General features: G+C 38.6%; 1 protein-coding gene across 1 annotated transcript; it reads left to right on the forward strand.

Annotated features, from left to right (window-relative positions):
* Positions 1-1243: 1243 nt before the first annotated feature.
* On the forward strand, positions 1244-41097 carry Orc4 (origin recognition complex subunit 4). Its single transcript, XM_076176734.1, has 9 exons — positions 1244-1463; positions 7044-7171; positions 20582-20753; positions 20934-21085; positions 22932-23111; positions 25045-25164; positions 26079-26213; positions 35629-35781; positions 39698-41097. Exons 1-9 carry the CDS (start codon positions 1358-1360, stop codon positions 39854-39856), a joined length of 1305 nt encoding a protein of 434 aa, XP_076032849.1. The 5' UTR covers positions 1244-1357; the 3' UTR covers positions 39857-41097.
* Positions 41098-72089: the final 30992 nt, after the last annotated feature.

Consider the following 72089-nt stretch of genomic DNA (forward strand, 5'->3'; position numbering starts at 1 on the left):
AAGAATTCCTGGCGCCGCCGCTGCACGCCATAAACTCATCCCCTCCCACAGTTCAATAGTACAACTCTCACGTGAGTCAAAAGCATAATGGAATGTTCCTACAACCATTACATATGGTCAATGTAAGTTTTGTCGCGAAAGCACTACCCGCCTCTCCCTAGCTTCTTGTCGAACTAAACTCGTCGGTGATGGGCACGGCGGGTAAATCGCGCAATGGTGCCAAGTTTTATAGTCTCAAATAATTGCCTCCGAAGGGTACGGTGTGTAATTAGTCTGTAGGAGTCGATTCATCTCTAGCAATCCCTTTAAGACAATCACTAGAAACGAGAGAAGATTATAAATCCTAACTAACCTAAGTAGTTAACCTAATTACATAACTTATATGAGAGGTGGCAAGTGCGCAGGGATTGAAATTTCAAACCGTTGAAACAGATTCATAAGGTGATGCTTAGTTGAAATGTTAATTTGTACACAAGACACCAATTTATAATTACCTGGTGGAACAATAAATTCACAAGGGTGACATACTCCAGGTTCAACCCTTAAACATTCGTGACATATCCGTATTTCGTCATCAATGGGTATCGTGTACAAAGGGCGGGACATTCCTATGAATAGACAATTCTTTAAACTCGTTAATGATTCACAACCAATGGCCAAATTGGAGATACAGATAATAAGAATAATGGCGAGTAAAATAACAAGTAGTTGTTAAAGATTCTAAGAATTCTGGTCATTTCACAGAATAGAGGAGATGACAACTTATAGGAACGAAAATACAACTATAAGCCTACTGTAACGGCTAGGTCCTTGAACGAAAGTATTTACAAATTATGGTTTGGAAACAGACGTGGAATTTGGGAATGGATGGTGTGTCACAACCCCGAAAGTTGTGACGGATGGCTACTTACGCCCTAGCAGAAAAAACAGGTACTTTTACGGCAAACACCTCTAAAACTGCCGCTCCAGACAGTAATGATGGGGATGTTTTATTCTGGATAAATAAATACGTGAGCAACAGCCTTTCTCCAGCTACAGAATGTGGGCTAGATGATTAAATATATCGTATATCATAAATACATCCCTATATTCTTTACATCTTGTTTAGCTCATTTGTATCGTAACTGAAAAATAAAATATAAATATAAAAACGAAGTACAGTTTCCAAAATCTAGCGTAATTTTAGGGAAATCATGGACTTTGAGGTCTTTGTTAGCTGATTTTCACTGGTCAGACTGACAACACGAGTTCGCGGGATGTAAACAGTGAGCAGCGGGAAAAGTAAGATTAAGAAACGGGAGTTTTGGGAAAATTAATCATTGACAGTGATTTAGAGGCAAACAGGTGAAGTTGCACGATGGTTAAAGGAGGAAATGATATGTCTGTAGATCCCGAATATCTACATGCCACCCTAAATCAACTTAGAACGAATTTGAGACATTGGGGTACCACAAAACAACTGGGTAAGTGTACGGTTTTATTTATTTAATAAATATCAGGTCCTACTCTGAAGGACCATTCTTTTGGTTTCTCTTGGTGATGTTCAGCAGGAAGTTTCATTCTGCTAGGCCAACTTATCGTGTCCGTCTCCATCGCTCCACTGCCTTAGTGAAATATTTTGGCTTGGCATGCCTGGATTATCTTCTATTTTAAAAAGAAGTTTTCCTGTCAAAAATATTTTTTGGCAGGAAAACTTCCAGTGATGATTTAAAGCTGTCCATAGAGCAGTTCAGTAAATTTTTAGAAGTGCACACCTATGCAATATAGTAATAGATAATTAGATAATTTTGTAAATGACAATACATCAACATAATAAATATATGTTAATATGTTATTCTTGGTGGAAATCAATAATAGAAACAGTTCAACAGTTGCTAAAAGCTATTAACAAAGGCATAATTTGTGCACAACTACACAATATAGCATTAGGAAATTAAATATTAATTTTGTAAATTATAATACATGAACATAAAATGCGATTTTCTTGGGAAATAAAAATAAAAAATATCTTGCTACAAACAAATATACTAATGAACAAAGTCGCTAGCATAGGATCAGGATGTCATCTTGTCATTTGTCAAGTGTTTGTTATCTGCCTGATCTAGTTGAGGCCTGGTGTACGCCCTCGGTACTTCCACCAGTACCTCGCAAGCTATACATTCTTGAAGGAATGCTATGGAGCTGAAATCTATGCATTCCTTCAAGCTATGAGAAACATATATAACTCGCAATCAGAAAGAGTGATTGAACAGGCCACCAACATCCGTGACGATGACGACGATCCAGATAACCTTAAATTATAGGCACCGATTTACTAAATACATCATGATCATTCAAAGCTATATTTCTACCAATAGATTATTTAAATTGTGACTGGAGGGTACTGGACTTAGTAGTCGTGGTCAGTCTACATACTGGTTTTTTTATTCCAGCATGGATAACTTAATTATTTCTCATGCATATCAGTTTAAAATCACAAATGTTGTCTTAAATCATCAAATGCATCATCTAAAGCAACATTTATACAAATAGATTGCTTAAACTGTGAGTGGATGGTAATTAGGCACACCCATAAAACCATAATATGCATCTACATGGCAAAAAATACAAAACTAGAGGTCCTATAGACTTCTTCTAGAATTTCTCTATGTAAGTTTATGTAAATAACAGTCAGAAACGAGCAAGTCTTCAACTTGCTTTTGAAACTATTTGATGTCAAGTGAAAGACTTATAAGATCTAGGAGAACCAGACTTGAAAGTGTAAGAACCAATATTTGAAGAAAATCTTGGCTCAGACAATACAAGTCCAACAGCAGTTTGACATGCGTTGATACCTTCAAATGCTTTAATGACTTGCAGCAAATCTCTCAAATAAGGTGGAAAGTCAGTATAGTACTTGATGAGTGAAAACAAATTTAGAAAAAAATATTCTGGCCTTCATAGACAGCCAATGGAGCTCAATCAGTGTAAGATTAATCCTGTTTCAGAATCAAATACCCTTAAAATTTTGTAGCTCTGTTCAAAATCTTTTGTATTTTCTTGAGTTGTATCTTGGGTAGATTGCAGTAAATTGAAATACAGCAATCCACTCTACTAATAAAACACCTGCGTAGAGCTGATGGCCAGGGGTGGTTGCTGCTGTTTGGCCCCCAACTCTTGGGGTTGGGGGGTGGTCCCACGACGTAGACGCTGCAGCTCCAGGCTGCACAAATACAACACCAACAGACCATTTACACCATGAAACAAAAGTCCTCAAAGTCAAGGACCACCTCGACATGAGAGGCACACAAACACTTGCCGCAGCCACCACAAACACATCACACCCGCTACACTACATAGCAGAACACCCACACACACCAAGAAACATTAAAACAACACCCAAAGACCTTTATTATGCACAAATACTCTCTTCTCTTCCTCCACAACCACCAAATACCAGCCTCCGGAAACATATTCATAATCTTATCACACACCGCTCCATTAACACACTGAAAGACAACACACTGCTGCATGCCAGACCCCCTGATATCCACCCTTCTGAATCCTCTCTCCCACGAAAGGACAGGGTCCACTTGGCCAGACTGCGGTGCGGCCACCACCCAGCACTTCTAAGCTACCAGAAGAGGCTGGATGACCGCATTGTGAACAGCTGCCCAGGATGTAACAGTTCACCCCATACCATACAACACATAATGGAAGACTGCATTATACACAATCATGCACGCAAACAACACAACATACACTCTATAAAGGATTTGTGGGAAAACCCAGTTTCGGCTGTAGCATTCCTTGGGGAGACGGGACTGCTAGGACAGACAGTCTAAGGAACGACAACAACAACTAATAAAACAACTCACCACAAGTCTCTTGACAGAGCTCTTATCTAAATATTTTGTTAAGTGTTGAAAATATCAAAAAGAAAAGTAGAATTAATTGCCATCAGCATTTAGCTTAAATGTTATTGACTTTCCAGTCATATGAACAGAAAAGAATTAGGCCCAGTATACTCCATTGTGGGACACCTCTTCTTGGTGTTTTATATCATTAAAGATTTACCAATTTATGCACAATATTCCTCTCCTACAAATAACATCATAACTATAGTATTACCTTAGCCATGATCCCAATAGATCTTAGATAATTTAGAAGTACCTCATGGATTACCATACATATCAAAGGAAACAAAAACTAACACCCCTCATTTGCCACCATCCATCATTTCCATTAGGTCATTGACCATAGAATATGTTCTGGTCTGTGCAGAATACAATTGCTTCTAAGCAGACTTACACAGAAAAGTACAAACTTTTTTAAAGTGGTCTGTTAAGTGCTTATGAATTGCATATTCCAATACTTTTGACAAATAAGACAAGAAACCATGTCATTGAAATGCAGCAATGCACCAGCTTCCTGTATGAAAATACTCAACTTGACAAAGGAAATCTATAGACATTAAAAGACACCCATTAATTTTGAAATTTGAAGTTCATTTCCATAAATTCAAAACTGCTTACATTTATTCTCCTTAGAGTCTTTGAATGAAAATAGGTATTTAGTTAAAAAATACCAACTCTTTCCCTCAGGTTGTTGTTGTTGTTCCTTAGACTGTCTGTCCGAGCAGTCCTGTCTCTCTGAGGAATGCCACGGCCAAAACTGGGTTTCCCCACAAATCCTTTATGGAGTGTATTTTGTGTTGTTTATGTGCATGATTGTGTATAATGCAGTCTTCCATGATGTGTTGAATAGTATGGGGTGAAGTGTTACATCCTGGGCATTTGTCCACAATGCAGTCATCCAGTCTCTTCTGGTAGCTTAGAAGGGCTGGGTGGTGGCTGCATCACAGTCTGGCCAGGTGGACTCTGTCCTTTCATGGGAGAGAGGATTCAGAGGGATGGATATTGGGGGATCTGGCATGCAGCAATGTGTTGTCTTTTAGTATGTTAATGGAGCAGTGAGTGATGTGATTATGAATATGTTTCTGGAGGCTGGTATTTGGTGGTTTTGGAGGAAGAGAAGAGAGTATTTGTGTGTGATATAGGTATTTGGGTGTTTTTTATGTTTCTTGGTGTGTGTGGGTGTTCTGCTATGTAGTGTAGTGGGTGTGCTGTGTTTGTGGAGGCTGCAGCAAGTGTTTGTGTGCCTCTCATGTCAAGGTGATCTTTGACTTTGAGGACTTTTGTTTCATAGTGTAGATGGTCTGTAGGTGTTGTATATGTGCAGCCTGTAATTGTTTTTAAGGCTTTGTTTTGTATGGTCTGAAGGGTGTTGAGGTGTGTCTCACTGAGATTAGGTGCCCATGCTGGACTCGCATAATTCATCACTGAGCGTATGCATTGTTTGTATATTGTAGTAATAGTTTCTTTGTTTTGTCCATATGTTGTCTCAGTGATTGATTTAAGGTCCTGGTGCTGCAGCATCTTTGTCGTAGGACCACCCACCAACCCCAGGAGTTGGGGGCCAAACTGCAGCAAACATCCCAGGCCACTGGCACTATGCAGGTGGCCCCTATCCCCAGGAGAGGTGTCAGTCGCCTAGGCGAGTACCCTCCCCTTAGGTTATGAAAGAAGGTGTATGTGGAAGGTGTCTTTCAGTTACTTTAGTAATCACATTCATATACTGGTAACCAAGTTTCTGTCAAAGCCATTATATGAAACACCTTTGTATGTGATAATTCTTGAATTTAAATAATTTTATTTCCAATGGACAAAATATTCACAAAACCACACATCAAAACCTCAGCATTAATATCCATGGTTAGTGATAGCTACTAAACTCAGAATATCTGCACCTGGAGCAGTACAACATCTTATGCTCTGTATCTGATCACCTCTGTCTTCAGCAGCATATACAATTAGTAGAGTTAGAACAACTTGTTTTGTGATTGTCAAAACAAAAATCACAGGCTGATCTTTGAATGTACAGTACACTTATTCTCAGTATGACCATACCTCTAACAATGAAAAAGTCAGACCATGATATGTTACATGCTACATACCTGCCCTATTGTAGCATAACTTTATCTCCACTATCAAGAATTGCTTTCTGAATGTCTTGTGTATACTTAGATATGTAATGGACAGTCCACAGTATTGCTTGTTTTCTATATCTATCTCTATTCTATATCTATAAGGGCTTATACCCCCTTATCAGGAAGGAAGCTAAGTCAAAAGACATGCACCCACTCCCACCCATCCAACTACCATACACCACCCTTTCCTCCCTCTCATCATAGCTCACTGAAGCTCCTTGTGGATGAAGGGTCATCCCTGTCTCCTGCCCAGTGCCCTGGGTCAGAAACAATGCAGCAAGACACAGTACATCTACAGCAAAGCCACTTCACTTAATTGGCAACCTCCCTCTCTTTCCCCTCTTGCAAATAATGATAATGTGAAGAAATCCCTTCAAATGCACCATCCTCATCACTTTAAACATCATATATCATAATATTTTGGTTGTAATTTGCCAACTTTGTACTGGACCCTGGACACACTTAGGGTATCATACTTTCTTTTTAGTGGAATCAATATTATTGCATTAGCCACATTTTGCCCATATTCTTGATTCATTGTGGACTTGTTATGATCTCTTGATTTTTGATAACTGAAGTTTTGTGTTCTTTAAGTACAGTAAACTCTTGATATATCAAATGAAATGGTGGAAAGTTTGGTTTATAGCTGAAAATATGCACTGTACATACATATATATTTAGCCTTTTCCATACGCCCATCATCCATACCAAACCTTGCAATGCATATTCCAGCCTTGCTCATTATATCAGATGAATGGTTGGTAGGTTTCATTAGGGTCAATATAGCCAAAATTTTGTTTAACATGGTTCAGTATAGTGAGTGTTTATTGTACTTACAATACATGAATACTATACAAATTTCTTCATGCATGAAGTTCAACCACATCCCAATTCTGGTTGACTGTATTACTATTATACTAAAGGGTACTGTTATATGAATAAATCTCACTTATTACCATATTTCATTTATTGGCTGACATAAGGTATAATTTTGATTCATTCTTATGTATCTCAGGTTCCAACTTGTTAAAACAGTATGAAGCTGAGGTGCAACACTTGGAAGATTTGTTTTCAAGAACATTGAGTGTAGGGGAGAGTAACTCCGCATTGGTCATAGCACCAAGGGGGACTGGCAAATCTGTGGTAAGAAACATATGAGATTGAGTAAAGATGAATATTGTTGAAATTCAGCCTTTTCTATATTGATGGCATTATTATTATTATGGCTAATGCTAAACTTCATTACATAAGAACATAAGAATAAAGGAGACTGCAAAAGACCATAAGGCCTACACTAGGCAGCTCCGTATCCATCACTACCTGTCATCCCCATCCATAAAGTTGTCTAATCGTTTTTTAAAACAACTGATAGTTTTAGCGCTTACTACATGGTTACTAAGTTTATTCCATTCATCGACCACTCTATTAGTAAACCAATTCTTGCCTATTTCCTTCTTAAATCTAAATTTGTCCAGTTTACACCCATTACTGTGAGTCCTGCCTTGTTGTTTTATTATGATGACCTTGTTTGCATCACCCTTGTTATAGCCTTTGATCCACTTGAACACCTCTATTAGATCACCCCGCACTCTGTGTCTTTCCAGAGAGTGTAAGTTTAGGTGCCTAAGCCTCTCTTCATAAGGCAAATTTCCGAGTCTATCATTTTGGTAATTTTTCTCTGTACTGATTCTAGTGAATTTATGTCCATTCTGTAGGATGGAGACCAAAACTGTACCACATAGTCAAGGATGGGTCTAACTATTGCTATACACCCAATCATACATACATATACCAAGGCTTTTTCCCCCTTACAAGGGAGGTAGCCAAAAAGGAAAAGGTATAAAATCATTCCCACCCATTCCATCCCTGAATACACTCCACACCCCTCCACCCTCCCTCTTATCTTAGCACCTTCTGGATGACGGGTCATCCCTGCACCTTGTCCACTGCCCTGGGTCAGAAGCAGTGTCGCAAGACACAGCACATCCACAGCAAGGCCGCTTCATTAAATCGGCGACCCCCCCTCTCTGTCCCCCCATTGCATAAAAGGAGAAGACGGGGAGAAATCCCTTCGGGCTGCATCAAATTTTGCTCACACATACTACCTCACCCCCCATCCCCTCGCCCATTCCACCTCATGCATCACAACATCATCCATATACAACCATTCTCCATTCACCCGTCTTCTGTCCTCTCCCATCATTCCTCAACCGACATTCCCCTCTTACAAAGGATTACAAAGGCGGAGCATACCGACAGGAGACCTTTTGATCCATATCTAGGTCAGATGCAAAAAAAAAAAAAAAAAAAAAAAAAAAAAAAAAAAAAAAAAAAATATTAATAATAAATTAAAACTATAACAATGTAAATAACAATTAAAATACATAAATAAATGCATTGGTATAGTTGAATAACAAACAAACAGGTAAATAGTAAATGATAATAAATTGACATATAACTAATAATAAATGAAAATCAGACAGACAAATTATAACAAAACAAAAACAAATAATATAACATAAATTATAATCATTACAGCATCTTACTTAGGTATTTATCTAAATGATTCTTAAAGCTTCGAACTGAACTACATTGCACTACCTGTGCAGGAAGTTTATTCCATTCATTAACTACACGGTTGGCAAAGTTGTTTCTACCTACTTCCAAATTGAATCTATTTCCGGACAGTTTGAGACCATTGTTTCTTGTCTGATTCTCATTCAATGTGAAAATTTGGTCACTTTTGATGTTGTCAATTCCCTTTAAAATCTTAAAGACCTGTATCAAGTCACCTCTGAGTCTACGCTTTTTTAGGGAAAACAGATTCATGTGCTTAAGTCGATTTTCGTATGATTTATTTTTGATATTTGGAATCAGTTTTGTGGCTCGCCGTTGTACTTTTTCCAGTCTGTCAATGTCTTTAATGAGATTCGGTGACCATACGGAAACAGCATATTCCAAATGTGGACGAACTAACGATTTATATAGCTTGTTAATGAGTGATGGACTTTTGAAATCAAACGATCGTGCAATCAATCCCAGAATCTTATTTGCTTTCTCAGAGGCTGAAATACACTGCTTGGATGATTTGAGGTCGTTACTGATAATTACGCCGAGATCTTTTTCACTATCCACTTTTGTTAACGAATTTCCAAATAATTTGTAATCGTAATTGCTGTTATTTTTACCTATGTGCATTACCTTGCATTTACTTGTGTTAAATTTCATTAGCCACTTTTCAGACCATTGCTGTAATTGATCTAAATCTTCTTGAATATCTAATTGGTTTGAGTGATCATTTGCCACTCCGCACAGTTTTGTATCATCAGCAAATTTGGAAACAGTAGATTTTAGTCCATGGTCTATATCATTTATATATACTATGAATAGAAGTGGCCCAAGAACGGAACCCTGAGGAACTCCACTTGCAACACTTTTCCATCCAGAAGTTTTTCCATTTAAAACAACTCTCTGTTTTCGACCTTTCAACCAATTACTAGTCCAACCTAATAGGCTACCACTTATTCCATGCAAAGCTAATTTAGTAAGTAGTCTTTCGTGTGGGACGGTATCAAAAGCTTTTGCAAAGTCTAGATATATTAAATCTATATTGTTTCTTTTGTCATAATTCGAGATAACTGTGTTGTAGAATTCGAGTAAGTTAGTCACGCAAGAACGTTTCCGTCTGAAACCATGTTGGCTATCATTTATCAAACGGTTACTTTCTAAATGATATTCGATAGCATCTCTGATGATAGTTTCCATTATTTTTCCTACGATCGAAGTCAAACTAATAGGCCTATAGTTATTTGGTTTCTTTTTGTCACCTTTTTTGAATATGGGAGTAACGTTAGCTAGCTTCCATTCTATTGGGACATCTCCGGATATGATGGATTTCTTGAAAATAATTTCTAATGGAACAACAATCTCATTTTTAATTTCCTTTAAGATTCTTGGATGCCAACCGTCAGGCCCTGGTGTTTTGTTAACTTTGAGTTTGTCTATACACCTTTTAATTGTTTCTTTTGTTATATTTACCGTAGTGAGTAAGTTTACCCCAGACTTTTCACAGGTTTCAGTTTGGAATTCACTTTGAGGTGTTTCGTTTACGAATACCGAGCTAAAATAATTGTTTAAGAGATTACACATTCCTTCATTTGAATATTCAAGTTGACCGTCAGCAGATAATAGTGGACCAATGTGATTCCTAACAACCTTTTTATCTCTAATGTAACTATAGAATTCTTTGGGATTCTCTTTGGATTTCTCAGCGATGTTCATTTCGTATTGTCGTTTTCTTTTTCTTATTGTCTTTTTTAAATCTCTCTGTATTGATACATAACTTTCATAGTCATTAGATGCACCCGAGCACTTATATTTCTTATAAGCCTGTCTCTTTTTAGCAATACTTTTTTCAGTTTCTTTGTCGAGCCACTTAGGGCGAGCCTGATTTGGGGGACGTCTGTCCTTAAAAGGAATGTAAGTTTGAATCATCTTAGTGAGCGTATTTTGAAATATTTCCCACATCTGATCTACAGGCCTTTCGTTTAATTTTTCCTCCCAATCTGTAAGCTGAAGCTCCTGACGTAGTTCTATGAACTGAGCTTTACTGAAATCGGGTATTTTAGAAGCACAAGTATCTATTCTAAAATTGTTTAGGAGTTTGAATCTGACTAAGTTGTGATCGCTATTTGCAACAGATTCACCGACTTCTACATCAGTTGCCATGCTTTCGCGGCTAGTGATCAATAAATCGAGTAAGTTTCCATATCTTGTGGGCTCTTTTACATGCTGAATTAAGTAATTGTCACCAAGAAAATCAATCAAGCGACTACCTATATGGCCATGTTCAAGGGTCATCCAATCAATGTCAGTAAAATTGAAATCACCCATTATCAATAAATCCCGGTTGCAGAAACTAGACAGTTCTTGAAATAACAGTTTGTCGTCTGCTAATGATAATGTCTTTGGCCTATATATTACACCTATATTCATTTTTTGTCCATTTGTTTGGGTTAACTCAACCCACAAACTGTCATATGCATCCTGTTTCACTTTCTCTAAAACACAAGCATGAACATTGTTTTTAACGTACAATAGAACACCCCCACCTTTCTTGTGGTTTCTATCCTGATGAAAGTGTTTAAATCCCGCAATATTAAATTCAGCTTCGAACTCTGTACCATTTAACCATGTCTCAGTTATTCCTATCATATCGAGATTTTCGCTTTTGACATACGCCTGTATTTCTTGAAATTTGTTCCTAATACTACGAGCATTAAAGTACATAGTTTTAAGAAACTCCTGATTATTTCTTTTTGACACATTTTGAGTTTCAATATCATGTCTTATATTATCATTTTGTTTTTTATTTATGCCTTGCTCTATATTATTATTATTTGGTCCTTCATTGACATTCAATGTCTCATTAACATTTCTCCTATCAAAATTAACATTTCCCCCATCACGGACATCTGGTCGATTACGGTCATCCGATCTATTTTGTACATTTTGTCCCCCTACGTCACCGTGATTCACGCCGGCCTCCCGTCGTTCAGTGACATTATGTCCGGCATCCCTTTCTAAAATTATATTTTGTCCTCCAGTGACATTATATCCTACCGTGATATTTTTTCCTCCACTATAATTACATCCCATCGTGATCTTTTGTCTTCCACTGTCATTACATCCTATCTTGATATTTTGGCCTTCATTGACATTCTGTCCGGTATCTCTTCCTAAAATTATATTTTGTTCTTCACTGAAATTATATCCTACCGTGATATTTTCTCCTCCATTATCATTACATCCTATCGTGATATTTTGTTCTCCACTATCATTATTTCCCATCGTGATCTTTTGTCCTCCACTGTCATTACATCCCATTGTGACATTTTGTCCTAAGACATTACATCCTAATGTGTCATTTCGTCCTCTAGCGATATTACATCCTATCATGATATTTTGGCCTTCATTGACATTCTGTCCGGTATCCCTTCCTAAAATTACATTTTGGCCTTCAATGACATTATATCCTACCGTGATATTTTCTCCTCCATTATCATTACATCCTATCGTGATATTTTGTTCTCCACTATCATTACTTCCCATCGTGATATTTTGTCCTCCACTGTCATTATATCCCATTGCGACATTTTGTCCTATGACATTATATCCTAATGTGACATTTCGTCCTCTAGCGACATTATATCCTAAAATTATATTTTGTCCTATACTGGTACATTGTTGTACATTAATGCTATACTCTACACTGTTTTCCCAAGTACATTCTATTTCCCCTTCCCTTTGGCCTTCTACCCTAAAAAAGGAGCTAGTTCATTACAAACTCCCACAATGAGGTTTGTAAGAACATCTTTGCCTCTGCGGGTAAGGTGGATCCCATCAGAAGCGTAAAGGTCATGGCGCCTAGAAAAGAGATACCAAGGATCAAGAAAGTGGTATCCCAATTGTGTGCACAACTGCGATATCCTATCATTGATCCCTATGGCTCTACTGTTCCAACACGAACCTGCGTAGATCCTCGGAAGGATCCCACAGACTACGTGACGGCTCCCACGTTCCTTCATCTCCTGAAGGAGGACCTTGTAATTCCGAACAAGCTCCTCTGATCTCACCCTACCTACATCGTTACTACCCGTATGTACAAAAGCCCCCTTCACCCCATCCATCCACCTCATCCTAGGACATCCCCTCATGTTCACTCCCTCCACATCTGCCTTCCATACCTCTTTTATTAGTCTTTCTTCACTCATTCTTTCCATGTGTCCAAACCATCCTAATATTCTTTCATCAACCCTATCTCCCAACTCCCTTTCCACCCCTGTTCTCCTCCTCACCTCCACATTTCTCACTCTATCTAGCCTAGTAACCCCCATCATACTTTTCAGACACCTCATCTCAAACACATTCAAACTCATTCTCTCTTCCTCTCTTATGTTCCATGTTTCTGCCCCATACAGTGCTGTTGGCACAATCACTCCTTCATACAGTCTCCTCTTAGCATGCATTCCCAAATTTCTTTTCCTCATTACACTCTTTAATCCACCAAGGCATTTACTCGCTTCTCTCAATCTACATTCTACCTCCACCTTCACTACACCTTTTCCTGCCACATTTGCACCCAAGTATCTAAAGCTATCCACTTCCTCCAGTCGCTCTCCCTTAATACTGACTTCCAGTCTACTGCCACTTTCACCCCTTGTACATCTCATCACCTTACTTTTACCCACATTTATCTTTAGCTTTCTTCTATCACATACTCTCCCAAACTCTGTCACCAACTTCCTCAATCCCTCCTCCGATCCTGCCACAAGCGCAGTGTCATCCGCAAACAACAGCTGGCTCACCTCCCACTTTTCTCCATTTTCTTTAACCATCTTCAATCCCTGACCCACTACCCTTGCATTTACCTCTCGCACTACCCCATCCATGTATAAGTTGAACAACCAGGGTAACATAACACATCCTTGACGAAGTCCCACCTTTACCTCGAACCACTCACTCTCTCCATTTCTAATCCTGACACAAACTCTACTACTCCCATAAAAACTCTTGACAGCTCCCAAAAGCTTTCCCCTTATCCCATATATCTGCATAATCTCCCACAGTGCCTTTCTGTCTACCCTATTGTAAGCCTTTTCTAGATCCATAAAAGCCCAAAAAACATCCTTCCCCTTTCCTATAGCTTTCTCACATATCTGTCTTAACACAAAGATCTGATCTACACAACCTCTACCTGTCCTAAATCCACACTGTTCCTCACCAATTACTCCCTCTGTTCCTCTCCTAATCCTCTCAATCAAGATCCTCCCATAAACCTTCCCAACTACACTTAACAAGCTAAACCCACTGAAACTACTACATTCACACTTGTCCCCTTTTCCCTTGTAAAGAGGAACTATACAGACACTCCTCCAGTCCTCCGGCACTCTACCCTCTCTCCAGCAAACATTAAATAACCTCACCAGCCAGTCCACCATCACTGTACCTCCCTTTTTCAGACATTCTGCATGGCATCCATCCAGACCAGGTGCCTTACCTGCTTTCATCATCTTAACAACTGCCTTCACTTCATCCTTCCTTATTTCTCCTCCATTTTCCTCACTCATCACTCTCATTTTCTTAGCATTTCCCACTGCAACTATCTTTCCCTCCTTATCCTCCTTCACATTTAGCAACTCCCTAAAATACTCTGCCCATCTTCCCCTTACTGCCTTTTCTTCCATTATCATCTCTCCATCTGCACCTTTTACCTTTTCTTCTCTACTTGATTCGCCTCCTCTTCCTCTCTTAATTTCTTTCCAAAACATCTTTTTATTACTTTCAAAATTTTCTGTCATACTCTTACCCCATTTCACATCTGCTTTCCTCTTTGCCTCCTTTACCTTTTGCTTTACCTCTCTTCTCTTTCCTTTGTACCTCTCATATGACTCCCTCGTCCTATTTTGTAACCAATCTGTGAAAGCTCACTTCTTCTCTTCTACAACCTTCTTTGTTTCCTCATCCCACCATTCACTACCTTTCCTTCTATTTCCTCCTGTCCTTCTTGTTCCACACACCATCCTTGCACACTTTGTGACTCCCTCCTTGAACCATCCCCATTCCTCCTCCACACTTAGCTCTACTCTATCCTTCACTCCCTCCCACTCCTTCAGCTTCTTTTCGTACTCGTTCTCCTTTTCCTCTTCATTCAAAGAATTCACTCTAAGAACCTCCCTACCTTTTGTCCCTTTCCTATTTCTCCATCTATCCTCCACTCTCAACTTACTTTCCATCAAAAAATGATCTGATATTCCCCCACCCTCTCCCCTTATCACATGTACATCCTTAACTCTTCCTATCATAATCCTATTTACCACTACATAATCCATTAACGCTCTATCTACCACCCTTCCCTCCACTACCCTCTCCCATGTGTACTTATGCTTGACTTTCTTACGAATCATGATGTAGCAAAATAATTACAATCTGCATCAATTGACCTCTCATACTGGGCAGCTTTTTTTCCTCTCTATCTTGGCACACCAGTACAATTTTATTCATCTTTAGCATCTTCTTTCACCTGGTCTCTAGTAGGTGGTACTTTTGTGTTTAATATGGCTGTTGCCAGGCTATTTCATTCATGGGCGCCCACAGACTTTCTTGTGGTGGACGCACAAGGTATAATATTAAGCACAATGACACTAAAAACACCAAAATTAACAACTGTGTAACAACAAACAACAAAAGTAACACAGGGATCCGTCTTATCACCAACACTCTTCAATCTATACTCACACGACATTCCCTCACGTAAAACACCATCCATAAAAATAGCATCTTATGCAGACAACATCACCATCACAAGCACACACAGAAATGCAAACACAGCAGCACACACACTACAACCATACTTAGACACACTCCATCACTGGTTCACGAAAAACAGACTCAACATTGCACCATCAAAATCCACAGCCACACTAATAACAAACTGGACAGCAGAACATAAACATATTCCCAAAATCACAATCAACAACACCGATATACCACACACTCACACTCCTAAAATATTAGGCATTACTTACGACACTCACCTCACTTCAAACAACACATTGCCAACATCAAAGCCAAAACAACACCACAACTCAGCACACTAAAAGCAATAGCACACACAACATTCGGCCACAACAAAAACAGTATAAAAATGATACATCCAATAATTTATCGACTAAAAGCAATAGCACACACAACATTCGGCCACAACAAAGACACAACAAAAACAGTATAAAAATTATACATCCGATAATTTATCGACTACGCTAGTCCAGCTTGGGATAGCAATCTCGTCTCCCAACATATGAACACTCTACAAACATTACAAAACACTGCACTAAAAATAATCACAGGCTGTGGATCCACCACACCCACAGGCCACTTACATCATGAAACAAAAATACTAAAAATCAAACACCATCTGGACATGAAAGGCACATAGACACTAGCAGCAGCAACAACCAACACAGAACATCCTCTACACCACATCACACAACAGCCTGACACCACACGACACACTTTCTAAAACACACACATACTAGCTACACTACCACCAGCTCCACCGCACACCTCCATGAAAAAACACGTCCACACCCAAATTACATACAGAGCCCTACAGATACTTCAACACAACTCAATACTACAAACAACACCGCCAGAAATACACAAATCAGAAACGCACTCACACGATCAGGCAGAGTACATCTGGCCAGATTGAGATGTGGTCACCACCCAGCTCTTCGTAGCTACCAGAAGAAGCTGAATGACTCCATCAATGACATCTGTCCAGATTGTGGCACATCATCACACACTATCACACATCATAGAACATTATACAACACACTGATATTCAAGACACCCGCACAAGATACACTCAACGAAGGACCTGTGGCTTAATCCAATCGGTGCTGTGGCTTTTCTCAGGAGCTCAGGGCTGCTCGGCCAGACAGCCTGAGGAACAGCAACAATAACAACAACTGTGGCACACTAGGTAAATACATACCTGCAGTCTGCAGCTAGTGCCTTTACTGCTGAATTTCAGCTAACAAGTATCAACAATGGTCGTTCACATATAAAAGAAATTATTTATTTCTTGTTCGATACTTCTGCAGTCACATTAGCAAAGAATTATAATCATTTCAATGACAACTACTAAATTAATCTAACATCCAATAATCCCGAATTCGTGATTCTCAAATAATAGACTAGAGTATACTAATTGTTTGAGAAACAAAAAGGGAATAATGAATTTGACGGCAACTAAAGAAAATGGACGCTTACGAAATATAGGCTTTCCTCCTCTGTTTTTTTAAAGTGTGGTTGAATATATTTAAAACTAAGTAGTAACAACAAATAAATGAATACTAAATAATACAACAAAATCAGCAACAAAGTAACTTCAGAAATACAAATATAAATTCAAGTTCACTTTCAACACTATACGTCTGCCGAAATTGTTCACTCAAATAAAATCGACAAATTTTGCAATACACACTCGAACAGCTGTCACCGAATATTAATTAACATAACTCAATCAAAAACACTTACGGCACAAGACGAGAAATTCAAACACAAATACAAATTCACCTTCAACACTACACGTTTACCAAAATTGTTCACTCAAATAAAATCCACAAACTTTACAATACACACTCAATCAGCTGTCACACTAGCCGTTCACATATCCACTGCCAAAAACCCAAAACCCCACTAATGTTCACTCGCACATGCATGACTCACACAAACATACACACTCCGCTGACAGGATCGACAAAATTACATATACCACGCGATACAGCACATGTGAATACGTACCACTCGAACCATGACACGTGCATACATTTCACTCGGTGTTCAGACACACAAGCGGAAATCCTGTCGCTAAACAACTCTGCAACTCTACCAGTCTCTATGACACATGAAACCGACAACAATGCATATGTCCACCGAAACCACACAATGTCTCATTTTTCGTTTGTGTTTTCTTCTGTTTATAATTTATATACTACATAGATCCACATGTATTCTAGTGCATACATAATTTTAACACTGATGCTTTGCCACGTTTCTAATGTATGTAAAACATCTACATTTTTCATTGAAAGTTGAGGGTTTTAGAAGGGAAAAATGTTTGAATAGGTGACCTTGTATGCTTGTAATGTCCAAACTGGACGCACGTGCGTCCGGTGCGTCCGCCTGCGGGCACCCCTGATTTCATTAATCTTAGTGGCACCTTTTCAGGAACGAAAAAGTTATCATTAGATAGAATGAGAAAGGAGAATGGGAAGAGAGCAGGCACTATAAATTTCTGTGATGCAATCCCTTACACGGGAAATGTTAATTTAGATATTTTCATCTAAAAACAATTCTTCTAATTCTTAAACCTTAGCTTACGAGGATGCCAATGTTGGCATCCTGAGGCACAAGTGGGTATACAGGGACACTGGCATTGGCGTCCTGATTATATTTATTTTGTAGCTGTAGCTGAGTGACCTTTGTATTCTGTGGACAATTTTCTGTGGTTATCCTTATTCAGGGTGAAAGAGAACAAGAGAAGAGAAAATATTACAGGCATAACTTTATATCTTATAATGTGTGTATTGTGATGCATCATCAAATCAGGCAGCCTAACACTTGTGCATGAGTATTTGACTTGTATTGAAGAGATGAATATGCTCAAACTTACCTACCATTGTCAAGGTATCAGATCTCAGAGATGCATTAAATGCTATTGGGATATTAATTACACCCTTAACCAGAGTCTTTTAAGCCCTTCAAGTCCACTCATAGGACACCATCTTTTTCTTTTTTATGCTTCAGAATGCTGCTGCCATGGTTCCATAAGTATTGTGAAGTGTGATTAGATAAGGTAGAATTAAGGCATGTCTTGACTCAGTATCATTGCTTACCACCCCAGTTCAAATGGCCTTGTCGAACGCCAAAATGGAAAGCTTCTCAATGTTCTCCGACACCTCACTTCCGACCTTCATCTCTCCTGGGATTACCATGTCCCCATGATTCAGTGTTGCCTTAATAATGCCATCAATAGGTCCGTATTGGAGTCACCTCACTTTGTCATCTTTGCTTCAGACAAGTGACTTCCACATGACCTCCTTACTTCAGATATAGGCCTTATTTACAACCTTGATGATTTTATATAGGTTTCACTTACCAACTTCAGCACTCTCTTCAAGAGAATTACTCAGTCTCTTTCTCTCGCCAAAGACGAGATGGCCCATTTTCATAATAAAAATGCGAGAGAGTCTAACATTGTGTATGTCCTAAACCATTCTCCCTCTTTCAAGCTTCACCAAAATTCCTTAGTCCCTTCCATGTCCTCGCCTTAGAACCTACTAACAAAGTCAAAATGAAACATCTACATTCAGATTCAGAGACCATTATCCACCTGGACAACCTTAACCACTTCCATACGGTGACGCCTCCGTAGGTGGCATGAGGAGCAAGTGGGTACTCGATGATGCTGACGTCGACATCTTGATTATATTTATTGTAGTTGTACCTACGTAACTTCCATTCTCTCTAAACTGGCTTCATAAATTTTCTATGGTTATCAAAATACACGGGTGAAAGAGAACGAACGATTGAGCACTGACTTTATTCTTTATCATGCGATTATTATGATGCAACATTACACGTCGGGCAGCTAATGCTGCCAGACGTGCGATGTGCCCCGGAGTGAAGAGGTTAAGCTCTTCTCCTGAGGTGTAGACTGCAACACTGAACCTCGGACTCCCAGTGACACAAATCCTCCTTCCCTCCCCCCTTCACCTTCACCTGTGGCCCACCCGTTTAATCTTCGCAGCTGTATAAACTCTTCTTGAACCTCCAACTGCCTAAGTGCCAAAGTGTTCTCTACTTTCCTCCTTTCAAAACCTTTAATTCTAGTAAAATTTCATACTTACATATACCCTATGTTATGCCTTCATGTTACAAATTATGTCTACCTCATTGTACTGCTTGCTTTAATGTTTATTATTCACTTACAATTTTGTATAAATGATCCCTGTTCAATTTATACATTGCTGGGGTCAGCGACAGATAGCTGGCCGAGCATTTATTGTATATATATGGTGTAGTTATAGCAATTTGTATTCAAATTAGGAATTACAAAAGTAATGCATAATTGGAAGTATGTATGTTCGTATGCATGTATAATTTGTTCTCGAAGTTTCCGTGAGAAGTCGTATATTATCATTTCCTGTTTACTTATTTATCATTTCAATTATTGTAATGTGAAAGTGGAATGAATGTGAAATAGGTTATCCTTGTAAATTATTCTATAATAACTTATTATTTTGAGTGTCCGTTGTTTTCTATGTGAAAGGGAATAAATGAAACTAATTGAATAAATGGTAACTAGGAAATTAGCATGCCCTGTGAAGGGATGCACAGTGAGAGAGTTGTTATTGAGTGAGCAGTGTGTATGCAGTGACCCAATGAACCAATGACAAGGAGCTTGATATCTTCTTTATTGCTCACCAACCAATGTTGAGTTGATATTACATTCAAAATAACGCTCACACAATACAGCAAGGCATAGCACATCCATAGCAAGGCTGCTTCACTTATATGGCGACCCCTCCTCCTCTCTGTCCCCTCATGTTGGAATTAGAGAAAACAGAAATTCCTTTGGGCTGTGTCAAAATATCATCCACACACAACACACAATATGTTTTAATAAATTGATATATATGGTGGTGTCATGGTACTATCCATCATTAGAGGTTCCTCATGAGTGACTTCAGGAACATTTATTTTTTCCCCAATTGCCATGATGCTCAGTATGTGATGGTTGAAGCAGACCTTGTCATATAATGCTGCTCATAATATTTTGTTTTGTTATATATAGTCTGAAAATGGTATGTATAGTCTGAAACATAAATCATATATTAAAGCTCTTGCTAGGCACAATAAATCATTGTCATCCAAATTTTATTATTGTGTTGTACTTTATTAATGCAAGTTTTAATTATACAGTTGGTCGACCTCATTCTTGAGCGGGTGGAAAGTGAAGGGCGGTTGGGGGATGGCCTGGTGGTACGATTGTCAGGTTTGATGCAGACAGATGATAGATTGGCACTGCGAGAAATTACTCAGCAACTCAAGCTAGAGAATGTTGTAGCCAATAAAGTATTTGGCAGTTTTGCAGGTGAGCTACATTATCACAAGCTTGAGTTTTTGTATTGCATCAGTTTGTCATGGCTTTTTTGAACTAGTGCAGATGTACAAAATTTCCTGGAATATTTGTATGTGACATTCTTTTTTCTTAAGTTACTTGGTTGAGTACTAAAGGTGGTCTTTAATAACATGGTGAACTTTGTTGTTGCAGAGAACTTGTCCTTCATGTTGGAGAGCCTCAGCTCGGGTAGTAGGTCCAAGTCGAAACCGGTAGTATTTATTCTGGATGAATTTGATCTGTTCTGTCATCATCGCAATCAGACATTACTCTATAACTTGTTTGATGTGGCACAGTCTGCACAGGTTAGCTTTTTTTGTGATTTGAAATTTATTAACTCCTGATCAGTGGCATACACTTATCACTAGATTTAATAGAAAAAAGAGGGGGAAGATCAATCTGATATTTCTGATTGTCCAAAGTTTAGGTTTACTAAAAACATTGAAAAAATTCTACAAGTCAAGCAATTTCCCATATAAAAGGGAGGAAGCCTATTTGTATACAGATAGACAAAAGTAAAGCCAGTAATATGGCATTTAAAAAGATGTACACTGTAAAAGTAATGTAAGCACTACACTCAGATGATTAAACGCATCTTAAACATTTGAATTTCTCCTATCTGTCTTCCTAAGATTCTAAGTCTGTCCTGTACAGTGTCATTTGTACAATCACTCCTTCATATGGTTTTATCTTTGCATCCATCCCTAGATACCTGTTTGTCATGACATTTTTCATTGCTCCAAGATTATTTACTTCCTTCCCTCATTCTACAGATCACCAGATCACCTCCATCCCCACTCCTCCATCTCCTGCCACATGTGACCCCAAATGCTTTCTCCAGCCTCTCTCCTTTAACACTTATCTCCAACTCACTACCACCCTCTCCCCTTGTATATCTGATCATTTTACCTTTATAAACATTTACTCCTAGCATGCTCCTCTTACAGCCCCTCTTGAGCTCTATCACTAAATGCTTTAGACTCTCCTCTGACCTAGCCACAATTGCAGTGTCATCAGCAAACAATAACTGACTCACCTCATGTGTCCCACAACTCTCTCCAACCATCTCCAATCCCCTGGTCATCACCCTCACATTTACCTACCATGACACCCCATCCATATACACATTGAAGAGTACATACATACATTTAGATATACCAAAGGTTTTTTCTCTCTTACACAGGAGGTAACCAAAAAACAAAGGCATAAAAAACACTCCCACCCATTCCATCCCCTACATACTCCACTTTCCTCTACCCTATTCCCTCCCTCTTCCCTCCCTCTTCTCTTGGCACCTCCTGGTTGACAGGTCATTCCTGCATCTTGTCCACTGCCCTGGTTTCCTTGAGTTGCACTAAGTGGAAAACCTACAGCCCCACAGTACCTGGCAATGGTCCTTAGAACCTTCTGCAGAACTCTCTTAGAAGAAACTTAGACTGCTATCTATTGTATCAGTGTGGGACTGTTTCTATGTTACCAGCTCAAAATTATAGGGAAAGGAGAGCAGTTGCTGATTATTAGTTCTCCATGTGTGAAAAAATGTGAGAAATACAGTTGAAGTTGATAGAGAGATCTTGGGCCTAGTCCAGAGACTTGAGTGTCAGCCCCTCAAGGCTTTACACATATTTTGAAAATGGGCATCTGTGATACCCATCTTGCAAGACCACCACATGCATTGGTCCTCACAGTGAACAACCATGGTGATACCATGCAATCTTTCACAGCTTTACCTTCACCTCAAACAACTCAATCATCATTTCTAACCCTAACAATCTCCACTACTTATACAAAAATTTTTACTGCTCTGAACAACTTTTCCCTCTATATCATTCATCTGCAACACCACCCTCAATGCTTTCTTGTCAATCCTGTCACAAACCTTCTTTAGATCCATAACCCCTCAAAAAAAAAAAAGAAAAAAAAATCCCTTTGCCAAAAGCTTCTAGCATAAAAAATTGATCCCTGTATCCTCTACCTTTCTTAAGTCTACACTGTTCTTCCCCAATTACTCCCTCTGTTTCCCTCCTAATCCTCTCAATTAACACCCTCCCATATGCCTTTACAAGTACACTTAAGAGACTGATCCCTTTAAAACAACTGCATTGATTAAGTAGAATTACTAGACAATAATTTGTTCCTTGTTTTCTGCAGGCTCCCATCTGTGTTATTGGCTTGACTTGCCGTCTAGATGTTGTTGAGCTCTTGGAGAAGAGAGTTAAGTCACGCTTCTCCCATCGTCAGATTTTCCTGTTCCCAAGTGATAAGTTTGATCCAGATTTCCTTGGGTTGACCAGACTGATGCTTTCACTTCCTGATTCCTATCCAAATATTGTAAGTTTAAACTCTGGATAACCCATGGGCTTTTTGGTGGGTGGGAATGTGGAAAGGTGAATTTTAAATCTTTTTATATGATATTTGGAATGGAGCTTCTTGTGGAGGTGGGGTTGAAACCTGCCTCCCATCAGATCCACCAACTCCATTATATGGTTGGCTGGGGCTGATACAAATGAAGCAATCAGTCAGTCAATCCATTGCCCCTAAACTCTCTTACAGAAGACACCTGTGAAGCATGATCATGTAGCCATGCCCAGGGTGAATCTCCAGAAGGGTTTCCATGTGGTTACCTGAATCGTTCTGTTCCTCTGCAGGGACGATTGACTATCCTTCTTACCAGCTGAGCTAAGGAGGCTTAGAATGGATACAGTGGCTCTCCCATGTGAGATCAGGTAGTTGTGAGATCAGTAGATAGGGTTGCACCTACTACTGGGTCTGGTCACATCTCAAAGGGTGCAATAGCTAATGCATAGCTAGTTGACTACACCTATAGGGATTATAGAACTTGTTGATGTCAGTGATGTGAAAGCACACCTTGGAATTCACCTCTCTATGGCAGTATATGCTCCTTTTGAGGTGTATGAACTTAATAGATTTTCTATGCTAACCTCGATTATTGTAAACAAATAATTCTCGTGGGATGTACTTGTAGTTTTGGATTATTTCACTGTGGTTGTTGGCACTAGCAGAGCTGGTTATGAAGTACATGTTGATCTCCATGGCTCAGGGACCAAAAACACCAAGTCTTGTCTTGTGAATTTTGCAAAATGTAAAAGGTTTCGTATTACACATTCCTGGTTCAAAGTATGAGAGACATACCAATGGACTTTATGTAGCAGTGCTGGAAGTTTGGCAAAGGAGATTAATCATATCCTAGTTGGTATTTCTATTTCTTGGAGGATCCTACAGAGCTTTAGGGTTTACCAGAGTGCTAAATTCTGTGGAACCAAGCATAGACTTGGGGATGCAAAACATGGGCTGCAGGTCAAATTCAGGATAATTCTGCATTATCCACTGGGTTTCATCTTGAGAAACTATGCATGTACTCATAAGTATGCAGTAGCAGTCATTTATCAATTAATCCATACCCCCTGGTCTCTTTTGTAGAAGACCCAGTCTTCATATGATTAGAAGTGCTTGGCATCATAGAGGTAAACCCTGAAGAACTGTGGGATACCTTCAAATGTGAAAGCTGTTGAAATGTATAGGAAGACATACATGGTCAGAGAATGGTGTAGCATCATGTGAGACATTAGAAAATATAGAGATGAGTCATGGTATCAGATTGGCTGGGGATCTGGACCAATACTGGATTCTGAAATGAAGAAGAGCTCTACTGATAAGGGATAAGGAGATGTATGTCAGGGAACTCATTGAGGACATTAAGAGCCATTTCATTGTGAATAATCTTAGATCTGCCGACTAGGTCATGAAGAAATTCCACACCAAATTTATGACCCAGGTGAGCACTAGACAGACATCTGGTGAGCAACTGTTGTCAGATATGTATAGGTTTAGAGTTCATTGGGTCACATACTTAGAACAATTTTACATGGTTCTTTTGATGAGCCAGCTTTTCATAACCAGCAAAAACTGCAGTGGCACTATGTACAGGTTATGGTTCACCACCCTGTATTAAAACAGTACCAACATGGAATCAGCATGGTAACAGACTTCATGTACCCCAGATACAACCACCACACAGAAGGCACAGAGCACTTTATATGCACTGTCCTACTATCACTCCCTCTAAACAGCAAGACAATATCCCTTCACCGAGTGACTTATGGACACAATTGATAGCCATAGATGCTATGTTGGGGGCTGAAGGTCTCTTGCAAGAGAGAACTGGAACATTGGATTGAATGACTACACATTTTTTATACTTGAAATGATAAAATGTATTTTATAATAATATGAATATCAACAGTGTCACCAGAAGGCATGGAATGCTGATATAAAAACTTTGTTAACCAACCCTGAGGTACAAAGTGTGTTAAAGAGCTTACACAGTACATCAAGAGATATTAGAAGTCTACAGACCTTACTTGTAAGTATTTTCCTGTGCAATAAAACACCCTCCATCCACAAGGAGCTAAATAAAACAGAAATAATTGATGGGTAGGGGTGCTTGGATGCCTTGACTGGCTACCTCCCTTGTAAGGGGAAGAAGTCTTTTGGTATCTTCATATTCTTGTTTGTTTACTTATTGTAAGCTCAACTGCCAGTGATTCTTTCCTCTCTTCTTCTACCTCCCTCTCTTTTTCTCCCTGTTTCTCTCCCTTTCTCACTTCCTCCCCCCCTCCCCCTTCCTCCTGTTAGGCTGGGTCTCTTTTCCCCCCTGTCAACCTTTGCTTTGAATCTGTTTATGATGCTGGCTTGGATTCAATTTTCATCGAACTTGTTCCATAAAGCTACACTTCTGTGTGGAAAGCTGTACTTCCTAACATTTCATTTTTTCTTCCATCCCTTATCTTTGATGTCCTGTCATACTGCTTGGTTCAGAGGCAGTGCAGCAAGGCACAGTTCCATGGTAGGGGATGACTGCCAGAGTCAGTTTACTTCCACTGCTTCACTTTTTGGCAACCTTTGATTTCAGGGCAAGAGGAATGTGCACATGCATGTCTCTCAGTTTTGCCATTTTTGTTTGGCATAATCTATCAGTTGTTGCCCTTTTCATGTATATCTATATACCATAAGGTGTCTTCTCCCTTATAAGATAAGGTAACCAGCCAAGGGATGCACCCACCCTCCACCCATCCCACATGCATCACACACCCATCCAACACCATTTGTTTTCCTTTTTATCTTAGCTCCTTGTGGATGAAGGGCCAATATCTACCCCTTCTTCACTGCCTGGGTTAAGCAGTATATCTAAAAGTATTCTGAATATTCACAGTTGTGTGTAAATATTCAATTAAACTATTATTCATACACTTAATGATTAAAATTTATGCCCCACAGTTGCTATGCATTGCACAACTGAACACAGAAAATCCTGTCTTGGTGGCAAATATGTTTCTAGAAGCACAGAAAAATATGACATTGGATGCCAGGACCAGTGTGCTGCGAGGACTTTCCACTCTGCAGTTGTGTCTTGTAAGTAGCTGATATTGATTTTTCTTAAGTTCTTGATATACCTTAGTGGAGAAAAATAAATCTATTTCTATATATACCAAGGGCTTTTCCCCCTTATTAGGGGGCTAACCAAGTCAAAAGGTACCTATTCCACTCCTATCCACCACCCTCTCATCTTTGCACCTCGTGGATGAAGCCTCTTTCCTTCCCATCCATCTCATCCTCAGTCGTCCCCTCAAGTTCACTCCCTCCACCTCTGTCTTCCACACCTTGTTTACTAACTTTTCTTCACTCATTCTTTCCATGTGTCTAAACCATCCCAGTACTCTTTCTTCAGCCCTATCTGCAATATATATTCTACCTCCATTCACCTCCTTACCTCCTCATTTCTCACTATCCAACCTAGTAACTCCTACCATACTTCTCAGACATTTCATCTCAAACACATTTAAACTTATCATCTCTGCCTCTTTTGAATTCCAAGTCTCTGCCTCATACAATGTCATTGGCACAATCACCCTTTCATATAATCTCTGCATTCATTCCCAGATGCCTATTTCTCATTACACTTTTTAATCCCCCAAGGTATTTACTTGCTTCTCTCATTCTACAATTTACCTACACCACTCCTCCCTTTCCTGCCACATATGAGTCCCAAGTACCTAAAACTATCCACTTCCTCCACTTTCAATTTGCTATTCCCTTGTACATCTTACCACCTTACTTTTACCCACATTTACTTCAACTTTCTCCTGTTGCATACTTTCCCATACTCTGTCACTAACTGCATTAATCTCCCCTCTTACCATGCCACAAGCACAATGTTATCAGCAAACAACAACTAGAGCATCTCCAACTTCTCTCCATTTCTTTAACCATTTCCATTCCCTTGCCCATTACTCTTGCATATACCTCCCACACCACCCCATCCACGTACACATTGAACAGCCACAGCGACATGACACATCCTTGATGCAGCCCCACATTTTCCTCAAACTGCTCTCTCCATTTCCAAATTTAACACAGGCTCTACTGCTCTTGTAAAAACTCTTGACTGCCCGTAACAGCTTTCCCTCAATCCCATATATATGCAATACCTCCCACAGTGCCTTCCTGTCTACCCTGTCATTAGCCTTCTCCAAATCCATAAAGGCCCAAAAGACATTTTTAACTTTTGCTAAAGCTTTCTCACATATCTGCCTTACCACAAAAATCTTATATAGGCAACCTCTACCTTTCCTAAATCCACACTGCTCCTCACCAATTCCTCCCTCTGTTCCTCTCCTCCTCTCAAAACCCTCCCCATAAGCCTTCTCGGCTACACTCTACAAACTAATCCCTCTAAAACTACTACATTTACATTTGTCCCCTTTTCCTTTGTAAAGTAGAACTAGACATTCTTCATCCTCTGGCACTACCCTCCCATAGACATAGATTAAATAACTTCATTAGACATTCCATGATAACTGTACCCCCTTCTTAAGACACTCCTCATGGCACCCATCTAACCCAGGTGCCTTACCCACTCTCATCATTTAAAAACTTATACCTCATCTTTTCTTGCATCTCCTTCATTTTCTTTTCCCATCACCATCATTTTCATCATCTAGGAGGTGCTAAGATGGGAGGGAGGGTGGAGGGGTGTGGAGTGTTTTCGGGGATGGACTGGGTGGGAATGATTTTATGCCTTGTCCTTTTTGGCTACCTCCCTGGTAAGGGGGAAAAAGCCTTGGTATATGTATGTATGTATGTATCATTTTCATAGCACCTCCCACTGCTATCACCAATCTCTCCTTATCTTCCTCCACATTCAACAGGTCTCTAAAATAATCTGTCCATCCTCCCCTTACTGCCTTTATTCTACTGCAACTGTCCCTCTGTTATGGTGTTCACTCTTAAAACTGTCTTGTCCCACTTCATTGAGTATATATTTCCAATTTTTTCTATCCCCTGTGGGAAGGGTAGGAAAGAATTCTGCCACCTTGTTCTGTGGGCCATAAAAGGCAGCTAAAATGGTATGGAGTGATGGGACTAGGTATCCTGCTCTTTGTAATCCTATTTTATGAGAAAGCAAGCAAGGCATAAAAGAGTCTGGGAGGAGATTTCCAACCAGAACCCTAAGCTTGGGTATTTTAATATGTGTGGGTGTCACTGGTAAGAAATGTAGTAACACATTTGTAAATCACAACTAACACCACAGTTAGACAAAAGAAAGAGTTGAGTAAGTGAAACTATATATATTTTGATTGCTAACTGCAATCCTCTTCAGTAGTACAAAGTGGAAGGAAGATGCTGTCTTAAATAGCAACCTCTTACAAAAGAAAGGGAACTTGGAAAAGAATAAATGTCACTACCCCAACCCTATGTGGTCTGAGGATGACATGAGGTCGGATCAGGGGGAGGAAACTTATTGACAATATGTTTGATGATGAATAGTCCTGATATTATGTCTGGGGTCCATTGACCCTTGGAAATATTCATCGTGGGCAGATATTCAATTAATGTGGATTCCACCATTTTCCTTCTAAACCCACAGCCTGATTTATAAATAAGGTCGGATTCCTCCCAGTTCACCCAGTGATTAAATTTATTTATGTGTTGAAACATGGCTGAATTTTCTTGGCTACGCTTAGTCAACCTCGTGTGTTCATTCAGTCTTGTCCTTAAGTCTCTCCCTGTCTGTCCTATGTATGAAAGGGAGTAAACACCTGGGATATGATCTTCTCTCAACCTCTGATGATTTTTTTTTTTTTTTTTTTAATAGTATTAGGGTAATTATGAATTAAATGTACCTTCTCTTTGGGAAGAAATTTGGACAAATAGCTAATGGACTCTGAGAAGGGGATGACAAGAGGATGTTGTCTCTCTTTTGGCTTAGTGGAAGGGGGATTGAAAAAGCTGGTTCTGGCATGGCTGAGGGCTTTATCCAGGAACCACTGAGGGTAAGCTAATTTTGTTAATTGGGACCTGATAGAAGTTAATTCATGTTCTAAAAATTGAGGGCTACAAATCCTAAAGGCTTCGGGACTTTTTTGTCCACTTCATTCCTCACCATGCACATTTGTACAGCCATCTTTAAAAGCTCTCACCCATTTCTGCACCTTCTCATCACTCATAATGTTTTCTCCATACACTTCACTGATCTGACGATGAATTTCAGCTGCTTTCACACCTGTAGCAGAGGGGATGAAGAAAGTAGTCTATCTAATATCAGCATTAGTAAAGAAGAAGTAGTCAAGCAGATTGAAAGACTTAAAGCTATAAAATCCCCGGGACCAGACAAAATTTTTCCAAGAATGCTTAAGGAGTGTAAATTTGAAATCTGCGACCAGTTAACTGAAATATTTGATAAATCGGTAGACACTGGTTTTGTGCCTATTGCTTGGAGGCAGGCAAACATTGTTCCTGTTTTTAAGAAGGGAGATAGATCGTCTATATGCAACTACAGGCCAATCAGTTTGACATCGGTTATAGGAAAAATGCTTGAATCAGTAATAGTAAATAGACTAGGAGAACACATTGAAAGACATAATTTAATTCACAATTCACAGCATGGTTTCTCCAAGGGTAAGTCATGTGTGACTAATCTTTTATCCTTTTACACTAAAGTATATAAGGCGTCAGATAACAATGATAATTACGATGTTATTTACCTTGACTTTAGCAAACCGTTCAAGAAAGTGCCACACCAGAGCCTACTAAATAAAATCAAAGCACATGGCATAGGAGGAAAAGTGTTAGAATGGATTAGAGCTTGGATTAGTAACAGAAAACAGTGGGTCACCATAAATGGAGTAAAATCTAGGTGGGGCAATGTTAATAGTGGGGTCCCCCAGGACTCTGTTTTGGGTCCCTTGTTGTTCATTATGTACATAAAAGACTTAGATGATGGGATAAATAGTGATGTTAGTAAGTTTGCAGATGACACTAAAATAGGATGCCAAATTAGGTCAGGAGACCACACAGAGATTCTGCAGGATGATCTTAACAATTGTTCACATGGTCGGTGAAATGGCAAATGAACTTCAATATCTCTAAATGTTGCATGTTAAATGTAGGGCTACACAATCCCAAAAATAGATACAGCTTAGATAACACGCATTTAGAGAAAACTGAGTGCGAGAGAGACTTGGGAGTTCAAGTGAGTCCGGACCTTAAAATCAGGAAACAGTGCATTCGTGCCAGGAATAAAACAAACAGAGCAGTAGGTTTCATTGCTAGGATGGTAAGGAATAGAAGTGCAGAGGTAATTATCAAACTCTAGTGATAGGCCCATCCTTGACTATGCGGTACAGTTTTGGTTTCCATCCTACAGAATGGACATCAATTCACTAGAATCAGTACAGAGAAGAATGACCAAAATAATACATGAACTCAGAAATTTGCCTTATGAAGAGAGGCTTAGGCACCTTAACTTACATTCTCTGGAAAGATGAGAGTGCAGAGTGATCTAATAGAGGTGTTCAAGTGGATCAAAGGCTATAATAAGGGTGATGCAAACAAGGTCATCATATTAAAACAACAGGGCAGGACTCGCAGTAATGGGTATAAACTGGATAAATTTAGATTTAAGAAGGAAATAGGCTAGAATTGGTTTACTAATAGGGTGGTCGACAAATGGAATAGACTTTGTAACCATGTAGTAAGTGCTGAAACTACCAGTTGTTTTAAGAAATGATTAGACAACTTTATGGATAGGGATGACAGGTGGTGATGGATATGGAGCTGCCTAGTGTAGGCCTTATGGTCTCTTGCAGTCTTCTTCATGCTTATGTTCTTATTTTCTTATGTTAAGAAAACAGATCACAGCGGCATTCTCAATCGGAGGAGGCATTTCAAATACTCACAAACAAACTTAAACACGGTCAGATAATTCCATAATTAAGTTGAAAAGTAGATTACAGTACAGGCTTTCATGTAAAAATAAAATTGTTACAAAGAGTCTACTTGTTTAATTTCTATTTCAAAATGGTACTTAAAAAACACACCTTGTGTGTGTGTGTGTATGTATATATATATATATATATATATATATATATATATATATATGTATGTATGTATATATGTGTGTGTGTGTATATATATATATATATGTGGCAGGGTGGTGAGATAAACACCGAGAACCGTTGAAGTTTTATTAACTGATGTTTCGCTCTTAACAGAGCTTCTTCAGAGTGTACAAACATAATCGGGAAATCAACAATTATATATCTTACATCATTCCGCGTTCCTTCCTTAACCCACCCCCTCCCTCCCTCTCGTACCCTTCAGCTCCTGTAAGATCATCCAGCCGGACATTTTGGACAGCTTAATAAAACCATCACGATGGTTACAGCAGGGCTGGGATGCTATAAAAGCTGCTTCTACTATTTTTCTTTTTTTCTTGTCTAATCCTTGTTTTAATATTTCCACTCCGTCCCAGTTAGGTAAATGCCCGTATTCCTCCGCATGAATCACCAGGGCGTTTGATGTTCGGTGGGCCCTCAGGTCGCTCTTGTGCTCATATGTCCGCTTGTGTATGCCTCTTCCTGTCTCCCCAAAGTAGTTTAGGTCACAGCCACCACATGGGATTCTGTAAACCATGCTGTTGTTATTATGTTCATTTCTACTCTTACCTCTCACTACTTCACCTATCTTCGTACTGGATGTACTGGCGATCTTCAGCCCTGCTCTGCGGAGCAAATGTCCTAACTCTTCTGTGTGCTTGGAGTTTGGAACTACAATGAAGCCACCTTCCTTGGTCTCCTTTTTCTCATCATTTCTCTTTTCCATTATTTTAAGAGCTATTTTCTTCAAACTATGGAGTAACCCTTCTGGATATTTTAGTCCTGAGAACACTTTAAAAATATATTTGATTTCTCTGTCAATATGTTCTTCACTACATACCCGGAACGCTCTGAGAAAAAATCCAATTATTACTCCTCTCTTTATCCTTTCACTATGTGCTGAAAAGTAGTGGATGAGGTCATTTTTGTTGGTCCGGCTGGATGATCTTACAGGAGCTGAAGGGTACGAGAGGGAGGGAGGGGGTGGGTTAAGGAAGGAACGCGGAATGATGTAAGATATATAATTGTTGATTTCCCGATTATGTTTGTACACTGAAGAAGCTCTGTTAAGAGCGAAGCGTCAGTAAATAAAACTTCAACGGTTCTCGGTGTTTATCTCACCACCCTGCCACTCATTTTGTCGTCCATTCCTCAACATATTTATGTATGTATATATACATATTTTGTTGGCATCCGTCTGTCTCGGGAGACAATGGTGGTCGCGTTTTTTTTTTTTTTTTTTTTTTTTTTTTAGTTTATGGTTGAGTTACAACGCCTGCTGTGGCTGTAGAGTCCAATTCTGGAGCGGCAGGCTCTATTACAGTTGTCACAGGTAAAGTCCGCGCCTGGCTGTGTGGGGGCTGCTGCTAGCCTCTGCCGTCTGCGCTCTCTTTTCTCATCCCACTGGTCCTCTGTATATATATATATATGTATATATATATATATATATATATATATATATATATATATATGTATATATATATATATATATATGTATATATATATATATATACATATATATATATATACATATATATATATATATATATATATATAATATATGTGTGTGTGTATATATATACAGTATGTATGTGTATACAGTGCTCGACAAAAGTTTACGGCGCCTCAGCGAATCTAAACAAAAATTCACAAAAATGTAATTAATCATTATATTTATTGGATTTTTACTCACCTAATACTTGGTTGGGAGTCCTTTGCGCTTTAACACAGCCTCAAGACGTGGAAGTGAAGCAGCTAGGTTGTGGAGGGTTGTAGGCTCAAAATTATCCCAGATTTCCTGAATGGCTGCCTCGAGCTTGGGTATAGAGCTGACGTCTTTGCCTTGTAACCTCTTCTTTATAATGTGCCACAAATTTTCAATTGGGTTCAAATCAGGGCTATTACCTGGCCAGTCCTTTATAAAGTTCACTTCACAGTCGTTGAGCCTTTAAGTTCTTGGGTAACACTACTAATGACCCCAAGCCCTTGCCGCTGAAACAGCCCCACACCATTAAAGTATCAGGGAATTTGACAGTACCCTTGACGTACCGAGGGTCAAGCGGGTCACTTCCATGTCGCCGGTACACCTTTGCACCACGGTTACAGGTGACACTGAAGGTGGCCTCGTCAGACCACAAAACGTCAAGCCAGTCGTCCTCAGTCCAGTGAGAGTATTTCTTGTCAAATTCAATCCTTCTGGCTTTCTGCTTCTTGGTGACAAGTGGCTTAGCAACAGGCTGGTGACTCACGTACCCAAGCTCATGCACCCTTCGTGACACTGTCCTCACAGACACCTCACCAAACACCCCAGGGTTCTGTTCCTTCACTACCCTTGCTGTCTTACGAGCAGATGCCTCTAGAGTTCGTTTTATGATGGTATCTGCCCTTGTAGAAGTCTTTCTAGGGCGTCCTGAGCGTGGTTTGTGAGCAGGCAAAATGTCATCTGGCAAATCTCTTGCACGTGCACACCACTTCCTCACTGTAGACTTTGCACAGCTTAACTGTTCACTTATTTCCTTCGTTTTCTTGCCTGATTCACGTAGAGCAATGATCTGGGCTATTAACTGCTTGCTTCTATAAGCTGCATCGGCCATGGTAAGGTCACAGGATTGGAGCTACCAAAAAAAAATGTACCGCAGACACTCTCTCACAATGACAGCCACGTGGCAACTGAGTGGTGTTGTCTGGCAGCGGCGTATAGTTTGAGGGTTTGTTTACACTGTTTACACTCTAGAGGCATCTCCTCGTAAGACAGCAAGGGTAGTGAAGGAACAGAACCCTGGGGTGTTTGGTGAGGTGTCTGTGAGGACAGTGTCACGAAGGGTGCATGAGCTTGGGTACGTGAGTCACCAGCCTGTTGCTAAGCCACTTGTCACCAAGAAGCAGAAAGCCAGAAGGATTGAATTTGCCAAGAAATACTCTCACTGGACTGAGGACGACTGGCTTGACGTTTTGTGGTCTGACGAGGCCACCTTCAGTGTCACCTGTAACCGTGGTGCAAAGGTGTACCGGCGACATGGAAGTGACCTGCTTGACCCTCGGTACGTCAAGGGTACTGTCAAATTCCCTGATACTTTAATGGTGTGGGGCTGTTTCAGCGGCAAGGGCTTGGGGTCATTAGTAGTGTTACCCAAGAACTTAAAAGTGAACCAAAACGTGTACTTGGAGCTTCTGTGTGAAAATTTACCTGAATCATTTGAAAAAACAGGTGCCACAGTTTTTCAGCAGGACGGTGCCCACTGCCACACTGCTAAATCCATCACTACTTGGCTCAACGACTGTGAAGTGAACTTTATAAAGGACTGGCCAGGTAATAGCCCTGATTTGAACCCAATTGAAAATTTGTGGCACATTATAAAGAAGAGGTTACAAGGCAAAGACGTCAGCTCTATACCCAAGCTCGAGGCAGCCATTCAGGAAATCTGGGATAATTTGGAGCCTACAACCCTCCACAACCTAGCTGCTTCACTTCCACGTCGTCTTGAGGCTGTGTTAAAGCGCAAAGGACTCCCAACCAAGTATTAGGTGAGTAAAAATCCAATAAATATAATGATTAATTACATTTTTGTGCATTTTTGTTTAGATTCGCTGAGGCGCCGCGAACTTTTGTCGAGCACTGTACATATATATATATATATATATATATATATATACATATATATATATACATATACATATATATATATATATATATATATATATATATCACTGGTGAGAAATGTAGTAACACATTTGTAAATCACAACTAACACCACAGTCGGACGAAATAAAGAGTTGAGTAAGCGAAACTATATATTTAGATTGCTAACTGCAATCCTCTTCAGCTAGCAATATGCCCACTTGTCCGTTCGCACTTCCTTGTCCATATCATTTACCCCCCTGGAGGATTCTTTTAATAGCTCAGGTGTTAACATCTTTCAACAAGATCACGCCCCAGCCCACACTGCTCGTTGTGTTACTTAGTGGCTTAAAGACTGTCATATACCTTACATAGCAGACTGGCCAGGCAGTAGTCCTGACATAAACCCAATAGAAAACCTGTGGAACCACATTAAACAAGACCTGGAGGGTAAAGATTTTTTTCTTTCTTTTTCTCTCTCACAATATTCATGGTGTGAGCAAAACTGTTGAGAGAGGCAGGGGAATGGATTGATTGATTTGTACATCTCTATTTTTCCTCAAAGATTGGCACTTCAAGAATAAACTATTTGTGCATGTTAAGGTCCAAGTTAGTTGTACAAATAATTTTTAAAGTATGTCATGAGAAGCATGAGCATTCTGGAAAAGAAAAGGAAAGTCACTTCATAGAAAGTATAATCAGTAGAAAACCTCTTCATTTTGTTCATAAAGCCACATATGAAATTGTATCTAATTAATTGATATTATGACAGGTGGTGGCAATGAAGCATCTGGTACAGATTTATGAAGGTGAACCATTCAACTTTGAGATGGTTTTACACGAGTACCTCAAATTCAGCCAGCGCAAGTCTTCCATGCAGAGCTTTGATAGACCTGTTGTTTTGAAGGCTTTTGACCAGTTGCAGGTGAGAAGGTTGTGTAATAGTAGTGCATTGCATATATCACACAGAATTAGCTTAGTTGAAAGTGTACTTGAATGACATCATGTATATTTTGATAATTTACATTTTTCCCTACCTAGTCACCTGTTACATATAAGGTAGGGTTGGCTATGTATGAAACAATTGGGATTTTTGCATACTCTCTTATTGTACTGTAACTGTAAAAGATTTGTACTCATCTCTATTTTTGCATGAGGGGACAAGGAGGGAGGGTTGCCATGTAATTGAAGCTACTGGCCCTACCGTGGTTATGCTGTGTCTTGCTGCATTGCCTATGACCTGGTCAATGGGCAGGGGACAGGGATAACCCTTCGTTCACAAGAAACTGAGATAATAGAGAAATGATGGACGGGTGGGAATGGAATGGGTGTGAGTGGGTGCATGCCTTGGCTGGCTACTTCCTTTGTAAAGGGGAAGAAGCCTATTGATGTATAGGGTATAGGTAGATATATGGCTATTGGATTGTGATGTATAGGCAAGAGATCTTTGAGTATGCATGGAATGAGATTGTGGTATAGTCTTTATGAGGACACTAGCATCAAAGAGGTGGACTTACATAAAGTGATATCATCCAAGAAAAGGCAGAAACCTGGAGGATGACCCAAGATCCCTCACAGACCTTGATGTCTTTAGGATGCATGTCACCAAGCCCTCATCTCCACCCAGAGGTTTAGGACCAAGGGGCTAGTATTTGGTTTCTAGATTGGCCCTAAAAATTCACTCATTTTACTCTCACTTTCTTCTGACCCATCTTCATTTTTGTCTTTGTTTATTCGTACAAGAAGGTCCAGTGCCTGTCCACTTACACCTCTGTGTAGTTAGTGACATTGGAACCAGCAGCTTTCCTTTTTTCAGCAGAATCAATTAAATAATCAGTAACAGATACCACATCAGAAATAATATCAATCTAAACACAAAGAAATTAAGATACAAAAATCACAAACATTACATACCACCCTCCCCATTAGCCCCTCAGGGCTACATCCCCTAATCCCAGCCTCTCACTACACTGCTAAACAACATACTGGCTGGTAACATGAATGTACACCACCTAATATGGCTGTACATACAGGTGGTATATCAAAAAGGGAACAAAATACTAAAGCAACACCAAACAGACTAAACCCTGGCTAACATCTCCATTAGACAACTTCCCCAGTGCAACAAGCAAGTGAGATAACAATGTGCTCTCCCTGTCTCCGGCCATGAACAATTTAGGAAACCATGATCTCTGACCATTTTCCAGTAAAGATTTCCATACAACTTAAGAAAAAATAAAGCCTGCATACAAAATAAAAAGTGCAAATTACAAGAAAATAAAATAGCAGAAGTACTAGGAAGAAATAGAAAAGAGTAAGAGACCTTTACTAAAACGTAATTGCTATTGGTGGCCAAGTGAATTAGGGCATTGCTACTTGTGGTGGAGGTTGAGGTGATGGTTTGAGCCCTGCCACAGGCAAATTGAACCAAGGGCATGACTCATTAAATTCCATACTACAAGGGACATCATCTTAGCTTTCTGATAAGGGGGAGTTTTGTGACTTTAAACTGAATCAATCAGATATACGTACAGTATCCGCAAAAAGTATAGAGTGCTCCCCATTGAAATCAAGGCTTAAAAGTGCTCTGAACTTTTTGCGTTTCTTGCTGCTGTCTGGTATCCTGTCATTATTATTTTACATCTGGCAACTCAGCCAGCTCTCAGGCAGCTCAGCCAGCTTGCGTTTTCCCACCTCAGTGCTCTTCGAGCTTTTGTGGAGAGGGGTTGTGTTATTTTTTGCTCTGGCCTCCTACCTCCTATTTTTGTTGTTTCACTTTGTGGCACTGCAGTTTTAGGAGACATTCATCTTGATGGCTCCTACTAATCTTGGTGGTAAGGAAAAGGCTCATTTTGGCCTGGAAGTCTGAAAATGTGTTGATGAAAGAGATTTTGAGACATACAGTGTGATGTGAGAGCACCATTTAATGTCTGGTTGCTACAGCTTGTGGCCTCCCACCCAACATTGTACCACCTCGAAAACCTGTCCCTGGAAGGCCTAGAAAGACCTCCAAGTCTACTGACAACCTCCTACAATGTGAATCACTTAAGGATCCAGATATTACAGCAGGTGAACTCAAAAGAAGGCATCTGACTTTGATGCAAGGAGTGTCAGAATGAACCATGCAGCATTAGTGACAGAAAGAGCTCAGCCTAACCACGTACAAGCCTGCTGACAAACCGCTCCTTACCTTGCCAATGGTGAAGAAGAAACTTGCGTTTGCATGCAAATACAAAGACTGGACTGCTGAACAGTGGAGGAAGGTACTGTTTAGTGATGAAAGTACCTTAAGATGTGTCAGACCACGGCCAAGGAGGATCAGATGTCCCAAGAATTCCAATTGCTGCTCTCCTCAGTACACCCACAAAACAGTGAAGCATCCTGACAGTGTGATGGTGTGGGGTCATTTAGTGGTGCAAAGGGTTGTACTGGGTTGTTTTTCCTTCCAAAAAACATGAGAATGAGAGCTGATAATTATATCAAAGTGCTAGATGACCATATGTTGCATTTTTATGAGATTCATGGATGTGAGAAATTTTTGCAGGATAATGCACCAGGCCATAAGGCAAAACCAGTGATGAAATGGTTTTCTGATCATAATGTTGAGCTTATTGAGTGGCCAGGTAACTCTCCTGACTTAAATCCAATTGAGAATTGTTGGAATTATATGAAAAATTGGCTCTCAACCTGCAACACATCATCTGTGTCGCAGCCCTTCCATGAGATCTTGAAAATGTGGACCAAAGAAATGGAGCTGGATTACTTCAGAAAACTGTCTGATTCAATGCCAAGACATCTACAAAGGGTCATCAAAGCTAAAGGACAGATGATCAGATACTAAAAACTGAGTATTGTTTAATTTCATAACATTATTTTTGAGTACATGGGTGCAATCTCATTATGTTTGTGTTTTTTCCTTTGAGGGGGAGGGGTGCTCTATACTTTTTGCAGACACTGTATGTACATATACCCAAAGTTCCTTTCCCCCTTGTAAGGGGGTAGTCTAGTCAAGGTATACACCCACTCTTTACCCATCCCACACCCATCTAACACTTATTTGTTGTCCCTTCTGTTGAAATTGGAGAGCATCACTAGAAAAGCTGGCACTGCCTGGGAATTGAGCTCAGGAATTCCCACTTGCCACATAGGCATGCTTGCCAATTACACCACATTTGCCCCCAATGACCACCTGTATACCTTCTATATTAGCTTCTTGTGGATGAAGGGTCATTCCTGTCCCTACTTGCTACTTGGGTCAGTAGTAGTACAGCAAGATGCAGCATCACAGCAGATTCTGACAACTGAGGTTGGTTTATCCCCACCATTTCATTACATGGTAACCCTCCTCTATCATCTATTTGGGAAATTACAGATTAGACAAGAAGAAATCCCTTTGGGTTGCATAAACTTCGCATCCATTCACAGCCACTCTCTGTGCACATCTATTTCTTTCCTTCTCCTTTCACTTTCCTTTCCCTCTCCTATCTACTCCATCAAACTCCCCAATCTTACAGAGAAATCCCTCCTATAATATGCAAGAACCACACTAGTGCATGTGTTCAGGTCACTATCCAGCTATAAAGCAATACTAGCATAGAAAAGGTCCAGTCACACATGTATTTGCCTCATAAAAAACATCTCTTCTTACATGCCCTACCCTGGGCTTGCCCTAACAACACAACATCTCTTCCATATGTGATTTGTGGGCCAGTCTGGTGGCTGTTGCTGATTACCTGAGAACCATGGGTCTTCTGTAAGAGACCAATGGATTGATTGATTGAAATAAGTACACTTTAAAGTAGAGAACTTGCACAAGTAATATATACTATTCTATGTTTCAGTGTTTAGAGATAGTGCGTCCAGTGGATAGTGCCAAAGTACAGCGGGAATATCAACTAGTCAAACTTCTCCTCACCCCTTCACAAATCATGGAAGCCCTTTCTGATCTTCCTGGGCTTCCTACTGACCTTCAGCAATGGGCACATTCAGCTCTTGGTTGAGTTTGTTCTAAAGAGATGGAATGTGTACACTTATTTATTATTATTTTCATTCTTTTTCATTATTAACCCTAGTATACAAGGACAATGATGTTGGTGTCCTCAGGTATGAGTGGGTATATGAGGACACCAATGTCAATGTTCTGGTTATAGATAGTTTGTAGAGCTGACTGATTCTGTATTATGTGTTTGCTCTCCCTGGAGATTCATTATACAGATTGACCTCTCATTAACGGACTAAAAGGGGGGTAACGGTGTCCGTTGATGTGAATAATCCGTTGATTTGGAGTGGTTTTTGGGTGGCATAATGATTGCACAGCACTAAACAACAGCACCAAAACCAGCGAAAACACCGCAAACACAGCTAATAAACATCCAAACGTCCACACCGATCACGATCTTGTTAACTAGGAAACAAAACAAAGTGGATGCCATCAGCCACTCAGCGGACAAATGCCGAACTAACGGACGCATTCACCTTACCCGCGAAATTTAGACTGTCGGACCGGACCAGTGGATTTCTGACTGGACCAGCGGATTTTGCCCGTTGCATCCGATATCCAGTAATGCGGTGTCTGTTAATGAGATGTCAATCTGTAGTGCTCTTAAGGTTCTACTGCTCCATCAACCATTCCTGTTCACACCAATCATGGGTTATACATTGAGGGTGCTAGTGATAAGAGATAGTGGACTTGTGTGTATTACCTTTTTTTATATATATTTTTTACATAGAGAAATAATTTGTACAAGTTTGATCAAACCCCACCCTCATTTTGTTAGAATTTTTTTTTTACATATATTTAGAGAGAGAGAGAGAAAAGAATAAATTTACCATGAACAGGCTTGAGCTCATTTTCTGTGGTATCCACATTCAGGGTGAAAGAGAATGAAAGGAGACAGTGAGTGCTGAAACTACTATAACGGGTCACTATGAGCATAGCTCTTTTCACGCAAAATACAACTAGGTAAATACACACACAAAGGACTGGGAAAATGCCAATATTGTACCAATATATAAAGGAGGAAATAAAGATCCAACAAATTACAGACCAGTTTCCCTTACAAACACTAGCCAAAATTTTTGAATTGTGAAAAAGTTATTAAGAATAGATGGATAAAATATCTGGAAGAAAACAATATAATAAACCTGAGACAATTTGGATTTAGACAGGGAAGATCATGTGCCACAAATTTGATCTGTTTCTACTCAAGATTAATAGATATAATACAAGAGAAGGATGGGCTGATTGTACTTTCTTAGATTTACAAATAGCATGTTATTGTGGCAGAGTAGTATGCAGTTGATACTTTAGGGTCTATATGGGGTGCCCCTAAAGACCAGAGCCACACATCATTTTGTCTGTGATAGAAGAAGACTCTGTTCATAGAGAAATGATGACACTTTTATTATACTACAACTGTCCCTCCGTTATGCTGTCCCCCAACCCCTTGTTACTGTCCTGTACCATTTCTCTGAATATTCATTTCCTTTTTTTGCCTACCCTGTGGTGGGGGAAAAGAATGCTGCCACTAAGTTTTCCCACTTGAGTTGTAAAAGGTGACAAAAAATGGGACGGGGGTTAGGACTAGGAATCCTGCTACCTGTAGTCCCAGAGGGGACATTCCTAAAAAAAAGTAAAGGGCTTATGACAGGGTAGACAGGAAGGCATTGTGGGAGGTATTGCAGATATAGGGGTAGGAGGAAAGCTATTAAGAGCAGGCAAGAGTTTTTACGAGAGTAGTAGAGCTTGTGTTAGGATTAGAAATGGAGAGAGTGAATGGTTTAAGGTAAAGGTGGGACTTCATCAGGGATGTGTTATTTCTCTGACAGTTCAGTTTATACATGGATGGGGTGGTGTGAGAGATGAATGCAAGGGTAGTGGGTCAGGGATTGGAGATGGTTAAAGAAACTGGAGAAAAGTGGGAAAAAAGCCAATTGTTGTTTGCTTATGACACTGTGCTTGTAGCAGGATCAGAGGAGGGATTGAGGAAGTTAGTGACAGAGTTTGAGAAGGTGTGTGAAAGAAGGAAGCTGAAGATAAATGTACAAGGGGAGAGAGTGGTAGCAGGCTAGAAGTGAGTATTAAGGGAGAGCGATTGGAGGAAGTGGATAGTTTTAGATACTTTGGTGTGAATGTGGCAGGAAAGGGAGGAGTGGGGGTAGAGGTAGAATGTAGATTGAGAAAAGCGAGTAAATGCCGCGGTGAATTAAAAAGTGTAACGAGAAAGAGACATTTGGGAATGGATCCTAAGAGGAGGTTATATGAAGGAGTGTGTGCCGACAGCACTGTATGGGGAAGAAACATGGAAAGTAAGAGAGGAAGAGAGAAGGAGTTTGAATGTGTTTGAGATGAAATGTCTGAGAATTATGATAGTTTTTTTTTTGGCTAGATAGGGTGAGAAATGAGGAGGTGAGGAGGAGAACAGGGGTGAAAAGGGAGTTAGGAGATAGGGTTGATGAAAGAGTATTAGGATGGTTTGGACACATGGAAAGAATGAGTGAGAAAATATTAGTAAAAGAAGTGTGGAAGGCAGAGGTGGAAGGAGTGAATATGAGGGGGCGTCCTAGGATGAGATGGATGGATGGGGTAAAAGGGGCATAACGAATGAGAGGAATGTCTATTGAGGAAGGACGGGAGATGGCAGAAGATAGGGGTGAATGGAGAAGGGTTGTGTATAGATGATGCTGTGATGCATGAGGGGGTGGGGGATGGGGGGGTGAGGGGGTATGTATGAGAAATGAATTGACGCAGCCCAAAGGGATTTCTTCCCGTCTTCTCCTTTCCTGCATGGGGAGATGGAGAGGGGGGTCGCCGAATTAATGAAGCAGCCTTGCTGTGGATGTGCTGTTTCTTGCAACACTGCTTATGACCCAGGGCAGTGGACAGGATACAGGGATAACCCGTCATCCAGGAGGTGCCAAGGTGAAAGGGAGGGTGGAGGGGAGTGGAGTATGTAGGAGATGGAATGAGTGGGAATGGTTTCTATGGCTTTTCCTTTTTGGTTACCTCCCGTGGACAATATTTCACACCAATGGTTTTGTTATTGATCAACTCTCTCACAAAATGAAACTTTATATCAATATGTTTAGTACGAGAATTATCTTTCTGATTCTTTGCAAGGACTAAAGCAGACTGATTATCCTCAAAGATAGATATAGGACTTTGACAATCGTGTTTCAAGTCTGTTAGCAAAGATTTAAGCCAAACAGCTTCCTATGCTGCACCAGATAGTGCTACATATTCAGCTTCAGCAGTTGAGAGTGCAATGCATGATTGCTTGTTTTAGCGCCAAGAAATCAGTCCACTAGTCCTGAGCCTAAAACAGTAACCTGATGTGGATTTACGGTCAGATCTATCACCAGCCCAGTCAGCATCATTTACATCATCATTAGTATAGAGTAGTCCAACTGTAATGGTTCCTTTGAGGTATCTGAAGATCCTCTTAACTGCTGACCAATGCTGTTGATAAGGTTTATTACAGTACTTTGCAACATTACATACTGGTCTGGTTTTTGTGGACAAAAATAACAAACTGCCAACATTGATACTTAGTAGTATCAAAGAGATCTGATTCATCATAGTCTTTTAAGAGAACATTGCTTACATCACATGGAGTAGATACAGGCTTACAGTCACCAAAGCCAAACTTGTTAAGAACACTCTTAATAAATCCAGATTGATTGATGAAGATTTTATCATTATTTTGTGCAATTTTTACACCTAGAAAGTATTTCAATTCTCCTAAGTCCTTCATCAAGTAACGCTCACTCAACAAATTCTTAATCTCAGCAGTAATATCAAAGGACTTACAAGCTAAAATGACATCATCAACATATATGGCAATTATACACAAATCATTATCATACATGCGAGTGTAAACACATGAATCACTAGGACTTTGTTCAAAATGCAAGTCTTTAATAAATTTATCTAAGTTATCATTCCAACATTTAGGACCTTGTTTGAGGCCATAGATGGCCTTGTTTAGTTTACATACTAACTCTTCTTTTCCAGGTTCATGAAAAGATTCGGGTTGAGTTAAGTAAATCTCTTCACGCAGGAGATACATCCATCTGATGGATCTTTGATCCTTCTCGAGCAGCTAATGATAAGATGGTACGTATTGACTCAAACCTAACCACAGGACTGAAGGTCTCATCATAGTCAATACCAGGTCTTTGTGAAAAGCCTTGAGCAACTAAGCGAGCTTTATAAGAGGAAACTGAGCCATCAGGTCCAATTTTCTTTTTAAAAACCCACTTTGATTTGACGGGAGTTCGTCCTTCTGGCAACTCTGTCAAATCCCAAACATCATTAGAAGAAAGAGCTGATATTTCACTCTGCATAGCTGCTTTCCAAAGAGATTTTTCAGGTCCATTCAAAGCATCCTCAACACTTTGTGGTTCACCAAGTGATGGTGTATCGCAAATATTAACCCATTCACCAAGACGTTCTGGTGGACGTCTATCTCTATTGGACCGCCTAACATGCATTTCAGGAGCTTCATTTCCGTTTTCCTCATCTTTATCTACAGGAATGGAAATATCAACTTTTTCAACTGAAACTGGATCAACATTATCACACTCCTTCTCAAGAAAATATATTTGAGATTCATTGAAAATTACATCCCTGCTGTAAATTATTTCCTTACTAGTTACATCATACAATTTGTAACCTTTAGTAGTAGATCCATATCCTAACATAACGTAACGCTTAGATTTAGAATTTAATTTAGATCTTTCATCTTTAGGTACATGAACATATGATACACATACAAAAATCTTAAATGTTCAACATTAGGTTTTCTGCCATTAAGAGCTTCATATGGTGTCATGTCTGTTAGAGCAGCTGTTGGACACCTATTTCTAATATAGACTGCTGTACTTAGAGCTTCAGCCCAAAATGACTTAGGCAAGTTTGAATCCAATAGCATTGCTCTTATGGTTTCAACCAGGGTATGATTTTTCCTTTCTGCAACACCATTCTGTTCAGGAGTTTGAGGTACAATGGTTTCATGACGTATACTCTTTTGGAACTCATTGGAGATATACTCTCCCCCGTTATCTGATCTAACAATTTTGATTTTAGCATCATATTGTTTCTCAACCAATGTCTTCCACTCTACAAACTTGTTGAAAACATCACTCTTATTTGTCAAAATGCATACCCATGTATACCTAGAAGCATCATCTATGAAGGTCAGAAAGTAATTTCATTACCCAAAGAACTAGGGTTAATCTTCCCAATACATCAGTATGTATTAACTCAAACAGTTTTCTATTTCCGTCCTTCAGTGATGATCGAAATGGTTGTCTATGATTCTTACCATCAAAGCTGCTTTCACAAAAAATAGTCACTTCTAAGAGAACTGTTGACACCATTTATCAAATCTTTCCTAACTAATTTACAAAGATTATCAATGCCAAGGTGGCCTAACCTGCGATGCCATAACATCTCTTTTGACTGTGCAACAAGTGCAGAATTGGAGACAGTCAAGTGTTGTTGCAGCTGCAATATCACTAACACATTCTAGAAAATACAAATTCCCTACTAAATTTGCAACAGCCAACAACTCATTTTCTTGGTTGAAAATTTCACATTTACCTTCATGGAAATTTACAGTTATATCATTTTTAACCATCTTAGGTACTGACATCAAATTATAAGTTAAATCAGGAATGAAGAGAACATATTTTACAGTACAATTAGTTATTTCATCATTAGGTAGTTTCAACTTAATGCAAACATCACCTACCCCATAAGCTTTCAAAGCTCTACCATCTCCTACTTCAACAAACAAGGGCATTTCTAGTGTCTCATAACTTGAAAAAAGTTCCTTTTTATGGGACATATGTTGCGTAGCACATGAATCAATTACCCAACTACCTGCTTTGAATACAGAATTTACAGATAAAGCAGTAGCAACCAATGCTATTTCTTTTTCATCCTTTATATTTCCCACAACACAGTTCACTTTTTCATTTTTACACTTCTTCAAATAAACCCAACAATTTTTCTTGACGTGTCCCCTTTTTTTGCTCTCAAAATGCTCTATCTTTTTATATGACTTTGTTTTATTAACAACAAGTGCACTGTTATTGTTCGTTGACTTCATAAAACTACACTTACTTTCCTCATGTAGAAGACGTTCCGTCACAGTTTCCCACTTAGGTACACTTTCCGAAGCCTCTAGTGCTGTTACAGGCACTGAATAACTGTCAGGCAATGACGATAACAATATAATTACCTTGTTTTCCTCGAGTTCACCAAATAATTCAACGAACCTCTTCAAATGTTCCTGCATACTGTCTTCTTGGCATAACTTCATGTTGTACAACCGTTTCTTGAGTCGTAGTTTATTTGACCAGGTTTTCTTTTGAAAAGTGTCCTCCAGTAGTTTCCACACAGCACCTGGATCAGTTGGATACCCAACCAAATAAAGAAGGTTTTGGTCAATAGCCAATACAATAAAAGCCAACGCCCAGGCCTTTTTCTTATAGTATTTTTCCAGCTCCCCTTCCTCTGTCGGTACTGTTTCTGAGCCAGTTACTATACCGAACATATCCTCTTTAATCAAGTGCATCTTCATCTGCAACTTCCACGTAGGATAGTTCGTATCATTCAACAGTGTGAGGTTGATTGTACTGCGATCCATTTTGTCAGTCTGTGTCACACAAATGAAATGCAACGTAATAAACACTTACGTTCACTCTTGTTCACGTGCCTACACCGCCATGCTCGATTCAATCACCATTCGCTGTGACGCAGTGTAATTTCTAAGCACACAAAATAACGTGTCCTGGGCCCATAACCTATGTTAAAAGTTATGGGTATTATATAAACGCTTAGAAAAGCACTTAACTGTTTATTGTTCTTCAAAGGCACAATGCACATAACACAAATAAGTTTATGTTCAGACAAAAATATACACATCAACCTCTCCACACCGTGGCTTCACCATGACTAACTTGCAGAAGCGTAATGTCTCCCTTAGCGCGGGAAATCTCTCAGGCCTAGCAACTGAACTTTGTTATACATGCAAATTAAGTAAGATTATATAATAAATCAAATGACAAAATTCTTACTATACATTGCATTGTACATTCAATCAAAAACAATACAAGATGCACAATAACAAATATTTTATTTCAACAGTCAAAACTGAAATTACCTACTCTGGAACAAAGAAGAGAAAGAGGTGCCCTACTAACCATCTACATAATCATGAAAGGCATGGAAGTCCTTGATAGAGAGGACTTACTAAATTGGGATAAGAAACTCAAAAAGGATAATTAAAGAAGAGACCTGAAAAAAACAGCTTTCCCCACAGAGTGGTGGATGTCTGAAACAAACTGGATGAAACAGTAGTGTGTACAGAAACTATACATGAATTTAAGAGCAAACTAGACACTGCGAGATACAGATACAAAGACAGGACACCATGAGTATAGCCCCCTTTCTGTAAGATACTAGGTAAATAAATATACACATTATGGTCACCCAGTACCAAAAAGAATATAGAAAAAAATTTAAAGAATCCAGAGAGCAGCCACGAAAATGGCCCCAACACTTTCAGACCTGTCATATGGGGAGAGACTGTCTAAATTGAAATTACAGACTTTAGACCTGCTGATCATCTACAGAATCATAAAAGGCATGGAAATCCTTAATAGAGAGGACTTACTAAATTGGGATAAGAGAAATACAAGAGGACATGACAAAAAACTAAATAAGAACAGTTATAGAAGAGACCTGGAAAAAAAAAAGTTTTCCACACAGAATGGTGGATATCTGGAACAAGCTGGACAAAACAGTAGTGTGGGCAAAAACTATACACAAATTTAAGAGCAAACTAGATACTGCAAGATACAAAGACAGGACACCTCAAGCATAGCTCCCCTTCCTGTAAGATACAACTAGGTAAATGCACACACACACTTTTTCGTTGGATTCACGGCGTGGATTGGAACTCTGAAAAAAACGTATTTTTCGTGGATCTCAACTACGAGGAAGTACCTTATTGTATTTGTAGGGAAGGGCAAAACTCGTGGTGTAGTAAAAAGGTAATGAAAGGGGAGAAGGGGAGGGATTACTGAGGGAAATGGAAGAAAATGAGGAGGGAGACGAACGGGCTCCCCCTGACAGCAGAAAAAATGTACAGTAAACAAAAGGTCAGCTAACAACATGGGAAATCGAAAATATCAGTAAAAGCATTAAGGTTAGAAATATAGATGAGAGCAACGCAATGGAAGGTGAAGATAATAATTTCCAAGGATTTAATGAGGGGGAGGAGAATACCAACCTCCCCGATTAGAAAGACTAGAGGAAAAACTTGAAAAAATGACCGAACATTGGGAGAAGAGGTTCGGTAACGTAGCAAAGATTGCGCAGAGAGTTGAAAAACTGGAAGAACTAGAGAAGGTGAACAAAAACTTAACTAAAGAAATAGAAGATTTAAAAAGACAGTTAAAAGAAGTAAAAGAGGAGAATGAGGAATTAAAGAGAAATAATAAAGAAAATAAAGAGGCCATAGCAAAAGAAGCACAGGGGTGGAAAAAATCCAAGCAAACAGTAGAGTTGCATTTACTGACATAATTAAACAGCAAACGAAAGAACAAACTAAAGACTCAGTTATTAAAGTGATGAGACAGAAGGAGAATATAGTAAGAGACTTAGCAGATAAAAAGAAATGTATAATTATATTAGGAATGGAAGAGAAATATAACCTAAATAGAACCACAAGAATGAATGAGGAAAAAGAAAAAGTAAGCAGTTTACTAGAATTAGTTCAGGAAGATGAACCTGAAATCATGAAACAAATTGAAGAGATGTATAGACTCGGAAAGTATAGTACAGATAAGACCAGACCAATTAAGATTAAATTCAGGTCACAAACGACGGCAGAGAATATCTTAGCAAAAACGGAAACTAGTAGCAAGTGAACAATATAAAAAGGTATGGATAAAAAGAGAAATGAATAAAGAGGAAAGAGAGGAGGAAAAAATGAAAAGACATGAAGCTAAGGGAAAAAACGAGACCAGAACAGAGTCAGAAAAAGAAATTTTATTGGAGAGTAGTGAATATGAAAGTAAGGAAATACGACATACTAGAGAAAAGACAAAAGGGAAACAGAATACAATGGAAGTGGCAGAAAACTAAAAGTGTCTTACACAAATATAGATGGATTAATAACAGGATTGAATGAGCTGAATGATTATCTGAAGGAAAAAGAACCGGACATAATGGGAATTGTAGAAACGAAATTAAAAGGTCCACTACCACCCAACAGTGTAGGACATGATGCATATAATTATTGGATTAGAAACAGAGAGACAAAACAAGGGGGTGGAGTTATGTTCCTGACTAAGAAGGATATAAACGTGAGGTGTGTCACATATGGAAAGAATACAGTAGAGATGATTATGATCGAAGTGGAAGACAGAGATAAGAAGAGCAGAAAGTTCGTGATAAATTATGTGCCTCCAAAAACAGCCTCGTGGGAAGAGAGTGAACATAAAAGTATGTTAGAAGACACAAGAATAACATTAAACAAAATAATGGAAGATGGAGGAAGAATAGTTATGATGGGCGACTTTAATTGCAAAGAAGTCTGCTGGGAAGAGATGACAGTAAAGGATGGAGACGACTCATGGGGAAATGTTCTCTCGAGATGATTATTGACCATACAATGACACAGTGGATACAGGAGAACACTAGGCATAGAAATGAAGAAGAACCATCGAGACTAGACCTAATAATCACATCTGAACCTAGAATAGTGGAAAAGATTGAATATAAAACACCAATGAGTAAAATTGACCACACATTGATTGAACTGAAACTAAATGAGAAATACATGAAAAGAAATGAACAATATAGAAAAGGAAGAATGATGTATGAAAAAACAAACTTTGATAAAATAAGAGAATCCTTTCAAAAAGAAAACTGGGAAGGAATATACAAAGAAACAACAGTAGAAGAGAAATGGAATATTTTGACAAAAATTTACAAAGAAGGAGTGGAAAAGTATGTCCCAAAACAAAAACAAGAAAAAGAATATGTAAAGTGCTGCAAAAGTTGTAGGGAGTTAAAAGACAAAAGAGATAAAGCTTGGACCAAATGGAAGAAGCGCAAAAGACCTGAAAAATGGAAAATATATACCAGTTATAGAAATGAATATGTACAAGTGTGCAGAGAGGAAAAGAGAAAATATGAAAAAGATGTCATAGAAAAATGTAAAGATCAACCAAAATTATTTTACAGATTTGTAAACAACAAACTGAAAAACAAACAAGATTTGGAGAAATTAAGACAAGGAGGGGTTGAATACACAGGATATAGAAATGGCGGAAATTTTGAACAAGCATTTTAAATCAGTGTTTACAAGGGAGAACATACAACCTGAAGAGATCGAATGGAAAGAGAAAGTCCCCCCTATGAAAGAAATAGAAGTAACAAAGAATGAAATAATGAAACACTTGAGTAATCTTGATGTCAGAAAATCGCATGGACCAGATAAAATTGCAAACTGGATTTTGAAAGAATGCAGGAATGAACTGGCAGACAAAATACAAAGCATAATAAACAGTTCCTTGAAAGAAGGAAAAGTTCCAGAAGATTGGAAAAAAGCAAATATAGTACCTATATATAAAGGGGGAAATAAAGAAGACCCTACTAACTATAGACCAGTCTCTCTAACAAGTACAATAGCAAAAATTTGTGAAAGAATTGTCAAAAGTAGATGGGTAAAATACTTAGAAAAAAAAATAACATGCTAAATCCAAAGCAATTTGGATTCAGACAAGGACGATCATACGTCACCAATTTAATATGTTTCTATTCAAGGCTAATAGATATAATACAAGAAAGAGATGGATGGGCTGATTGTGCATTTCTAGACCTAAAAAAAAGCTTTTGACAAAGTACCACATAAGAAGTTGCTTAAGAAATTAGAAACCGAAGGAGGAATACAGGGCAAACTGCTTAAATGGATGGAAAACTTTTTGCAAGAAAGAAAAATGAGAGTAGTGATAAGAGACAAACACTCAAATTGGGATGAAGTAATAAATGGTGTTCCACAAGGAACAGTTTTGGCCCCAATAATGTTTGCTATATATATTAATGATATGGATGAAGAAATTGAAAGTTATATGAGCTTCTTTGCAGATGATGCAAAACTAATAAAAAAAGTGAACACGGAAGAAGATTGTGAATCACTAAATAAAGTCTGGGAATGGAGTAGGAAGTGGGAGATGGAGTTCAATACTAAAAAGTGTAGTATAATGGAATTGGGAAAAAGCAAAAACAGAATAACAGGATCATATAAATTGGGAGAAGAAAGAATAAAAAAGTTGAAAATGAGAAGGACCTGGGAGACATTGTTATGAATAATGTCACCTGAGAAACAAATAAATAAGATTTTTTGTGAAACTTATAATTTGATAAGAACAATCAAAGTGGCATTTACATACCTGGATGAGGAAATGGTGAAGAAAATACTAATCACTCTGATAAGACCAAGATTGGAATATGCAGCAACAATGTGGTCACCAAGTACAAAAAAATGTATAAAAAGAAATTAAAAGAATACTAAGAGCAGTTACAAAATTGGCACCAACACTCTCAAAACTATCATATGAATAGAGACTAGCAAAACTTGAGGTACAAACACTAGAACAAAGAAGAGAGAGTGGAGATTTGATAGCTACTTACAGAATCATGAAAGGCATAGAAATTATTGATAGAGAGGATCTAATAAAATGGAATGATAGAAATACAAGAGGACACGGAAAGAAAATCAAGAAAGACAGCTATAGAAGAGCTCACAGAGTAATAGACAGTTGGAACAAGTTAGATGAGAAAGTAGTGTGTGCAAAAACAATACATGAATTAAAAAATAGTTTAGTTAAAATGAGATACGAAGACGGGACACCACGAGTATAGCTCCCCTTCCCGTAAAATACAACTAGGTAAATACACACACAATAGGTAAATACACACACGCACACAAACTAGACAAAAACTAGACAAACCAATAGTGAGTTCAAAACCATACATGAATTTAAGAACAGATTAGACATGGCGAGATACAGAGATGGGACACCACGAGCGCGACTCCCCTTTCTGTAAGATGCAACTAGGTAAATACACACACGTTGATTGTCAGCTTGTCAACATGTCAACAACTAGTGCTCCTGGAGACTACATTAAAACAAGACCTCTCATCAGTGCTACGATAACAGGATACCTAGGTTGTGTTGAATGGGAAGGGGGAGCATTTGTGGGTGCCTGAGTTAAGCTAATAAAGTGAAAATAGTGAGTATTGAAAGAAGATGGAAGGGAATGAAGATAGGCCAGATGAGACCCCTGGTGGTGGAGTAGTGCAACAAAACATAAACATGAGCTTAGAGACTCCATTGAGTATGAGGAGATTATTAGAAAACTACGAAGAAAGACCATTTTCAGGATTTAGACTTGGAAAAGGTAACTCAAGAAGAATTATGGACATAGAGAAGGAAATGAGAGTTTTGAAAGAATTAGTTTCAGGGGTCATTGAACAACAAAATATAAATTACAAAGGGATTAGTGAATTAAAGAAAGCAAATGTTGAAACAAATTGGGAAATGAGCGCCCCCCCCAAAAAAAAAAAAAAAAAAAAAAAGATTGGTTGAGGTAAAATGTGAAAATGAGGAATTGGAAAGCAAAAGATACTGCAAATAGTACAACTATAAAAGAGGCAAATGAATAAAGGAAGGCAATAACAGAAAATTGGAGAAAGTATAGGTGAGGAAAAAATACAACTCAAGAAGGAATGGAAAATAGATCATGAAAAGGATAAGATATCTTTAAACCCCTACAGCATCAGCGGCATACATCATATGCTGCAAATTAAAAAAAAATTTGCCAAATCTGTGGTAATGACCATGTAGTCCTATCCATTGGCTATAAAAAACACCAAAGTTTTTTTTATTTATTAACAAAACTGGCAACACTGGCAGCAATTTTTTGGGGGTAACTAGGGGTATAAAATCGGTCTTTAGGAAGTAATTTAGGTGACTGGTGTATGAATCGAAGTGTGAGGAGGTGAAGTTGTATTTTGACAGGTAGGTACTATTTAGTACGTATTCAGATGTATAGAACTGCCAATTTCACACTGCCAATTTTCGTAATAGATGTATAATACAAGATGTGGCTGGGCAATAATGGTGTGATTGATGCTTACTAAAACATTTACCACAACAATAAGAAACACCACAGTCACTTATCCTCCATTAAATGATAAAAAAAAAGATACCAAAAAATCAATTTACCTCAACAAAGTGATAAATATTTGCCGAAAAATCCACAAAAACTATTTATAAACACGTTTTCTGTGTCAGACTATTATGGGTTACTGTACATCGATTTGAAACATCATAAATGTAAAATTCCTTCACTCTGAAATTCTAACGAAGTTTCCCTGAAAAGTAGAACCTCGGTCAACCAGCATGAGGAGCGAAAGAAAGTCTACGGGTGTTCTACAAAACTTTCGCACGCACATCTCGAAAAAATCTACCCAATTTTTCCACTTCTAGGCTAAGGTGAATCAAAATAAGCAAGATTCGTTGGTTTTACATAATTTTGAGTTGATTTAAGCAATAAAGAATATTTTGGCTCTGACGCTGTACAGGTTAAGGAAATTGTTCAGCAACAAATGCAGGAGAACGCTAAGGAAACACTCGTGCAGTTAATCAAAGAAAAGAAAAATTTGATGAGAGATACAGTAGACAAAAAGAAGTGCATAGTAGTATTGGGTCTAAAAGAAAAAATAACCCAGTCAGGTTTGTGAGAAACAAAGAAGAGAAAGAATTAGCAAGAGATGTTTTGATAGTAGTGCAAGATAAAGAGCAAAAATTAGAAAAGGAAATAGAGGAAGTGTATAGAATAGGAAAAAATGTAGAAGGAAATCAACCCTAAAGAAGAAATTAAGGTCACAAAGGGCAGTGGAAGAGATACTAGCAAGAACAGGAAAGTTAATAATTAGAACTATAAAGATGTATGGTTAAAAAGAGATATGAACCTTGAGGAAAGAGAAGGAGAGAAGACATTTAGAAGTGAAGCGAACTAGACTCTGAGTTGATGTATCAAATCTCAGCCATGATCAGTACAGCACCTACAATCCAGTCTCTAATATAACCATTTGCCTTTTTTATAGGATCAGTTTCATTTCACGAGGACAAGGAAAGGTGGAGTGCAACTAAATAATTTAATTTACATTATAAGAAAAATATATAAGCTTTAAGCCTACAAACAAGAATCGAGGGAGTAAGTACATAGGTGTGGGTGGGAGTCTTAGAGATGTGTGCATCTTTTTCCTTTCATACCAGAACCGCTCAACATCTGTTCCAGGCAATGTGCTGATATGTGCCAATATAAGCCTATTCTATCACTATTTGCCCAGCTCCACACAACCATCTACTTCTATATTTGTGTGTGAAGAAGGCTTACAAAATTTCAATCATTACCTACAACCATTACCTATCTAAGCAAAATTGGACAAAGTAAATACAGTAATGAGGACATTACTTTGTAGCGTCATCTTGTTTATGTGCCCCCTGACCTCTGAGGGCAGGAGGCTTCAGTTTTGTAGTCCTCCACTACTGGCTTGCAAATCTCCTGCAACTAATCATTTTGTAAGTTACCTATGTTTGTAATCATCTTATTATCTAATTTAAGGTAACCTAATATTATAATTTACTAAGAAGATGAGCACTATGGCTCCGGCTATGATGTGGCTTATGGCGTTATACCTGCATCCCTTTGTGTCAGTTATGCATCATGGAACATGACACTAAAGAAAAAACAAGAAAAGAACGGAGTCTGAGAAAAATAAATTATTTTGGAGAGTGTTAGGCGAGACTGAGAAAATGGTATCTTCAAGAAAAGGAAACAAAAGGAACAAAGAACGAGATGGAGAGTGCAGAAAATTAAGTGGCTTATACTAATATAAATGGATTAATTTCAGGATTAAATGAGCTTAATGATTACTTTTAAGAAGCAAAATCAGACATAATGGCAATTGTAGAGACAAAATTAAGGGGTTCACTATCACCTAACAGTGTTTGAAATGGGTTTTATAATCACTGGCTTTGAAATAGGAAAACAGGGTGGAGTCATGTTCTTGATTAAGAAAAATTTGAATGTGACAAAGGTTACAAGTGGAGGGAACAGTGTGGAAATGATCACGATAAGAGTTGAAGATAATGATATAAAAAGACTGTGGTAATTTATGTGCCCCTGAAAATGGGCTCTTGGAGAGAGATTACTCTAAAATGTTAGAAGATACAAGGATTTCATTAAATGGGGTATTGAAAGATGGAGGAAATGTGGTACTTATGGGAGATTTTAACAGCAAAGAAATCTGTTGGGAAGAGATGACAGTGAAAAATGGAAAGGAACTATGGGGAAATGTAGTATTTTACATGACTATGGAATATACAATGACACAATGGGTAAAGGAAAACACCAGCTATAAAAATAATGAAGAACCATTGAGACTTGATTTAATCTTTATGTTAGAACCTGAAATTGTGGATAAAATTGAGTACAAGACACCAATTGGAAGGTGACCACGTATTACTTGAGCTAGAACTAAAGGAGTAGATATATATGGAGAGAAATGAGAAATACAAAAAAAAAAAAAAAAAGAGACTGGTATATAGTAAAACGGACTTTGTGAAACTCAAGAAATTTTTTCAAGAAGCGAGTTGGGAAAAATTCTAAAATGAAGAGACACAAGTGGAAGAAAAATGGAAGCTTCTGATGGAAATCTTTAATGAAGGGGTGGATAAATATGTACCAGGACAAAAACAGGAGAAGGAATATATTAAATGCTGGTTTAACAGTTGTAGCGAGGCCAAAGAAAGAAGGGATAAAGCTTGAAAAAGATGGAAAAAGAGAAAATTTTGTAGAAAGTGGCAAATATGTATCAAGGAATGAATATGTAAAAATATGCAGGTAAGAATAAAGAAATTATGAAAAAGACATAATAGAAAAAATTAAGGATCAACCAAAACTATTCTATAGACAGGTGAACAACAAAGTGAAAAACAAGCAAAAAATAGAGAAACTATACCAAGAGAACATGGAATACACATGAGATATAGAAATGGCTGAGGTCATGAGCAAACATTTCAAGTCAGTTTTCACTAGAGAAAAAGTATGGCACTGGGATGAAGGGCGAGAAGTGAGATCCCCCTGTTTGGGGGAAATAATAGCAACATGAGCTGAAATAGTGGACCAAATAACAAGTCTTGATGTCAGGAAATCCCACATTCTGGATGGAATTGCAAACTGGTTACTAGAGAAGTGTAAAGAATTGGTAGGCAAAATATATCATATAATATTTGCTTAAGGAAGGAAAAATACCAGAAGACTGGAAAAAAGGCCAACATCATACCAATATACCAAGGAGGAAACAAGGAAGACCCAACAAATTATAGACCGGTATTCCTTACAAGTACCGTAACCAAAATTTGTGAAAAAGTTATCAAAAATAGATGGACAAAACACACTAAACTCCTGAGATAGGTTGGATTCAAAGAGGGAAGAAAATGTGCCACAAATCTGATCTATTCTTACTCAAGATATAATACAGGAAAGGGACGTATGGGCTGATTGTACTTTCCTAGATCTACAAAAAGCTTTTGATAAAGTGCCACATAGAAAACTATTAGGGAAATTGAAAACTATAGGAGGGATACAAGGTAAACTACTAGAATGGATGGAGAATTTCTTGCATGGAAGAAAAATGAGATTAGTGCACAGAGATAAGGGTTCTACTTGGGAAGAGGTGATTAGTGGAGTTCCACAGGGATCGATACTGGCTCCAATAATGTTTGCTATTTATGTGAATGACATGGATGAGGGTGTGGACGGTTACATGAGCTTTGCTGATGATGCAAAGCTGTTGAGAAAAGTGAGCATTGAAATAGACCGTGAATCACTGCAGAGAGATTTGAACAAACTTTGGGAATAGAGTCAGAAGTAAGAAGTGTTCTTCAACATTAAGAATTATAGTATAATGGAATTTGGAAAAGTAAAAACAGGATACCAGGACAGTATAAAATCAGTGAAAAGGAAGTAAAGAAAGTAGGATTTAAAAAAGACCTGGGGTAATCATCACAAAGAACATGTCCCCTGATAAACAGGTAAACAAAATTGTTGGAGAAACCTACAACTTGCTGAGATCAATAAAAGTGGCATTTACTTGGATGAAGAAACTGAAGAAAATACTAGTCACACTGATAAGACCAAGACTGGAGTATGCAGCGACACTACGGTCACCCAGTACCAAAAAGAGCATAGGGAAAATTGAAAGAATCCAAAGAGCAACTATGAAGATGGCCCCCACACTTTCAGAACTGTCATATCAAGAGAGATTGTCAAAAATACCGTTACACGGAAGGTAACCAAAAGACAAGGCATAGAAACCACTCCCACCCATTCCATCCTCTACATACTCCACTCCCCTCTACCCTCTTCTCCCTCTTTATGTTGGCACCTCTTGGATGATGGGCCATCCCTGTATCTTGTCCACTGCCCTGTGTCAGAAGCAGTGTCACAAGACACAGCACATCCACAGCAAGGCCGCTTCATTAATTCGGCGACCCCCCTCTCTGTCCCCTCATGCAGAAAAGGAGACGGGGAGAAATCCCTTCAGGCTGCGTCAATTTATTTCTCATACATACTCCTTCACCCCATCACCCACCCATTTCCCCTCATGCATCACAACATCATCCATTCACAACCATTCTCCATTCACCCCTATCTTCTGTTCTCTCCTATCCTTCCTCAACAGATATTCCCCTCTTTCCCAATGCCTCTTTTACCCCCATCCATCCATCTCGTCCTAGGATACCCCCTCATGTTCACTCCTTCCACCTCTGCCTTCCACACCTCTTTTACTAATCTTTCTTCACTTATTCTTTCCGTATGTCCAAACCATCCTGATACTCTTTCATGAACCCTATCTCCCAACTCCCTTTCCACCCCTATTCTCATCCTCGCCTCATTTCTCACTCTATCTAGCATAGCAACCCCTATCATACTTCTCAGGCATTTCATCTCAAACACATTTAAACTCCTCTCTTCCTCTCTTTTGGTCCATGTTTCTGCCCCATTTAGTACTGTCGGCAGAATCGCTCATTCTCATAATCTCCTCTTAGCATCCATTCCCAAATGTCTATATGTTTAACTAGGTAAATACTTAAACTATTCCTTGGAAAGTGATCTCATTACAAAGGTAAAAAAAGAGAAGCATTTGGGAGTCTTGATAAATGACCTGTCACCTGACATATCAGTAGGATTGTGGGAGAGAGATGCATATTATTGCAGAAGATTAAAGTGGCATTCCACTATATGGATGAAGAGATGATGGGAGAACTCATCGAAACCCTGATACATCCAAGACTGGAATGTGCATCAGTAGTATGGCCTCTGCACAGAGTGAAGAATATACCGTATATACTCGCATTTAGGTCGCGCCAGTGGATAGGTCGCACCGCTAGTGGTTATTTGCGGTTGACCCGCGGATAGGTCGCGCTATAATCTGGCGATTTACAAGACCTATTCAAACAAAAATGATAAGATATTTACCATTATTTCAAAACTTTACTCACCAAATTTTAATATCAGAACGCACGTAGATTGTCCGACTGTCACGCGCGCGCAGAATGCAAACTTACATAAACAACGGTTGCGTTTCTAAAACTATAATCGTAAACAAATGCACTTGGGTAAAAAACGTTATAATCAACTTGACCCAAAAAATCAAGAGTTTAACTGTCAACTGGACATTATACAACAGTATAGAAGAAAGTTTACGAAAATGATAATCTTTATTACGAAAATTATAAATGTATTTAAGTTACGTTACGGTATGAAAACATAATTTGCGCACGAATAGAAACGCAGCCACGAGTGAAACAGGTGATGTACGGCAACGTACGGTAAACAAAGGGTCAATGTCGCATTGCTTATAAACACTATAAATCTTACGAGAGTTGGAAAAGAAAATATCTTACGATTTAATTGTAATTGATTTATGATTTTCTAGCAACAATTGTTCAGTTTAAAGCAGCGATTCGGTAGGAACCTTCGATATATATATATATCTTATGCATACAAAAGGCTTGAAAAGCTTTCCGATGCATATTGTGCGAACACCGCGGAAATTCCGTGTCATTTTCACATTGAAATCGCTAATTGTTGCGACTTCGGTGACAGAGTAGTGCTGTCCCTCAGATATGTCGAGTGAATAGGTCGCACCCTTGATTTTGGCGAAATATTTAGTTAAAAAAAGTACGACCTATACGCGAGTATGTACGGTGAGCAAGATGGAGAGAATACAAAAGGCAGCAACCAAATTGGTCTCCAGCCTGGCGGGTAAACCTTATGAAGAAAGACTAAAAGTAGCCTACTGGGTTTGCCAACTTTGAAAGATTGAAGTGAAAGAGGTGATATGATTATTATGTTCAGCTCGCTAATGGGGATAGATTGCATAGACAGAAGAGATCTGATTAAAGATGGTAGAGCTGTAAGAGGTCTTAGGAGTAAATTAAGAAAGCACATATCTAAAGGATGTAAAGAAATACAGTTTTCCATATAGATGGATAGATATGTGGAATAGCTTAGAAGGTAATATAGCCTAAGCTCAAACAATACATGAATTCAAATCTAAACATGATAATTGGAAATCAATGATATAGATTAAGTTGGAATTGTACATGAATTTGAGTCTAGGTATGTTGCTCCTTTCCTGTGTACTACAATTAGGTAAATACACACATGCACTGTAGAGCTTATAGTTTATGTAAGCTTTTCATAAACTAATATGTATTTCACAGTAAAAGTTGATTATTACTACATGAATGAATAAAGGAGATAGGGCTGGTTTAAATAGTAATGATGAAATGTTTACAAATGATCATGTACACACACATTTTCTCCTTTCACTCCCCTTGTCTCTTCATAATGTTCATATTGTGATACATCATTGAATCATCACACATTAGGCAGTCTAACACTCATCAGTGAATATTCGACTCGTATTGACGAAGTTAATGTATTGGGAGAGGGAATTCAAAACTGATGCTTTAAGAATATTATGGTGTCTTAAAACAATGTTAAGAAATGCTTGTTAAGAGTCATGGTAAAGCAGCTTGTTATGTTGTATTGATTGGGTATACAGGACAAGAATCTTAACTACATTGACAGCCATTTCTGAATCATACACCACATGTTTGTTTTGTGTTACAATCAGGATTTATTATAAGGAATTAAGGTAAAAGGGAAATGGGTGTGGATTTGTTGTGTCACTCTGCATTGCTTCTGGGCAGGGGACTGGGATGACCCTTTAATCATAAGAAGCTATGACAAAAGGATGATAGATGGGAGTGGTATGGATGTAGGGTAGGTGCATGCCTTGGCTGACTGCCTTGTAAGGGGTAAGAGGCCTATTGGTATATAGATAGACAATAGAAAATGTCACCCATCCCGCACCCAGTGGGTGATGGATGGTAGTGGGTGGTAGCTATGGTAGGGTATCTCCTTCATAGATAAAGATAAACCAGAGTTTAGTCATTATAATCTTGATTAGTGAATGATGAAATATTAGAGATTTGTACAAGGTGACATTGTTGAAAGCAATGATGCAAGATTCAAATGATAAAATGTTAATGCAGCTTATTGTTTTATTTATTTATTATTATTTTTTATAACTATTCAAACCCAAAGAAAACATCACTGAAAAGCTCACTGAAATTGGATTCTTTTACTCTTCATACCAGAGCTGTGGAATTTATACTTGAAAAACCTTTGACACCAATTCCTCTATTTTTTGAGCTACTGACTCTGACTCCTTTATTTTTTAAGCCATCAATTCTGACTCCTCTATATGTAGAATTACTTCAATTAGCCCATCCTATGTATACCAACCAACTTCAGTCTCAACCATTGTCTTGTGCCAACCAATTTTTGAATATTTTGTAATGTTTAAAACTAAGATTATTTATTAGGAATATCATGAAACCCTATCTATATGTTTGTAGCAAGGTGATGAGATGTACAAGGGTAGAGGATGGCAGTAAGTTGGAAGTAAGCCTAAAAGAAGAGAGCCTGGAGGAAATGGATAACTTTAGGTATTTGGGGTCAGATGTGACAGGAAAGAGAGGAGTAGAGGTGGAGGTAAACTGTAGATAGAAGCAAGTAAATGCCTTGTGAGATTAAAAAGTGTTATGAAAAATAGGCATCTGGGAATGGATACAAAGAGGAGATTGCATGGAGGGGTGATTAAGCCAATGGCATTGTATGGGACAGAGAATTTGAATTTAAGAGAGGCAGGGAGGAAAAGTTGAAAAGTATTTGAGATGAAATGTCTGAGAAGTATGGTAGGACTTACGAGGCTGGATTGAGTGAGAAATAAGGAAGTGAGGATGAAAGTGGAAAAGGAGATTGCAGATAGGGCTGATGGAAGATTTTTGGGATGCTTTGGACACAAAGAATGAGTGATGAAAGATTAATAAAAGGTGTGGAAGGCAGAGGTGGGTGGAGTGAACTTGAGGGGATGACCAATGATAAGATGGATGGGGTGAAGGGAGCTATGAGCAAGAGGGACGTATCTGTTGAACAAGGAGGGGAGAGGGCAGGAGATAGGGATGAGTAGAGAGTGTGTGTATATGATACTGTTATGCAAGGAAGGGAGGTTAGAGGGGCTTATGTGTGAATGATAAATTGATGCAGCCTTCAGGAATTTCTCCCTGTCATCTCTTTTTCTGCATGAGGTACAGCTTAAAGAAAAAGTACTAGAATGGATTAAAGACTTTGAAGGGAAGGTACATGAGGGCAGTAGTAAAGGATAAGATGTCAAGATAGCAGTAACAAGTGGAGTTAACAAGGTTCAGTGTTTGCATCAATGATATAATGTTTCTTGTCAATGTCAATAACATGATGGAAGAAAAAACAAGCTATGCCAACATGTTTGTAGATGATATAAAAATCATGAAAAGAGTGTAAAGTGAGGATGGTAGAATATTACAAAAAAAAATTAGATAAAAAAGGTACTGGAAATAGGTAATACCAGCAAAAGGCCACCCTTAAACTATTCCTTGGGAAGCAAACCCATTACAAAAGCAAAAGAGAACAAAGACTTGGAAGTGTTGATGAAAAACAACCTGTCGCCTGACGGACACATCAGGAGGATTGTGGGAGAGACATAGAGGCTACTGCAAAAGATTAAAGTGGCTTTCCATTATATGGATGAACATAAGAATGATGAAGACTACAAGAGACCATGAGGCCTACACTAGGCATTTCCCTGTCAATTACTACCTTTCATCCCCATCCATAAAGTTGTCTAACAGTTTCAGCGCTCACTACATGGTTACCAAATCTATTCTATTTGTTGACCGTCCTATTGGTAAACCAGTTTTTGCCTATTCTTAAATTTAAATTTGTCCAGTTTAAATCCATTACTGTGAGTCCTGCCCTATTGTCTTATTATGATGACGTTGTTTGCACCACCCTTGTTAAAGCTTTTGATCCACTTGAACACCTCTATTAGATCACCCCACACTGCTTTTCCAGAGAATGTAAGTTAAGCTCTAAGCCTCTCTTCGTAAGGTAAATATCTGAGCCCATGTATCATTTTGGTCATTCTTCTCTGTACTGATTCTAGTAAATTGATGTCCATTCTACAGGACGGAGAAATTTTTTTTTACCACATAGTCAAGGATGGGTCTAACGCTAGATAGAGTTTGATGATTACCTATGTACTTCTATTCTTAACCGTCCTAGTGGTGACAACTAATGCTCTGTTAGCTTTATTCCTGGCATTTATGTATTGTTTCCTGGATTTAAAGGTCAACTGAGAAGGTTCTCATAGAGGTGGTGAATATTTACTAGATATATGGCTAAGTCACTTGTTTTATTATTTTTTTTTAATTTTTTTTTTTTTTTTATAAAATAATGCAAGCATAAATCCATGTTATTACGCAATGTGATAAAAAGACCTATCAAAATATCGGTAGCAGATGAACTTTTTCTTCGCCGATCTTTGGTTGGTCTCATAAGTCTCTATCGACTGTGAAGTCACTCGCGCTGTTTACATTCTGATGCGTGCCATATGTGTGCACTTAAAAATGCCATGCTTCGCTGTCAACTTGATCAGTGATCTGTCATATTTCGTGTGTTAGCAGGGTTTTATAAATTACTTAGTTTGAAAATGGTTTACTGTGTCGCCGCAAATTGCAACAGTGATTTGACGAAACTTTCTGCTGCAGATGGACTTCATTCTTTTCCAAAAGATCCTGTTCGCAAATAGAACTGAATCACTCGGTGCACACGGCACAAGTCATGGAAACCTGCATTGAAAGCAAAACTCTGTTCGAAACATATAAAAAAAAAGTACACTTAGGACACTGGTCTTGTCAACAAGCACGAAGGCCATGGTGAAACATATCCAATATGTCAGCACGAGCGCGTTGACTATAGGGAATGGCTGAAAGAAGCCCAGTTTACACTATCATAGATTTTATCAAATTTTCGTCCTGTACAATGTAATATATATATATATTTTTTAATTATAATACAAAGTCTAGTAAAGCGTTTGACAAAGAACTGGCATGTCAAACTGGTTAACGGAGAATAGTAGCTACTACCAACACAGCACCATGCTTTTAGCTTTGCATTTGCTTCATAGATGTACATCTACTTAGCAATCGTGCACCACACGACATCTTGCCTTCAGGTTCAAAAATACACAAAGAGTTTGAGCTCAAAGTAACGCAGAAAGCACTTCTCAGGAATTTCGGTCAGCTCTCCCCTTGTCAACAAACATCAGCGCTGGAATCGTATCACAAGGTTGTGCGCTTCTTTGCTCCCAAGTTCCAGTTTTTTTTTTTCACTTTTTTTTTTATGAAGCAATGAAAGGAGGGCAAGTACATGTGTAACTTCAAACATTTCTTGATGTAATTTCACTGCGGTAATTCAGGCACAAGGGGGCTGAATTCATATTGAGAAGTAGAATGCATTCATGGTGATTGAAAATTATAATGATTAGTTTTCCACTTTCAGACTACTACTTGCTGTCCTTCATTTCAATGAAATTTCATGTAAAAAGCAGAAAACTAAAAAAAAAAAAAAACGGAGAGGCGGAGTGGGCTATATCTTATCCCAAACCCAAAGCAGGTGTTGGAATGGCGAAGAAGAAGGTTGATTTAATTAACATATGGTGAGTGTATGAAGCATTATTGTGCTACATATTGCATCCAAACTTTGAAACTGCATAGGACTTCCTACTGGAGCAATGTGACAAACCCAAAATTAATACTTGCCTAAAATTTTTGTATTGTTCTGATATGACAAACTAAACAATAAAATGTACAAACCATAAATCTCCATTTTGTATTTACAGAATATGTACAGATTTTACTTGGTGAATTACTGAGGTTGCGTTGTGAATATCTCCATCATACAAACTTGCAAGAGATGCTAAACTTCAGTCCACTCTTAAAGTTCCTGAGCTAGTCTGTTCCAAGTATGAAAAACAAGAGAAGTCTGACATCATCCAGAAACAAAGGTCCAGGTTTAATCGTCCAACACAGTGAACTCTTTTCATATACCAAGGACAAATAGTACTCCGAATATAATTCCAAGAATCTGAACTAAAGTCATTGCTGAAGGGTATTTAAATCCTGTGTAATGTCCATCTGGTGCAGGCCATTTTTTCCTAATTCGGTCTCTGGCACACACTGGAAGGGGCAGGCGATTTCTTTTGCCCAGTCGTTGCCAACACCACTCCACTAAATTACGATAGGCAAGATACCTGTACAGCCTGAAATGATTATTCATTTTACTGTAAATTCATAAAAATATGTATTTCACATGGTCTATTGTATATATATATATATATATATATATATATATATACAGTATATATATATATATATATATATATATATATATATATATATATTGTTACAGGTATCCTTTTACCGTACCCACATTGGAACATGAAAGGGCATTCAAATCAGTTCTTCACTCGATGTGAAGTCGCTTTCGTATTGCAAGAATATAAACAGCTGTTCCGTCGTCAGTGCCCTAACTAGAAAATGTAATTACGGCATTGAAAATTTCGTCTGCTGTCAGACACTTAAGATCATGCTATTTAGATAAAGTCGAGACTTAAAAATGCTAGAAACGTGCATTGTGTTCTAACTTCTTGTAAGTTATAATTTCATGCATGAAATAACAAAAATAAAGAAATCTAAAACCTCATTAGTTGACCTTTAAGGTCAGGACTCACTAGAACTCCCAAGTTTCTCTCACACTTAGTTTTCTCTAAAAACGTGCTACCTAAGCTATATCTATTTTCGGGGTTGTGTAGCCCCATGTTTATCACGCTGTACTTTGAGATATTAAAGTTCATTACGATATTAAAGTCCATTACGATATCAAAATTCATCGACCATGTGAACAATTTGTTAAGATCTTGTAGAATCTTGGTATCTTCTGACTTAATTAGGCGTCCTATTCTAGTGTCGTCCGCAAACTTACTAACATCACTATTAATCCCATTTTCCAAGTCGTTTATATACATAATGAACGATAAGGGACCCAAAACTGAGCCCTGGGGAACTCAACTACAAAGATTCCCCCATTTACATTATATTTCATTTATAGTGACCCACTGTTTTCTGTCCATTTCCCAAGCTCTAATTCATTCTCACACTTTCCTCTTATGCCATGGGTTTTGATTTTATTTAGTAGTCTCTGGTGGGACACCTTGTCGAACGCTTTGCTCAAGTTAAGGTAAATAACATCGTAACTATCATTGTTATTGCCTTGTATATGTTAGTGTTAAAAGATAGAAGATTAGTCACGCATGACTTACCCTTGGAGAAACTAATCAAATTGTGTCTCTCGATGTGATCTCCGATTCTATTAACTTTTATTGATTCAAGCTGATTGGCCTGTAGTTGCATATAGACGATTTATCTCCCTTTTTGAAAACAAGGACGATGTTTGCCCCCAAGCAACAGGCTTAAAACCAATGTCTACTGACTTATTAGATATTTCTGTTTACTGGTTGCAGATTTAAAATTTTCACTTTTGAAGCACTCGTGGAAAAAATTCGTGTGGACCATGAGATTTTGTAGCTTTAAATCTTTCAATCTGTTTGACAACATCTTCCTTACTAATGTTGATGTTAGTCTACTTTCTTTATCCCCAATAACAATCGGATTTCAGTCAGGTACCTTATCTAACCTCTCCTTAGAAAACACCGAGAGAAAATATTTGTTAAACGCTTCACTCATTTTTTCCTTCAATTCTATCATGGCATCTTCGTGAAATGATGAAAAAACTTATCGAAACCCTGATATGTCCAAGATTGGAATATGCGTCAGTGGTATGGTCCCCGCACAGAGCGAAGGCTACAAGCAAGATTGAGAGAAAACAAAGGTGATCAACCAAACTGGTCCCCAGCCTGGCAGATAAACCATGAAGAAAGACTAAAAGTAGTGGGTTTACCAACTTTGAAAGATTTAAGAGAAAAAGGTGACATGATTACAGTGTTCAGTTCACCAAAGGGGATATATTGCGTTGATAGAAGAGATCTGATTAAAGATGTCATGGAAGTAAATTAAGAAATACCACATGTCAAAAAGGTGTGAAGATATACAGTTTTCCATATAGCTAAGAAGGTGATATAGCCCAATCCCAAACAATACACGAGTTTAGATCTAAATAGAATTGAAAATCAAGGATACAGATTAAATTGGAACTGTACATGAATTGTCTAGGCATGTTAGAAAATTGGACAATAGGAGACGGGACCCAGCAAATGTTGCTCCTTGTATACTATAATTATGTAAATACAATTAACTCTGTTAAGCATATCTTACATCAGACATGTTTCAAAATCCAAAGTCCAATTTTATTATGAGACTACCAAAATGATATCTACAGTACATATAGGCATATAAGAACATGCAACAGGCTGAATGTTGTTTAAACGCATTAAACATAACAGATCTTTGTTTTCAGCTGAAAGAAATTTATATTCTTATCAACAGATTCATACTTTTAGTGTTATAGCAAAAAAAAAAAAAAAAAAAGTGAAAATTCTATAAAAATATAGCATATTACTTCTATCAAAATAAGATTTACCTATATTTAATGTTTATTAATTTTGTAGACCTATCCGAGAGTTGACACCTTGACGTGGTGGATAGGCTTGAGAATCTTAATGATTACAAAAGCTATGTCGATAGAGAGAAAATCTCTGCAGGGTCACCCATATCGAACAGGTTTTGTAAGAAAGATCAGACAAAGAGCAGCTCACACACACAGTCGCAGGACCCACTGCTAACTGGCACATCCCTAATGGAGAACAGGGAAATTCCTCATAGATATATGGGGTACCATCATAATGACGGCGTGGACCATTGGGCAACCTAGAGATATAGGGCTTCACCGAAAATAATGAATAAGGTGACACCACAGAAATATTTCACCAGAAACCAGTTGGTAAGGAAGTGAGATTACTGCCAAGAAAAAACCTTCATAGCAAACATGAATAGCACAACCAAAACAAAACCGGGCGTTCCTACTGCATCATCGTCTCCTAAAGGTCTAACCGCATTGCTTCGTGTGCTTACGGGCAGTGTGCCACCAAATGTGAGTAAGCACTGTCCAAGCAGATCCAAGTCTTGCACATTAAACAACACGAAGAAAATGAAGATCTATACTTACAACGTAAGAACTCTCTCAGAAGACCACAGACTGGAGAGTTTAATGGGAGAACTAGACAACATCAGGTGGGACATCGTGGGAGTGAGCGAAGTCCGAAGAACAGAAGAAAAGCTGATACAATTACAAGATGGTCACCACCTGTTCTACTATAGAGGTAAAGACAAAGAAAGATCTAGTGGAGTAGGATTCTTGATAAACCGAGATGTTCCTGATAACGTAGTCAAATTCAGTAGCTTATCAGACGGGTAGCTTGGGTTGTGATTACGCTGTGCAAAAGATACACTCTAAAAATATTTCAAGTTTATGCACCAACTTCACAGAGTTCAGACGATGAAATTGAATCCTTCTATGATAATTTAAGTCAGGTAACAGGTCAAGAAAAAAGTACACATTGGTAATAGGCGACTTTAATGCTAAAATGGAGAAGAAGATGGGAGATGAGACGTGCATTGGGAAGTTTGGAGTAGGTGAAAGAAACGAGAGAGGTGAGATGTTAGTAAATTTTGTAGAGAACTACAACATGAGGATAATGAACACTTACTTCCAAAAGCATGTAGGTCGTAAATGGACCTGGAGAAGTCCAAATGGAACAACAAAGAACGAAATAGACTTCATATTAGGAGATGAGAGCAAAAGCGTCAGCAATGTTACCGTGATAAATAAAGTCAACTTGGGTAGTGACCATAGAATAGTAGGTTGCACAAATACTCCAAAGTTACAAATGACCTAATCAAAAGAAGAAGGACCATGCAGATTAAAACCAGGAGAGACGAAATAGAAAGAGTAGAACTAAACAAGCTTATTAACAAAAGGCAGCGATCAGAGAAAAGAAAGAGACACATGGATGAAAGGTAAAAGTATTAAAGTGACCGAGCGCAGACATGCTTTAGGGAGACAGCAAATTATATGTTTGAAAGATAGAAATGGAGAAATAATTAAATGTAGAGACAAAACGGCAAAAAGAGTAGAAGAATTTTACCAAGAGCTTTACTCGTCGAAGACCGTAGTTGAATCAGTAAATTCATGAGTAGACGTTAGTAGTGTACCAGAGATTACAAAGGAAATAGAATTTGCTCTAAAAACTATGAAACGAGGAAAAACACCTGGGGATGATGGTATATCAATAGATCTATTGAAAAACGCAGGGAAATTAGTTCGTGTTAACTTAGCTGAGTTGTACACCCAGTGCTTACGTGATGAAAGCGTTCCTGAATCGTGGTGCAAAGCTATAGTGATTTTGCTTCATAAAAAGGAGAACAGAAGGACCTTAGTAACTATCGACCGATTAGCTTGCTATCAAACGTATATAAATTATTCTCCAAGATCCTTACAAATAGACTAAGTCAAGTTTTAGATGGAAACCAACCGAGAGAACAGGCAGGCTTTAGGAGCGGATATTCGACTCTAGACCATTTGCAGGCGATAAACCAACTAATCGAGAAAATGACAGAATACAATATACCTCTGTGTTTAGCTTTTGTAGATTACGAGAAGGCCTTTGACTCGGTATAACAAGTAGCAATACTTAACTCGCTACGCAAGGAGGGTATAAACGAACAAATCGTAAAAGTTTTAGAAAAGATTTATGCGAAAGGTACCCCTATAATTCGACTACATAAAGATACAGAAAGGATCAAGATTCAAGAAAGAAGTACGGCATGGCGATACAATTTCACCCAAACTATTTACAGCTTGCTTGGAAGGTATTTTCAGAAGGTTGAGTTGGGAAAAGAAAGGTTTGAAGATTAATGGTGAATATTCGAACCACCTAAGATTTGCGGATGACATTATTCTTATTTCTTAAAGAGCAGAAGACTTGCAAGATATACTGAGTGATCTAAACAAGGAAAGTCTCAAAGTAGGTTTAAAAATGAATAAGAGTAAAACCAAAATAATGTTCAACACGAGAGAGATTGTAATTAATGTTGAGAGTCTCGAGGAAGTTGAAGAGTATAATTATTTAGGGCAGATGGTGAAGGTGACAAAAAATCATGATAATGAAATAAAAAGACGCATTACAATGGGTTGGAAAGTGTTTGGTAAGTATAATGAAATCCTGAGAGGCTCTCTACCTTTATGTTTGAAACGTAAAGTTTACAATCAATGCATTCTACCAGCAATAATCTACGGGTGTGAGATTTGGAAGCTGACGAGGGCGATGGAAACAAAGCTAAGGACTGCACAGAGGAGAATGGAGAGATCAGTAATGGGAATAACACTGAGAGACCGAAAAAGAGCAAGTTGGGTGAGAGAGCAGACTAGAGTGAAAGATATTGTGGAGGCAGTGAAAGAGAGGAAGTGGAATTGAGCAGGTAAGTTAGTGCGAACGACTGATGAGCGATGGAGCAAGTGTGTTACTGAGTGGACGCCGCGAGATAGGAAGCGTGGAAGAGGGAGACCAGACAGAAGGTGGAGAGACGAGATCGAGAAGTTTGCAGGAGTGACGTGGCAGAGGATGGCATGGTCGTGTGATTTATGAAGGAGGCCTTTGTTCATCAGTGGACTCAGGATGGCTGATTTGATTTGATTTGAATTTTGTAGAGCAAGGAAGGGAAAAGGTAAGAGATAGGGATGAGAGAAGAATGGCTGTGTATAAATGATGGGGAGTATGAGGAGGTTGTGTGTGGATGATTTTTTGGCACAACCCAAAGGGATTTCATCCCGTCTTCTCTATTTTCCACTGGAGGGGGACAGGGGGCGTTGCCAATTAAATTAAATGACCCTGCTGTTGATATGCTGTGTCTTGCTACATTGCTTTTAAACCAGGGTCGTGGGCAGGAGACTGGAATGACCCTTCATTCATAAGGAACTAAGATAAGAGTGAAACATTGGTAGCGAATGGAACTGGAATGGGTGGGAGTAGGTTCGTGCCTTTTGACTTGGCTAGCTCTCATTAGAGGAAAAAAGTCCATGGTGTATTTATAGACATACTTTTATTTTTTTTTTCTTAGGAACAGAACTGCATTAAAGTCTTACTTCATGAGGTCATAGAAACCCTTAGACCTAATCTGACAATTTTTACAGTAAAAAATAAGTTATTATTAATACGCAAGCTCCGAAATTATTTGAAAATTAAGCACACCTTTACATCTCTCAAAGGTTGCTCAGTCCATCAGTGATCAACGATGACAGTGTTCCAGTGAAATGTGATAAGATGAGTGAGACTAGGTGGTGATGTTGTGGTCTTTGGCACTGATGCCAATGGAGATGACTGTGGAGCCCTATTCTCGGCTTGTATATCCTTCCACATTCTAGGCAAGTCAGCTCTGGATCAGGTTGATAAGTTCTGTTGTAGAGCTGACATCCTTTTGCATACCAGTCGTCTTGCGCTTGTTTGTATGCAGATTCAAGATGACACCCAACGAGTATTTTGCACGCATAAAGCGCGATAAGTAATGATGGTTTCAAGGTGAGTTAATGCGATGTTACACCTCTTGAGTGTGTTTTTTGTCTGTCTTTATAGTGTTTTCCTGACCCCCTGTATTGCAATGATCAGGAAAGAAGGTTATCAGGCATCTGGATGACATAACCTGCGCATTGTAGTGGATGCTTTGCAGATGGCCCTTTGGATGGATATTTTGGTTTCAGTTCTTAAATTTCCATGATCAAATACCCAAGAGCATAGATGGCCAAAATATGGAGATTGAAGGTGGATTCAGGGCTGAATTTCCTAATCTACATTGTGTTTGGGTGTTATTATGCTGCTGAGGTAGATCAACTGTTTGACTTGCTTGAACGGCACACAATTAGTTTGAAAAACACAAGACAGAACTGCAGCTGTTCTGTTTTGTGCAATTATCTTGGTCTCCTGTGTGTTGACATGCAGACCTGTGGGTTGGTAAACTGCAGAGACCATTGAAAGAATGTGTTGTAGAGCTTCTGTGGAGTGAGCCAGTAGGGCACAGTCATTAGCGTACTACAGCTCCATGAGGTGAATGGTGGTAAGTTTGTACAGGCCTGTAGGTGACAGATTAAAAGGGTTCCCATCTAGGTAGAACTGTATCGGCACGCTGTCATCATCACTGAGCTTGCTGTGGCTAAGAATTTTGACAGCAGTGAGAAACAGACTGAATGTCACAGGTGCCAGGACACAACCCTGCCTAATTACCACTTCGACAGTGAAGGGCATTTATATTTGCCCTCCTGCCAGAACACAGGCATTTATTCCCTCACGGAAACTTTTGAGGATATTGAGAAATTTTGGAGGGGTCCTAAACTTATGAAGGACATTTCAGAGGAGTTTCCCATTTATTGCGTCAAAGACTTTTGTTATGTAAATAAAGACCAGGTATAGATCATAGTTAAAGAAAATGGAGAGAAGTGGGAGGTGAGCCAGTTATTGTTTCTGGACAACCCCATTCTTTTCTCAGTAATACCCATTCCAAAGTAGTATTTTGTACCTTCAGGAATTTTATATTTACTGACGATTTTCATGTGTTCAC

Source organism: Oratosquilla oratoria, chromosome 39 (assembly GCF_046742065.1).
Source record: "Oratosquilla oratoria isolate Oo_2021 chromosome 39, ASM4674206v1, whole genome shotgun sequence".
NCBI lineage: Eukaryota > Metazoa > Arthropoda > Malacostraca > Stomatopoda > Squillidae > Oratosquilla > Oratosquilla oratoria.

Coding starts and splice junctions, on each gene's coding strand:
- Orc4 (XM_076176734.1), top strand. CDS start 1,358: ATGGTTAAAGGAGGAAATGATATGTCTGTAGATCCCGAATATCTACAT. Junction 21,086..22,931: donor ATGTGGCACAGTCTGCACAG/GTTAGCTTTTTT, acceptor TGTTTTCTGCAG/GCTCCCATCTGTGTTATTGG. Junction 26,214..35,628: donor CCACTCTGCAGTTGTGTCTT/GTAAGTAGCTGA, acceptor ATATTATGACAG/GTGGTGGCAATGAAGCATCT.